The sequence below is a fragment of the Oenanthe melanoleuca genome, chromosome 1 (assembly GCF_029582105.1).
Source record: "Oenanthe melanoleuca isolate GR-GAL-2019-014 chromosome 1, OMel1.0, whole genome shotgun sequence".
Taxonomy (NCBI): Eukaryota; Metazoa; Chordata; class Aves; order Passeriformes; family Muscicapidae; genus Oenanthe; species Oenanthe melanoleuca.
In genome coordinates, this window is record NC_079333.1 from 39,073,829 (window position 1) to 39,139,493 (window position 65,665).

General features: G+C 37.7%; 1 protein-coding gene across 1 annotated transcript; it reads right to left on the reverse strand.

Annotated features, from left to right (window-relative positions):
* Nucleotides 1-1,107: 1,107 nt before the first annotated feature.
* On the reverse strand, nt 1,108-33,011 carry PGR (progesterone receptor). The gene is made up of 8 exons (XM_056498140.1): nt 31,737-33,011; nt 30,385-30,536; nt 19,435-19,551; nt 12,251-12,553; nt 10,722-10,866; nt 7,257-7,387; nt 4,394-4,551; nt 1,108-3,087 (listed from the first exon to the last, which is right to left on the reverse strand). Exons 1-8 carry the CDS (start codon nt 32,924-32,926, stop codon nt 2,932-2,934), a joined length of 2,352 nt encoding a protein of 783 aa, XP_056354115.1. The 5' UTR covers nt 32,927-33,011; the 3' UTR covers nt 1,108-2,931.
* Between the last annotated feature and the right edge of the window lie 32,654 nt (nt 33,012-65,665).

The window sequence follows — 65,665 nt, forward strand, 5'->3', positions numbered from 1 at the left end:
GGCAGAAGAGACTGACTCCACCTGGCTCCCCCTCCTTTCAGGCAGCTGCAGAGTGCTGGGTCCCCCCTGAGCCTCCTTTTCTCCCAGCTAAACACCCCCAGCTCCCTCAGCTGCTCCTCACAGCACTTGTGCTCCAGAGCCTTCCCCAGCTCCGTGTCCCTTCTCTGGACACGCTCCAGCCCCTCAATGTCTTTCTTGCAGTGAGGGGCCCAGAACTGAGCACAGGATTGGAGCTGTGGCCTCAGCAGTGCCCAGTGCAGGGGGACGGTCACTGCCCTGCTCCTGCTGCCACAGCACTGCTGATCCAGGCCAGGATGCCATCGGCCTTCTTGGCCACCTGGGCACACCTGGATCATGTTCAGCTGCTGTTTGCAGCACCCCCAGGGCCCTTTCCACTGTTCATGGTGTCTGTGTAACTTAGAGTAAATGACAATATAAAAATGAACTCTAAAGGCCATTTTATAATCTGGGCTTATAGCTGGAATTTTTTTTCTAACTTTGGACAATCACATAATGATTACAGGACTTTCAGACTCTTAAAGCAGACATAATTACCCTATCATTCTATTTTGTGCAGTGAATTCATTATGACCATGAATTTTTGGGATTTTTTTTTTTCTTTGATTTAGAGGTCTTTTAGAAATACAATTTGAGAATATTTTTAAGCTTTGTTATCTATTCCCAAAAGTTATCTTTTCTTCCTGTTTGATTATGCCTTTGAGGCAAATATAGTGCATTTCAAACTAATCTGCCAAGTTTATGGGACACGGTGACATGTCAGCCACTTAGGGGTTGAGTAAAAAGCAGATGTAGGCAGATCCATGCATTCCTAAAGTAAACATACTGCCTGCTCTGTCTTCTAATTTCAGAATAAGGCTGATGAGGAGTAATTTTTAGTGTGGGAAGTTTCTGTTGTCAGTTTAATCTAAACAGTAACATAGATGGTCTGCTTACTCAGTGGTAAATCATGTGGCAAAATTCAATTCCAAAAGAATGCATGAAAATACTGTTATTACATGAAAGTGGAATGGTTGAAATGGAATTTTTTACTGACAATCACATTTACTGAATGCAAACACAAAATAAAGAAAACAAAACTTCAGGATGTAGAAATAAAGAATTTTGTGCTATTTATTAAAACATAATTGCTTTAAGGATCACAGTTAAAAGTCAGACTGTATTGAATATGAAAGACATTGCTTTCCTGGGCAGTTAGAAATTACAAACCTAGTCAACTAACACAAAAGTCTGTCTATACCACTTTATCTAGGGTCACACATTTGCAACAGCTCTAGTGAGTTTTGTACTACTATGTGGGGATCTCAAAAATGTTTTTATTCCCAGTTGTAATGGAGATTCTTCTTTGTTGGCTTTAGGAAATCATGACCATTAAGGACACCATTAGACATTCCTGTAATTGTCAGTTGTCCAAAATGTAATTTTTACCAGCAAGCACATCACCTATATGTATAGTGAGGAGCACCCTGATTTAGCTGGGGATACTGAACTTAGGGCCAGGGGCCTTTGCTCATGTGACAAGGATATGTCTGTACAGACCAAGCTACACACCAGCAGCAGGACAAAATTACACATGGGGGCATTTAACAAGTCATGGGCAAAAGCAAAAGCATAAGGCCAGAAATACCCAAACAAGACTCACCATTTCCTATGTTTATGTATCATTTCTAATGACTGGCAAAATTTATCGTATTTTAATAGACTCATAAATTCTTCTTAAGGTTTATCTGTTTCTCTGTTGTTTGTATATATCTCAGTTTACTGCCATAAATGCATGAGTTGCTTCATAACCATATCAAACAAAAAAACATCACCAGATTATAATTTTTCAGCTGAATATTCATTTCTGTGGTTAAACATGCCATTCTTCTTGAATGCACAAAGGAAATTGAGCCCAATTCCTTTTTTACAGTTACCCCATTTATAATGGCATGCTTTTAGAATAGAAAATGTAGCTCAACTAAATTGTACTAAAATGAGTCTGATGTGTATCAAAATGTTTGCAGTCATATTTTCCATTTCTTTTTGCATGTAATCTCACTATAATTTGATGCTAATGGCTGATTGAGCCTTCAGCATTGGAATTCAAAACATTAAGATTATTGAGAGTTGCAGTCAGTGAAAACATTTCTATTTAAAGCTTCTGAAATACAGAATGTAAGAGTTGATGAATTTAGGATCACAGCTAAGTGGTTTAGCTTTAGTAAGTGCTGAACTTTTAAGGAAAATAATACAAACCAAAGCTTAGTGGGTTATCATACACATTACTTTGGTATAATACCCACTGAAATTTTCCTAAACTTTCTGATTTTTGAAGAAGACCTCCACTGAATGCTGCAGAAAACAATATGACTTGAGAGTTTCAATGTAACATGACCACAGACGAGAGTATAAATGTATACTGTGTGCCTAGCACTTTAGTTACCCATTATGGCATTGCAGTAATAAAAAGCAAAATATCCATAAGAAAATGTGGGCAATATTTATTTTAATTCCTCCAAAATCTTACATTATGCACATGCCCACATGTACCCATGCACACAACATACTAAAGTAAAAGTTTTGCACCATATCATACCAGAAATTCAAGAGCGTGAAATGTGTAAGAAAAATGTATAACTGTTGTTAGAAATCTGGAAAGCCTATTCATTGTCATTCATATGCATATTGAAAAAGCAGCTTAGACAAGTTTACAAAACATTTCTTATGACTGTTATGATTTTTGCAGTTAAGGAATCAGGAACTCACAATATGTACATCAAGCTTGAGTGGCTTGTGTATGTTACAGGTATAAAGCAGTCGGCAGGGTAAGTATGTCAAATATGCAGAAGTCCTGATATTGCAAAAAATTGACCAAAATAAACAAACAAAAAATGACCCAAGTATCATCTCTATGATAAGAGAAAAGACATTTCACTTCTTGTGAAAGAGAAGAGGTTTCACCATCCCTGCTAGAATCTTGGGTAGCTGGGCAGCAATCACCTCTGACATCATCTCAGGGAATTCAACGCTCAGTGCACGGGACTGGAGAAATGTGTTCAAACAGAAGAGATGGAGCTGTTTCACCAGCTGGATTTGATAAAATACAAACATGATCAATCAGGCTAACAGTAATGCAGCCACATAAACATGCTGTCAATCACTTATCTCACATTCATTACTGCTTCACTAATATTACAAAGTAGTATCACCCTCACTCATGACATATGTAATGAAGAACAGCAACTACTTAAGCTTTCAACCCTTCCTCTTATTCTCACACTCAAACGTGTGCTTTGGTCACTACCTGCTATTTGAATGCTGCTCTGAGAGACAGCATTTACTACTTAACTGTGAGCTTTGCCATGGTTTTCATTATGATCACATCTGTGTATGCTGCAAATACTGAACTCCACAGACTCTGATGCCTTGCAAACAATTGCTCAACACAACTATTACATCTCTTCTAGCCTCTCTGAGAGGTTCCAATTTTTATTTCAGACCAATGACCATTATGTTGTCAAATATCGTACTATTTCTGCTACCCTATGCTTTAACATCACACAATCTCTCCAGTGTGATGATTTTCCTTTTTCTTCCATCTCTCCCACCACTTTATCAGCCTGAGCTGAAAAAGGACTTGAAAGAAGATACTCCGTGGATCAAACAGCACTTTGCTATTTTGCAGCAAGCCTCTCTCCCTGTTTCTCTCCTTCACAGATTATTTCATTGTATGCATTTAAAAGGAAGAGACTGAATTAAAATAAAATGCAGATTTGATGAGTTCTGAAGAATACAAAGATGCAAAGATCCTGTCCATCTTGAATTCCCTGAGAGCTCCTCACAAGCAACGTTGAGTTTAGAAGTGTCCAGGGCTTGGTATCTAGAATTCTCAAAGATTACTCAATTCCCAAACATATACAGATATTGAAAGTGGTATTGAATATCCACATAAAAACAGCTGAACTAAGGTTGCAAAGCTAATCTTGGTTTCCTTTCACTAACTCTTAGTAGTTGGACTTTGCAACAGGAATTGCCTGTTCCTTACGTTGTTTTCTTGAACAAGTACACACAGGCTCACACACACACACACACCACCCCTTCCAAAGCCTATAACTGTACTGCTTATGTTACACTAAAAATGAAACAAAATGGTAGCAGTCTAATGCATGTTTCACAAATACTTCCATACTGTATACCATAAAATATGTGCACAACACATACACTGATGCTGAATAGATAGCTATCTATTCACACAAATACACACAATAAAGGATTTTTCTTCATTTTCTTCTGTTTTTCAGCAATGCTGACTACTCCCTTCCATAGAATTATTTTTAAGAAATACCAGTTCCTTCTTACACGAAGAGCAGAAGGCATTAGCCAATAAACTTACATCATGCATGGAATCCAGCAGTTTTGTAAGCTGATAGAATCGCTGTGAGTTGGCCACAACACCTTTCTGGCGCAAACCAATTGCCTTCACCAGTTCTCTGATGTAACTTGTTCTCATCTCATCAAATTGGCTTTGACTTCTTAGACCTTCCAAAGGAACTAAAAAAACCCAAATAAACCACTGGGCTACAATTTACAATATAAAGAACAGGAAAAATTTACAGTATTTCATGCTGCGTACAGCAATTATTATTATGTGCCAGGTACTTCTTCCCATTCAAGACTTACTCCAAAAACAGTGATACAATTAGTTAAAAGGATACCCCAGGAGCAAACAGCTCATTTTGCTAATTGCCTTATGTCTGGAATTATCCCTAAGCTTCAGTTACACGTCTTTGCTGGGGAAAAAAATATGGCCAAAAGAATCACTCCTGCCTTTGAGAAAATATGTTACTGATTCATGTTTACACTGCAGAGGGTCTGCCCTCTTCACAGCAAACTTGTGCTAGAGAGATCTAGCTGAAGTGCTTAAAAATGGAGTCAAGGAATGAACTAACAGCTCTAGAGAAGTGCAGACAGAAAAGCTGCCAGGGCTCAGGCCTCCTGTTTGAACCTCTTTCACTTAATAGAACAGATCAGAGCCTTAAAGGTGAACAGCTTTTTAGAAAAATGAGCAAGGAGGAGAAACTGGTTGAACTCCCTCTTCTCTTAAAGGTCAGGTGTGAGAATCAAAATGAGGACATGGAGAGAACACTGAGAAAAGAGCCTCTTAGTGGCTGTTAGTGATAAGGTAAATGTCATGGAAAAAGAATACCTTTAATTTCAAAGTCTGGATGATTCTGAACATTTCCTAACAGCAGTTTTATAGAGAACTAGGGAGTGTTTTCATATAAAGTGACTTTGATGGAGTTTAGGGTTGGATGGAAGCTATCCTTGACTTACATCTCGAAACCAGCAATTAAGTCTTTATATTTTCCTGGAAATTAATTTTAAAGGTATCTTCCATCAATGAATGGCCTTTCCTTCTGAATTCTGCAAAAAGACAGTCACATTCCTGCCTAACAACAAAAAGTTCCTCAGAGCTATCTATTTGAGCTAAACATATGTCAAGAACGAGGATGCTTTTATTCAGTGGCATGAATTGAGCCAAAATCTTATGCAACCAGATTTAGAAACCCCATTTAAATCAGAAGTCTGGAAAGCATTACTTTTAAACCTCAGCCAACTCAATGAAAAAACTGTAAAACATAATGTTAAAATATAACAATAGGCTGGGGGTCCATTCAGAATTAGAAATGTATCAAGACTGACACTCAGTTTAATTCAAATTACTGTTTTTTTATAATTATCTAAAAAAGTCAAAAACAGTTCATCTAAATAATAAATTGAACAGAAGACACAATGAGAGACTAAAGGATTAGACTTGATGCACTGTTAGTATACAAAAGCCTGAAATGGCTGTACTTCCACATTTGAAGAGGATTAAAATGAATATCATGACTAAAATAAAAGGTCTTTTAAAAAACACTTCGGAAAAACAATGAGGTTATACGGCTTTTTGAAAATACTTTTGTGGAATTATATTTATACAGTACCAAACGTTTACTAAATGTCTCAGCAACAACTGTTAGGTGTGTTCCTTTTCCCAAAAATCTGACAAATTGTGTTTTCCTATAAGACAATAAATGCAGAAGAGAACAAAAAGCAAAACTCATTAAAACAGGTAGAAATACTTTCTTTTTTTTTAAGTAATTTCTTGCATATACATAAACATATCATCTTAAAAATAGCTTCTGAGCACAATGCAGTTGATAAAGAAAAGTAACTAGATGAATTCTGTTAAATTGATTCACTCAGAAATGAGAGAGATTGGACCAACCATTGCACTGCTTTTTTGAATTTGATATGAACCTTCTGGAACAGAAATAGCTGAAATATCATAGATTTATCTAAATTTAACTGAAATTTCAGAAGACAGACAGAAGAGTTTATTTCTGATGAAAACAAGATTTATAATAGGAATAGATTCATATTCTAACAAAGCAACTGGAGTTATATCAGACAGATTTTTATCCACATTACCTTTACTGCTTTAGCAGAGTGTATGGTATTTTGCTATTCTTGTAGTGATTTGGGGATTCATAACTAACAATATGGCTTCAGCAGATGTAAATTTTAGTATTTCAGACAAGATTTTGGAAGATAAGTTCACCAACAACCACATTTCCTATGAAAAGTGGAATGCAGCTGTATGCTGCATTCTTTAAAAGATGCGTATATAATTAAGTGACCACGGATTTTGTTTCCAGAGAAACAAACCAAAGAAAAACATTTCCATTTGTTTATATCTGTGCTAAACTTCACCTATTTGTAACTATAAAAAGTTGAATAAATGCTAGTATTGTTTGTCATGTCCACTTCCCTAATTCTTTTGAGCAAACATGCTTTAAGATCTCGGTCAAGATTAAGTCCTCAGTCCTAATAATTTATTAAATATTTTAAAAGATGTTCTAATACTTTCAAGGTTGTTTTGGTTTGGTTGGGGTTTTTAAAATCTGTGTAGAGTCACTTGAACTAATCTTTCCAGGCAGAAACACTGCACAGTTGTTTTGAAAATGTGTAACACAGTATATCCATATGTCAAAAGTGATCTAACATTTCCCCAGTTTCTTTATACACAATAAAACCAACAATTCTTTGTTCTTTATAAACATTTAAAAATATATTTTTCAGACTTAGAATACTAACATTCCTTCTAGGACATTCCCATTTGTTAAGCCAGAGAGCTTAGTGATTGTCAAGTTAAACAACATGGTACAAAACTCTTTTAGTAGTGATGGTTACAAATAAATAAAAGAACCTACTTGTGTTGAGAAGTAACAGTGCTTTCATACACAGGAACTCTTCTTGGCTAACTTGAAGTCTGACAAATTCCTGTGGGAGTTGCCACATGGATAGACACAGGGAATAGAACGATGATTCTTTCATCCTCTGTCTTACACCCAGAAAAGGTAAAAAAATAAATTAAAATACATGAAAACAAAGACGAAGAATGGCTCCAGTACTAAACGCTTCAAAGAAAGGTCTTGTTAGCAGTTTATCACATTACAAAAAATTAAAGATAAGCTTATATGCATGAACAATTTTTTTATTTTTCTGTTTCTATGCTAGTTTTTATTGTAATGAATGTGCTACTATTTTGGATGTTTAATCTGTTACTGCTGTCCAGAAAAAAAACAAAACTATCAAAGCTGAAGGTTAACCACAAAAATATGGTGAGTTTACTAATAAAAAATACCCACATGATTAATGTGAAGTACTATCTTATTTTAGAAGTCCATAGATTTTTGTATCTCCATATAGATTTCAAAGTACAGAACTGAAGATAAATCTGAAAGTCTATAGAAAACTCGTTCTTAGCTTTTGCAAAAAAGTCTGTATTGAAATACTTTGTATCAACTCTAGCCTGGTACTTCTAGCAGCAATGATATTATTTAGTAGCATGTTATGCTATTAAAGGAACAGTTAAAAATGTTACACGCTAAGTAAACAGAGACATTAATACAACCTTTCCTAAACTCCCACAGAAATAACCAGAACAAATCACACAGGAAATGCATAGACTGAAGGTTTTTTGCAACACTTCTATACCACTTTTCTCTTTGTGATTTTGGCATATTGAATATATATTATTGCATATACTTGTTAGGAAATTACTGCAGTGGTAGCATTACAAAGTTTCTAACCGAAACTGAGTTCACGCACATTAACTTTATGATCCAGTAACTTTGATTTCAAAAGGTTGCATCCCAATCCACATGAATTAGGCACAATAACAGGAAAATTAAATTTTGCTGACCCACCTGCTAGGGGGTTCAAATCAGCATTCCAGCCTGATTGCAGATAGTAACCTCAGCAATCAAAACAAAAGAAATTTTCCATTTCAAAAGGACTTTTTGAATACATTGAATTTTTTTCTTGTTATTTAAAGTGTTACTGTTATCTTGAATGAAAATCATTTCAATGTTGTTCAACATCTGATATCTCATACCAGCTCTTAAATGATATAAACATAGAAATTTAATCTATTAGACCTGAATGGACTTATTTCTATACCTACTTTAAATCTCCTTTTCTAATACTATTTGGCAGCATCTCCTCCTGATTACTACCTATGAAGAGCAAGAGCAGCTTTCAGGGTTAGCAGCTTAAATGCTGTCCTTACTCAAATTTTCAGACACTGCGAAGTACAAGTAAAAGTAAGTCCTTGTAGGGTGTTAATACTAAAAAATCTTTGCCAAACGAGCACTAACGAGCACTACTGGCTTTCTTGATCTGAAATCAATGCTACCAAACATGTCCTTCCTGAGAAGCATAACAACTCAGCTCACTAAATGGTACATTGGCTGTGACACAACCACAATCTTGGATTGTGGTTTCACATAGTAATTATGAAACAACTACAGTGTGTTGACCCTGCAGAAGGAATTTCCATTATCTCTTTCTACCTCTTAGGCACACACTCCTGTGATTCTGGCATTAGTGCCTGCACTCCTACATGGAGTGCATGCCAGGGATCACCTCCACCCATTAATGAATGGCTTTTTCTGAGGTACCTCTCAGGCATATAAACTCCTTATCTGTTTGACAATGAGGCCAGAGAGTGTTTGGTCCAGCTTAGCTGAAGTCATGGGGAGGCATGACCAGGACAGTTAACTTTTTTGGCAGTGTTCAGCAGTTACCCTTGCTTAAAGTGAACATGAAAGAACAAGCTTAGACATCATAGTAGAGAACAAAGTTGTTTACATTCTACTGATCTAAAAGCTAACATATTTCCAATAAAAAGCTGCAGTTATGATTCAGTGCATCAGTTACTTTTTAAATCTCTTTGTTTATAACACCTCTAGTATGACCCTGATGAGATATTCTATAACCAAGAGGGGAATTTGTTATCAGCACCCAGCATAGATGATCTTGAGCTGACAATAAGAAGCTGTCTCTGGTGGGTTGTAATCAGGGTTCATAAATCTCAACACCATTCCCAAGGAAAGTACTTAAAATTTTCTTCACAAGGTGCCAGCAGTGGTTCACAAGTGGGGTGATACTCCAAGACATGACATTACTACATAAAGCTATCTCTGTGTTTCTTCTGAATGTAGCCATAAGATGTATCAGACTATGCTGGGACAACAATACAGTCAGAAATTCTTTCAATCTCATCACTTCTAAATATTTCAATTTGTACAGCACAATTAATAAAAACGAGAGAGTAAAAAATTCATCACTCAACAACTTCATAGTGATTTACAATCATCTGGAAGATAAATGGTCAGGGTTGGCTCTACTGAATATCTTCTATAAAGAACTTCTGCAAGGATCTTGCACATCTGTAGATTTTAAAATCAGATGCCTAAATCTTCTGCAAATACAGCTCTTAATCCTTTAACAATGTATCTTACAAAATACCTGTTTTCCTTTCTGAAAGAAAGAAAAACTTTCTTTCTTTCTGAAAGAAGACTGCTTCATAGCAGTTCTTTTAGTAAGTTAAGAAAAAAAACCTGAGAAAAATGTGTTAAGGAAAAATAAATATAGGGATTAAATTACATTTTACTGTTCTTGGCAACCTCCCATGTGCTATAACCAAAGAATATAAAATTAAGAGTCTGACAATATTAATTTACAGATCTGGAAAACCAACAAAGACTGAAATGACGATTATCTAAATTAAAGAGCATAGTGAAGGACAATCCAAGCCAAAAAGTCCCTCTCCCACCCCAGCAGAAAAAAAGTCTCATAGAATTTTTCCTTGATACTGAAATCCCTACTTGGTGCAAAATTTTTTTCACCATTTTCTAACAGCAAATGTACTTTTCTAACAAGAAATGCACATTAGAAAATAATTTTTATCAGAAAGTGTCAAAACTGACCATTTAAATTACAGGCAAACTATTTGTAAAAGCCACCCAAACAAAAACAACCAAAAAAAACCCCACACTCAGTTCCATTTAGTAAACATTAACTCATTACTTATTCAGGTAAATTGAAGTAAATCTTCTGACAGCATAATTATTCTTTATTATTTATTTTTCTCTTAGATAATTAAAATACTATTTGAACTGCTTTTGCTTGACCACATACACAGAAAGGTTGGAGTACCCACAAAACCCCTCTCCCAAAGTTACTGAACTTCCACATGGTCAGAGGACTTGGCTGTTAATTTTGAAACAGAACAAGGCATGAATGAAATATGGGCCTCAATGGAGTCACATTCCCACTGGCACATGAAAGTTCAAAATGTTATTCATATAACACAAGAGCATTCTACTTACTCATTTAGAATCAGATCTGGTGCAAAATACAACATCTGACCACTGACATGTTTGTATGATCTCCACCCCATTGCAAAAACCATTAGACTCATCCAGGAATACTGGATGAGGGTTATCTGATCATCAATATGCAAGTTCCGAAAACCTGGAAAAGAAATTAAAGTAATTCATAGTTCTCATTTACAGAGCAGCTAATCAGGTGTTTTGAGATTACAAATCTGAGCAATTAAACTGAGAACACCTAGAAAGACAAGCAGATTTGTGGATGTAGCTCTCGGATGCTTGGGTAATAACTGCCTATCTTACTTTGATTGTTAACTTCTTGTCTTTTTGTTCTCATCCAGTATTTTGAAACTTTCACATCAAAATATATTTTAGCAAAAATGACTGTTTCAGAGGACAGGAAGGCATCTCTTTTTCCTTTGGTAAAAATAAGACAGTTTCTAACATGATCACTGTGACCAACTCTCATTTAATGTTGATAGCTTGAACATCAGTGTTCTTAACATAACATAACATGCAGCTTCCCTCAAAAACATCCATATATGAGTATATTTCCCACACTCAACTAAAGAGAACCAGTGTGCTTGTGTTTGATAACTTTTTCTGTTCGATAAATTTAAAGATTGCCACAAATTATCTGAGTGAAACTAACAGTCTGCTGCCACTGAAAGCAGTGCTCCTGTTCTTCATCACATGATCCTGTTCCTCCTTCAAGCAAGCTTTGGCACTCATGTATCTTCTCAGAGAACTGCTTCAGTTCATGAAGACATCAGAAAACCACAGAGGGCTAAAAAAAAGGTTTATTTTCTTCTCATTTAGTGAGATGAATCAGTTCATTCAGGCCTGGTAAGTGCCAGCTGCAATGGGAAGAGCAGTGATTGTGACTACTGCTTCCTGCAACAGCAAAGTGTCAAATTGAGCTCACATGAAACTGTATTTTCTAGGCTTTCTGGTCAATCTATGGATTTCTATATATCCCAGTATGACCATGATGATCCCTATCACCATACAGCACACATACATACATAACATGGATTTTTTTTTTTTTAATCCAGTCGTGGATCTTCATAAATTCAGCTACTTCTCATTACCAGTATGTTTGTGAGCTGCTTAGTCTTAATTGGTATTATTTATAAGAAGTTTTCTTTGTTGCTTTCAAAAAATCATTTTAGTAAAAAAGAAGAATAAAGAAAAAGCAGATATACAACCTTTTTTATATCAAATGAATAAATAATAGAGTAAGAGGGGCTGGGGTAGAAAGACTATTATAACAATTACATACAGGGACTCTCTGAGCTCCTGTCCTTCCTTGGAATAAATCTAAATATTTAGATGGATTCTTTCAGATGTGCTTTCCTATTAAGATATATTTGATTTATATTTGATCATACTATATGATGAGTGAAAGCTTATTAATTTTGGAATTTGTAAAAAATTAACTAACAGATAGTCAATAATATCCTTTTCGGACAGCTCCTCCCATGAAATATTTAACTACAATTATTACATATAAGAAATTCTATTACCTGGTAGCAATTTAGACCACTTGACTACACAAAGAAGTTGCCTCTCACAAAGGTGATTCAGACTGGTCAGCAAGGAACTTGGTGTTTCAGGTTTTGTATTGTCATAACCAGCATAGACAACTTCTGGCTCAATGCCTCGTAAAACACTTATCATTGGGGGAACAAACTGTATTTCTTGATTTGGAGAAAAGGACAGCCTTTGGGTTAGAGACTGGCTTTCATCTTGAAGGGCTGATGGCTGCTGGAGTGCAACATCTAATGTTCTCACAACCTTAATTTTGTTAAATTTTTTCAGTTTTCGACCTGAAAAAGAAAATTGAAAAAAGAAAGAGTTAGCCAGTAAGATTAGCATTTTCCACTAGTGTCGGATTATATTTTTCATCTATACAAGGAAACTAGAACTGTCTTCAGAATAAGTTTTCTAATTTTTGACTATTTATGTAATTGAAAAATGATAATGGAAAATTCTTAAGTTTCTCCCTCTGTATCCTACTTCCTTCACTAAGAGATGAACAGCACCCACCCATTAAAATTATTGCCATGAATTCTAGGTTACAGTAACCTCATAAAGTGTTTTCTGGTTCAATTCCCACTATTCTGTCATATGCCAACAGCTGAGCCAGCTGGCTCTACAATTCAGTTTCTCTTTAATGTCAATTAAATATACTGCTTCTTTTACTCCCTAATATTCAAAACCAAAAATGTTAGTAATTAATTACTACACATAGAAACTCCTTTCCTCCAGTTCCCTAAGAGCATTTCAGTCCCATGGCTGAATCCTACTTTGATGCCTAGGGCATTAGTGAAAGACCAACATATATTGTAAAACCACATGTCAACGCTTACAAAATATTTCACTTCCTAAAGCATAATTTCCCTGTCTCAGTATTTTTAATTGTTATTTCCATAGTGCACTGGTATGAACAACACTAACTAAAACAGATCAATAGCTGAACTGCCTTCCCAAAATAAGCACAAATACATCTGGTATGGCTGTGGAAATATAAAGGTTTAGGTAGCAATTTTTCAAATTTCTTTCATGGAAACAGTCTGGCAATGCACCCTACAGACATAGAAAATCAAACCTTCAGAGGTTCAAAGACAATAACCCAGAGGTGACTACACAGAACACATTTGCTTTAAACAGATCCTCAAAGGTGATGAAAACCCTGCTAGATCTTTAGTTCTGCCAAGCAAGTTTGTCTTAGGGAAAAAAGGGTCAAAAAATGCAATAAAGATACTGATACTTGTGGTCTGATTTACATGACGGGGGACAGAAATAGACATGGGGGTTTTGGCAAAAACAGTAACACTCTTCATGCAATGACATTCAGAGGTCATATTCCCACTAATTTAACTGCATGTTTAATTAATTTAGTATCAAGTGCCCCAACAATCACATGCTCATTTTATCCCTTGTGGTAAGAATAAAAATATTTCTGATTAGAGGTATCTTAGTAAAGAACCAAACACAAAGTTACATCTTGTGTTACAGCTGAACCAAGAAAAAAAATGTAAAACAAAACCCCACAAAAGAATAGATAATTTATTATGCTGAAAGACCTAGAGCAAATTTTTATCATAGCAAGTCTATACATAGTCATAGACATGCTGGGAATTTCCCACTAAGTATTGTGTAGGCATGAAGGAAAACAGAAGTAACAATGCATTTGATAGTTCATAAATAATGATTTCAGGTATTTTCAGAAATAATGGCTTCAGATACTTTTACAGTTCAGAGAACAAGTAAAGAAAGAAACCAAACAGAATGCTTATCACATGGAAATGTTAGTAGTTAATAAGTATCCATGTTTCCAAGTGACTAAATGTATTAGAATTAATGTCACACTGGTTTGCAGAACTGCTTATGTGTTTATTGCTAATTATGTTGCTTAACAGCCACCAGTAAAACAACTCCACTTGTTACCTATCTACTGGAGAGGTGACTATTAATAACTCACAGCAAACTTTCCCATCTACAAAAGGGAGACCATATCAAATTAAAAACAAACTCTTAAGGACATAAGGAAAACAACAGAGATCTGACAATAGCTTAGTTTTTCATTTGTTGTTTACAAAACAGGTAAGTTTGTGCTGTAAGATAAATATTTGTCTCCACTTAGTCCCATAATGGGTAAATAATACTAATCCACTCTGACAATTACTTTTCTTAATACTATAACCTATCTATGCATATCAGACATTATTGATGGTAGATACTCTATTAAAAGGGCTGGGTTTCTAGCAGAAGTCCAACACCTCACTACCCTTCTCCTTACCCTCTATCAAGGTGAAAGCATCAATGATGTATCATCCTTGACAGAACATTATGGCCCTTACATTAAGGTCACTATGCTCTTGCATTTTGTGTGGAAAAACAAGCCATGTACTCCATGGGGTGTACACAACACAAAGTAAAAAAGCAGCAAAGCAGAAGTAACACATCTTGATTTTAATAAACCCTTCGATCCTACCTCAAAAAATATTAGCTGAAAAACTGATTCACCTTTTCCTGCATGTAATCACTGCTTCATGGATTGAAAGCTCCTTGAAGCAATGAAGAACACAAAAATTTAGCAGTATAGCTGAACAAGGAATCTGTGGTAATCGGCCTGGGAAAATTACAGATTCACTCATAATAAATAAAAGAGTACTTGTTTATTCCAGGACCTGATCCAGCTACCTGCTATCCTATTAGGTTTAAGATTAGAAAGGAGATAGATTAATGTCTCAAGTTATGAGTTATAAAACCCAAAGACAGTTAACACTTTCATAGAGAATGAAAAATATGGTACTATGAAATGCATGCTTTTATTGATACTTTCCTTCTGTCGAGGAAGAAAGAAGAAACAGTCCCTATAGGGAAATAAATTACTGAAGTTATTGGTTGATATTCTATAATTTACTTACAACTGACTTACAATTTCTTCTAAAATATTTCAGGGGTTTGAAATTGCTTTGACTTTAGGGTTGGAAAACAGAACTGTTAATAAAATATTGGAATAAAATATTTAACTTTTATCTATGTGATTGCCACTCAGTGACATTCAATGGAAGATAGGTACACTGACCTAAGAAGTTAAATTTAATTAATACAGTAATTTTTGAAAGCTTATAATTAATAACCAGTGTTTCTTGTGTTAATTAAGCAATATAGCATGTCTGCATTTAATTCAAGGCCAGCATTAAGAAACTAAGTATCAGAGGTAAAAGAACAGAAATGTATCTATGTCAGCTCTAAATAGGAGGAATCACAAAATGCACAAAAAATCTTGACCTATACAGGTTATAAACACAAGAAGAGATTTAAAGTACTGCCAATTCTCATTCATTTAAAATACTCAAGGATGTCTCTAAGCATATAATTTGTTCCAAGAACCGGAAATTTGCTTACGGATTTTTAACATAGTCACAGAATTCCAGGATGGGAAGGACCTCAAGGACTATCCAGTCCAGCCTTCTTTGGCAAAAGCACAGACTAGACAAGATGACCCAGCACCTTGTCCAGACCAATCTTAAAAGTATTCAACAGTGAGGAGTCCACCACTTCTCTTGGGCAATAATGCCCATGCCTGATTTTTCTCATTATGTAATATTCCTCTCTTGTGTCTAATCAGAATCTCTCCAGGATTAACTTGAACTCATTATCCCTTGTCTTTTCCATGCAACTGCTTGCAAAAAGGCAGTTTCCATCTTCTTTGCAGTCACCCTTAAATAGTGGAACACGGTGATAAGGTGTCACCTAGGCCTTCTTTTCTCAAGGCTAAACAAACCCAGTTCACAGAATCAGGCAATCACAGAATCTTTTAGGTTGGAAAAGACCTCCAGAAGACCTCCATTGAGTCCAAACTTTGACAAATCACCATCTTGCCAACTAGACACTAAGTGTCTTGTCCAGCCTTTCTTACAACACCCCCAGGGATGGTGACACCACCATATCTCTGGGCAAAGCTCAACCCTGTATGTGATGAATTTCCTCCTAATATCCAAGCTGAATCTCCCTTAGCACAGCTTGAGGCTATGTCCTCTCGTAGTATCACATGGGAGAAAATGCCAATCCTCATCTTGCTACAACCTCCTTTCAGGCAGCTGCAGAGTGCTGGGTCCCCCCTGAGCCTCCTTTTCTCCAGGCTAAACACCCCCAGCTCCCTCAGCTGCTCCTCACAGCACTTGTGCTCCAGAGCCTTCCCCAGCTCCGTGTCCCTTCTCTGGACACGCTCCAGCCCCTCAATGTCTTTCTTGCAGTGAGGGGCCCAGAACTGAGCACAGGATTGGAGCTGTGGCCTCAGCAGTGCCCAGTGCAGGGGGACGGTCACTGCCCTGCTCCTGCTGCCACAGCACTGCTGCTCCAGGCCAGGATGTCATCGGCCTTCTTGGCCACCTGGGCACACTGCTGGCTCAAGTACAGCCTTTCCTCACATGGCAGACTTCCCAGCCCTTTGATCACTGATGTCTTTGGGAAAATTATCTGAGCCCTGTAACACTCCATATATGAATCATACTGTGTTGATCAGCTCATCAAGTCACAGGTAGGAAATACTGCTCACATGATACAACAAAGGAATTATGAGAAATAGCAGACGAGCAAGAGGAAGAAGGGAAACAGTAACCACAGGAGTATTACAGTTAACAACCTATCTTGAGATTTTGTTTGCAGTTGAAATTTTAAGTCCTCATTTACAAATAGTCTGACTCCAGTTTTCCTCAGTTTTGGTCTACAGCTGTCTTTACCTCTTCTTTTAGTACTAAGCACTCTATTTCAGCCTGTATAAAACAATTAGCTTCCTAATCCCCCCAGAACTCTTGACATCACTAAGAACATCTGAAATACTACGCTTAACCTAAGGCACCTGACCAAAAAAAAAAAACACAGAGATGCCACAGTCACAGCTCCACTCAGTATTTCCTTTTTTCCATTGCCCAACTGTTCTCTTCTGCTTTCTATTTGTTGCCAGATTACTTCTTTCCAGAAGATGGTGTAGGTGGGGATATCAGGGCAGAGATCTGATGAAATGCCATGTCCCTCAGCACAGGCTTCTCAAAAAATGAGATACAGCTATGATTAGGTATATTTCGGAGAAGACTAAGCAACATAACAAACTGGCAAATATAACAATCTAGCATTAAATACAAAGAAAATATTTACACTTGCTTTGTAACAGCTGAGAAAAAAAGGTGATCTGAAAAGGTGATGAGAAAGATGAAGATTTTATTCTCTTCATACCTGATACTAATAGAATGAAAGTCAGATCACCTTTATCCTCAGGTTTTGTAAGAGGACATACCAGCCTGCTATGAGGATACACTAATGAGGACATAGCATCTGATCAATATTGCTGGCAAAAGTGTCCAACTTTTTCTGTTTCTAGTGCCTACTCCCAGAGCAAAATGTATATATTACAAAACACTAGGAAAACTAGCATCCATAAATGCACACAAAGTATAGAATGAAGTCAAGTGTTCATATGCAGAACAATGATGAAGCAAAAGGACTAGACAATGACAGTGAATCATCTCACACTCTTCTGCTTGCTGAAACTGCTGCTTGTGATGCTGAAACACACAGAGTTTAGTTATTGGTGTTACCCAGAGTGTCATAAATTAAAATTCAGGGTTGATCATCATTAAACTCTGTGCAAAATTCACGGTCGGGAATGAATTTTTATCTGTACTAATTTAAACCCATTAGAATCATAAAATGGTTTGGATTGGAAGGGATCTAAAGATCATCTAGCCTAAGCCCCCTGCCTTAGGCACATATATATTTTAGAGGTCAAATTGATCAAACCTTGTGTATTCTCCCAAACTTTAAAAGGCAGGCACTACATCTGCCAACTCCTCTTCCTAAGTCTTCATTTTCACTCTGCATTTTCCACAGCCTACTCAGGACCTCTGTCTCCTTGGCTCTCTTCTCTTCCAACATTGAGCAAACAACTTTGGTTCTGCCTTTGTAGTAATATTGGTTGTCTACTGCACTGCTTCTCCAGTTTTAAAACACTACTTCAATCTCAGAAGGATCCAAAGGACATGTTCTCCTTTTGTCCCTCTCCCCTCAGTGGCACCAATATGCTTGTCAGCTCCATTAATTTTTTTTTTAACTGAGAGGTTGCACTGACTGACCACATATGAATGACACAAGTGCCAAGTGTGAAGAGTACTCCAGCTCCATGGAGCTTGCATTTAGCTTACAGGAGCTGGAAACACAGAGCTGTGCAATCAAACTATCAGTCTGAAAACTATATACATGTTCTAAATTATCAATGAATGCTGATCAGCAAGATAATGAAATTATGTACAGTATATAATGCCAGGTCTTCCCTCAGGGATAAAAAAACAATACTTAAATGTGGGGGAGGGAATGTAGGGTTGAGCAGGAGACAGAAACAGACAGACGGCTTTGATGGGCTAAAATAGATTAGACTGGAAATAAAGCAGGTTTTTGTCCTTCCTTTTTTTTTTTTTTTTTTTTTTTTTTTATTCCCTTTAGGAACTTATTATTTCTATTATTTTTAATGGTCATTTTCTTATAGTCTTAGCCATGTATTTTCAAGCTTTGTGCTGATCAAAAATAGGAAAAAAAGAAAAACAGCAAAAATAAGCATCATACCTGCCTGTAAGCACAGCAAAACTTGCCATGTGACTACCTGATCATACACCATTTTCTCCCTGTAGATCTTCGAAGGCACAATGCTCTATTTCATTTAATGATACAAAAAAAAAAACCCAAACCTGTTACAGAAAGAACAGACACAAAGATGCAATTTCCCAAATCCTAGAATGCAAAGTCTGCAGTATTGATGCCGGGCCCTCTCTGGTAGAACAGAAGGATACAATTTTGTTGACATGTACTCAAAGCAGTGATGAAGGGTATAACAGAAATTAGAAGAGGACAGTCCTGATCCAAAATTACTAATAAATACACACCAAAAACACAGTTCCTTTCCCTTCAAGAAAAATGTATGGGTACACTGATTCCTATGGAAACGTGTTTTGTCAGAGTTTCCAGATTCACTAAAGAAAAATTCTAAGAAATTATAAAACATTAGTTAATTCTTACAATAACATTTGAATGTGTTTCTTGTTTTTTTTTTTACAGTACCAAAGTAATGCTGTTTAACTTTGACAGACTGAAGGTAGTGTACTTGACTGCCTATTTTTATAAATCCACTTGACAAACAGCTCACCTCCCAGGACCATACCAGCTTGACAGCACTTCCTCAAGCGACATGCTGGGCAGTTCTTCCTACGGATTTTATCGACTATGCAGTCATTTCTCCCAGCACATAAATAGTTGTGCTGCCCTGTAGGCAAGAGAAAAACAGGATGAATACAATGTCTTCTAACATGGCAAAATTATTTCTGTGTATAAATATTTCAGAAACGACTAAAGATTCAAAAAAGTGTATTTGAAGGATTAAATAACTCCTTCATTTTCTGCTAACCTTTAACCAAGCATGTTATTATTTGAATATAACAATTTATTTGGCCTGTTTAAAGGTAAAACTCACCATCTATGAAATTCCAAAATAATTAGCAGGAAGCATGAACTGCTTAAATTATTGTACTAACAATATTTCTTAAGTAAATCAAGCATGAGAACAGAACAATTGTTTCTTTAAAACTTATTTTTCTTTGAAGTAATTGATCCTGTTTTCAAAGCATTTAAGTAAATTTTGCTTGGATTGATGTGGAGTATCTCAGAGCAAACAGAATGAAGAAGTTGGGGCAGTGCAAGAAAAAGCCCTTTAAGCAAAGTAAATGACCTCTGATGCAGAAGCAGTTTTGGACTAAACTTGCTGAAATACCAGCTGACCAGGTGCAGCCAAAAAGGACAAATAGAAGGAAATTGTAACTTTGTGGTGTAGGTTAGCTTAGTTCATTGTTTACTTCTGAATGATATTGTTAGAAAGAGCCCGTCATTAGTGTATTGAAATAGAGCCCTTCCAATGAAATTAGCTTTCAGCAAAGTAAAATATTAAATGGAATACTGTCGATAGAGCCTTCCAAATATAACGGAACTCAGTACCAGATCTTTTAAATTTTCACTGATTTCTAGATCTAAAAAAGAGTTAGTGCCGAACCATGAGAAGCAATGCATTTGTTTCTGTGCTAACATTTTTAAAGATAAATAATTTATTTCTTAACCATAGCATTAAAAACAACCCATTTGGTTCTAGTGAAAATTGTTGAAAATAAATTTTCATAATAATTTATTTTTTTTTTGTTTTAGAAAGCTACAGGTAAACAAAAACAGTTCCCTCACACATTGCCTGGCAACAAAAACGTCCTTAGTAATGTTTTAATCAGAAGAAACTCTCATTTACTTTTTCCCATTACTTCTAATCCTGGACTCCTACTTACAGAAAACATTACCAAAAGTAGACGAATGAATAAAAATCTGTCTTGCTGTGGTAGCAGACCACTGAAAAAACTTGCTTTGAATAATTCTTCCTTGGGATTACTTGCAGTTTTTCCTCATCTTTCTTTGCTTCTATAAGCTACACAAAGCATTCAGTCTTCTGATAATTAACAACAATTTTAAAACTCCATTAGTTTAATTAAAATCCATTAATATTATCTCAGCTCTTTGGCATTCTATTGCTTCAATGCACAGGTAATTTACAAATGAATACTTAAGTATAGTTAAAGTTTTCTTTGTGCGTCTCTTGTTTTGGTGGTTTTCTTCGTTCCCCTGAAAGGAGATTTCTTCCAGACCTCTTTTTCAGGAAACCTGTTAAGTCTACACAAGATGGTCTGAATCCATATAAACCTTGAACTCCTTATTATAAACCTAAGACTGAACATTTTTCTCATTTACAAAACAAATAGTAATTGAATCACAGTATGACAACTACACTTCCATGTTCATATGTGCTGCTTTTAGATTAGATAGGATTAAACAGTATCTCTGCCCAGTGTATACCAGGCCAGAAAGGAAATCTGTTACTAGAATTTTGGCACAGTAAAATTTGCTTAAAAGCCAAAATTCTGCCAATCCAATTATCTCAGGGGATTATGGTGACAAAAACTCAGGCACTTCTTGAGGCTTATTGTTAACAACTTCATTATTTTCAAGACATTTAAGAAACCACAGTCATATCCTGCACTTGACTTACACCTTCCTGTGGGTTTTCCATTCCACTGATCTCTACCCCACCTCTCCCTGACACCTTCTGTCCCAAAGTGTATTTCATGCATTTTGATTCAGATCCAACTTAATTGGAAAGCATGCACGGTTCAATTATTTGGTATTTTTCAGTTTCATCCATAAAAGATTCTTTTTATTATCATAGTCATTGGAGTGGATGTCATATCAATTGATTAATCTGAGTAAATGCTCCCATTTGAAACCGCTTCTACCATTGTGCAAAGCTGGGTTCTGAGAAAATGTTACTTACTTGACATTAATATTTTAGGGGCAGCAGTTGTCTGAAGGAGAGATTGTGTAAGAAATGAACACATGCCAGATGTTTGCCTAGTTTCAAAATTATAGGACAATATTTAGTTAGATGAAGATGTTTGGAAGGTTTTCCTGGCACGATAAAATATGTTTTTGAACGTGTATTTTCTACAGTTCAGTCTTCAGGATCATCTAGATTTGAGCTACCTGTCTTCAATACTTGAGCATTGCAGTTATATCAAATGCATGTGCTAATAAAGTGCCCAAAACCCCCACCAAGATAAAAACCACCATTCAATTGGTAGCTTGATATTCAGTGTCTTTTCTACAACTACCGTCATACTAACCACTAAAACAAAAACTGAAACAAACAAGCAAAGAAAATACTCAGGGGGAAAAAAAAAACAGGATAGTAGTAGTACAGTCATTAGAGCATAAGTCTGAAAGTAAAGGTTGCTATTAGCATTTCTTACAAAAATATGAACCTGAGAACTTTCTGAAGATTGCCACACCTTCAGAAAGCTTCACCCACTGTTAAGTTCCCTATGCATGTTTCCTTTTCACTGTTTTTTGAAAATGGTTGCTCTCAAATGTATTGGCTCATAACCAGCTTGACAGAAAATACAGAGATGATTTTATCTGTCACTTAAATGTTCCAGATTCTTGTAGGATAGTATTTTTTTAAACTTCCATCCAAATCCATTAGTGTTAGCAAAGTTGCAAGTTCTAATGCAAGCAGGCAAACACAATTTAAAGTCCTGTAATGACTGCTATACTGGGAGGTTTTTAATCCAGTGGTGAAAGTAGCACATACAATATCTTTACAAACTGCACTATTAACTTAGCTCACTGACAGGCTGTAAGTCACTCACAATCACTCCAGTAAACTCCTGAGTTGCAGAGACTTTGCAGATGTACAAAATATAGAAAACATAAAGCTTTATCTGCTCCTGGGGTATCAGATAGAGCAATCAGTTATTTGGGTAAGTGCATCTGTGCTGAATTGTTGCCACCCTGCACAGAAGCAAAGCACTTGCTTGCTAACTCTCAGTTGTTTCTATCTGCAAAGAAGAGCACAATCTCAACTCTTTTTTCTCTCTCCCAAATTCGGTGATTCTGCCTCCCTGTATCTCTCAACTGCCAATGGCTTTGTATAAAACCATCAACCCTTGCAGAACGCATCATGGTGTTTTATTTAGTCTAGTTTTAGATTTCTGTCTAAACCTTGCAGGCATCTATTGCATCTCTTTGCAAATTATTTTACTCCCAAATGTCTTTGCTTCCTGAAGACTCACCTCAAGGTTTTGCTCAATAATTTTCTAACAGTATGTTTTATGTCTTACAAACTCTGAAAAGTACCAATTAAATCAATAGGTAAAAACAAAACCAAATCAAAACAAAAACCACAATGGAATTGTGGAAGCTGACAATAAATATGGGTTTAAAATTTAAAACATGGGAAATAAGTTCACTTGTACACCTAAACAAAACATAATGGTGCAGTTGTAGCTTTTGAGTAAAAACCTGACATCTGGAAGCTAATAGGCTAGGCTAGTCCCTAGCTTGTGGAAAACCTGATTTGTAAAAATAAATACAGGGTAATCCTTACCCTGAACATTCTCTGACAAGACGGGTTTTCCACAGCTAGGCAAACAGTCTGGCCTAGTTCACCCTTGGTAAAATGGAAGTAAAATGATATCAAATTTAGCCCAGATCTAAACATAACACTCTTCTATTTACACTGTTTCAAAGTGCAAAACAGCAAATGTGGGTTGAATTTACCTCTCATTATGTTTCTCTTTAATTTTGAAGAACTAGGAATCTGTACCACACAGTTTCCATGTCCCTGTATGCCATCCCATGCTGTTAGTCTCCAAGATTCCACACACTTCAGATAATGTTGTTGGAGTTTTTTAATTTAATATTGATTTTATTTCTGTGTGTTTTCTCTAAAAACTGAAGAAGTCCCTGAAGTGAGACTTCTGACTTTAACTACTTAACCAAAACCCACATCCATCATGGACTTTACCATGCATAATCTTTTGATAAAGATTTACATTTCTCTCTTGGCCCATTGAGGTAAAATTCTCACTTCCAGTTCTTAAACTGGTGACTTCCACTCTGTAGCCTATATTGGTATAAAGAAAGTCTTGTTATTGATGCAAGTCTGCTCCTCAGCAAAGAATTAAGGATTTGTTGGGCCAAAGTGGGCAAAGAGTGAAAAGCAGAGGAACTTGTGAATATGTTCCATCCTAGAATCTAACTGAAATAATGAAGAATATTTCACAGTGAAAGTGATAAAAATGATTGTTTATAACATCCTTGACTGACTCTTTCCTCCTCTTGTATACTGATCTCAAAATCTTCCTGCCTTTTGCTGTGAATCCTGCAATTTTACTGTCTTTTTCCTCACAAAATCACTTCTTCAAAGAGTAACCTCCAAAGAGAGTATAATTTTTAAATATCTACAAAAAAGAACAATTAAATGTAGCTACCTTGTTTTCACTCACTTCTAGACAGAATCAAAAGTTACAATCCTGTTTTTTAATCTTTTACATTCCCCTATCTGTTCTTTGTTTTCAACAAGAAAAAGAAGGAAAACAAAATGAAAACCACAGAAAAACAAAATGAAACAAGATTAAGTTATAATTCACAGAAACTACAATGAACTGTAAAATTAGGAATACTGTTTCATATTGATTTTCAGTTGGTTTGCCTAGACTTAAAAGGCCTTGAAGTCTATAAAGTCTTGGAGTCTAAACACAGGAACAAGTTTTTGTTTTGACAATAGAAACTTTCCACAGCCAGTACCCTTTCAGGAGGATATGGTAGCATCTACAAGTCACTATTTCCATTCTTTTTATGGCATTGTTCACAATTGCTCCTTGGTCATAATTTTAAAGTAATTAACTGCATCAGGGATACAAATATGTAAAATTATGGAAGTGTCAGCATATTTGTCAATAGGTGGTCTGCTTCTTACAAATACAAAAACATGGGATTTGAACACAAAACCTAATTCAAAAGCACGACTTTTTCAGTGGTATACAGCACTAAAGTATCAATTGTTTTGCTCTTGATTGTTATTACTCCTCTATGAAGATCCTTTATATTTGCATTTCAGTCATCCTATCATTCTGACTTTACTAGAATTATCAGAGCCCATTGCCATGGTAAGTTTTTTCATGTATATTTTCCCTATATCCCTTGACTTGACCCACAACTGAACCAGAGGGACAGAGTCATCCACTATATGAGCAATAAAGGTGGAAAAACCCAGAAATATTAGCAGCAGAAAAAAGTAATATGCAAAAAATATAGATATTGTTGCCTCTTGATTAAAACACACTAGATTAATTTTATTCTATTTGATTAATTAGATTTTAAAATGTAGATATCTATCAAAACACTACTAATGGTACATCATGAATACTGTGGAACAAATATACAATTTAAGGCAATGGACTTAAACCATCAATCCCAAATCTGCTTTTAGAAGAGAAAAGTTTTACTATAAATACTTACACTTTATATATTTATGTAATATAATTTATAAATATTCTAGTACTTAAAATAATTATGATTTTTATATGTGAAGTAATTTAATGATATCTATAATATCTTATATATAATACTGAAGCAATATGAAATGAGTATTTTATATGCTTATTTTATTTCTTTTATATACTACAGAACTATATTAGCTACCTTGGTGATGTGGGTAGGATTCATATCACCAAATGCAAACAGTGTGCATGGTCACCTGACACTCCTTTACATTCAGTGCTGAGAAACAGTTACTGTTAGAGTACTGCTATTTTCATCACAAGTACATATTAGAAATGTCAGTGAATTTCTTTGTAAAATTTCTTGTTCCTGAACTTAAGATAAGCAGTTCAGGTTGCTCACATTGTGCACATGGGAAGTTAGAACAGGGTATTAGCAAGACTGAGAGGTCAGTTGCTCTTTAAAGCAGGCAGTCTTACACTACCTGAAATAGCTTCTAATCACCTGAAAAGATGTTTAAGATGATTTATTATAATGTTTCCAAAATACTATGTAAAAGTTAAACTAAAAATTTTAGTAACTGACATTTCTGCAGCTGATTATGTACTAAGCCATGTCTATTAGGAAAACACTGGTAAAGTCACAGTCAGAGCAGTAGGAAGTCCAGTATTAGTGCAAGAGCCAAAGCACCAGAACAAATGACACCTCAGCTCACTTCACTTCTGTGCCTCATAAAAATGAATTCATCAATTTGCTGTTAGTCATACTGCTGGACAACAAATCCTTTTTAAGTCAGAAGTATGATGAAGATATATCATTTTGTATCAATGCAGATTTTCTTTTCGTTTTCATGATGCAAATTCTTTGAACTCACAAAAGTGACATTATGCATCTGTATTTTAGGCTCCTCAAGAAAGCAATTTTATACATTTGAATTTGAAAACACACTTAGCTTACTGTACTTCAATACATTTTGGCCATGTGCAAAATAAAAGAACTGCAATGACATCAAGATCTGTTATATTGAGTGAAAAGCATTTTTATCTCTCAACTTGCCATGTGTATGCTTTGTGTGTTTACATGTTTTCTACTTCATGAACACTTTATCCTCAGGTTTACAGCACACGCTGTACCAAATTCTGATCCCAAGATATAGACTGGAAAGCTGGATTAAAAATTAGAAAACCCTTTAGAGTTAGGAGGAAAAGGAACTTTTAACACTTGCTTCATCAAGTTTACAGCTAAAAGGGTCTCTACAGTATTATTTCTCTCTGTTTTCAAAGAGAATTTTCTACAAGTGGCTGGCATTTGTTTGAATACTTGCTATACTGTAGCATTTTAGATTCTTTAGCTATGGAAAAGCACAACTGTTTAGACAAGTACTTTTCCTTATGCACAGTATTGCACTACGTACATGGTGAATCACACTGCCATCACAAAACTGCTTATCATAACACTGATAAGGTCAGATAAACTTTATCAGAAAGTTTGGTTTAAGTCATGATCAACCTTCATATTGTGTAAGTGTAGCTCATCATCAATTACTCCATGGAGCCTCTCTATATACAGACAGTGAAAACCCTCATGGAAATGCCACTTTCTGCCAGTTTACCAAATTCAGGCCTTAGAGAGTAGAAAAGTTGACACTTGGTCAGTTAAATGTTATCTGCAACATATGCTTGAGCTTGTTCCCTGATGCCATTGATGCAACAGAGTTGCTACAATGACTTTAAAGCACATATTAAAAAAAAGCAAAAGTTACACAATCATTTGGTCAAGTTTGTAACACGTTCCCAGGTGTTTAAACAAACCAAGAGTCAGTTTCTGACTGATGTGCTATAATAACGTATTCATGTTGGTCTTGGACTCTGAGTTTGGGCAATTAATTTTCCTTAAATATCAATAGTATAAACAAAGTGCAAATATAAATAGAGAACAAAAATAAGAAATGAGGCTTTATTATAGGATAAACAGCACTTGGATTTTTTTGCAGGATTAAGGTAATTTAAAACTTTCATTAGTAGAGAGAAAAACAGAGGCACTTTCAACTGGGCAATAATACAGGCTACCAAGAAATACTGTATTAGCAACAGTGTAACTCCAGAATCCCAGAACTAAACACTGGGCTCCTGTTCAGGGACAGACATTTCACCCTGGTGTTCCACAAGCATTTTGATCATAGCTGCCTTGCATGGTTTTACATGAAGGTGTCTTTGTAAAACATCACTAATGACTATTTGGCAATTTACTCCTAGAAAAGTAAAAGCTCATTTATCTTCATTCTCCTCATGCCCTGTTAGAAATATTTTCCTCTGTGTTTTGTTATCATGAATGAGATACACTGGTACAACTTAAATAATGTCTGATCAATGCCTGATCATCAACAGCAAATTACTTTGCAAATATAGTAATTCTACATACTTTGAAGCATTTTTAATATTATTTCTGAATTTTTTTCTTTTATCTCCAAAATGTTCACCTCACTCTCATCTCACTGACAGGAACAGCACTACCCCATCAGCACAGTGAACCTATTTTTTTCTTTTCAGATTTCTTTACTGAATAGTAACTTTCATTGTTTTCTTTATGCTCAAAGGAGATCCTTAAAGCATTTTCAAAAAGCTTTATCATTTCTTTGTACATTAAGTGAATCTAAAGACCACTAGTTATTTGTAAAGATCCACGAGAAAACTTCTGTGAAAATTTCTGTGAAAAAAATAAGAAAAATACATAGACTGTTTGATTTCAAACAGTACATGCATCTCAAATTACAGAAATAATTAAAATAGAAAATAGACATTTTCCAACAAATGTAATGCTACTATGTTAAATACTTTTTTTATCTATGCACAAAACCTTGTACCATACAAAAAAAAAATCTCAAGATAGAGAAAATCCATGAAATAGCAAAAGCCAGCTATTTCCAATCATGTTTTAATTTCTCATAAGGATCAGTAATGTATGGAAATTACATGAAAAGTAGAGTTTTGACCAGGAATTTTTACTCACAAAATTTAACATCTTACTTGCATGAATTATTATTTAAAACCCACCTGTCTGTAGTAGCACTAAAAATTTTAAAAGGTAAAGAATTCCTTTAAATTCAGAGAAATGATGAGCAAGGGGATCATTTTGTGGAAGAAATATGTCTCAAATTTATATAATTGTCAGTCTGAAACTTAAACACTATTTTCTATTGCATTTAAAATACAAATACTCTGTTTCTTCTTACAGAGGAGCAATTTCCTGCCATTATTTCTGATATGAATTTTTTTAGGAAGTATTTGAAGTCCATATAAAATCAATTATCTATCAATTAATGGGATTATTTCAGTGCTGATAATTATATAGTATACTGCAATGAAAATAAGAAGCCAATCAGTCCACCTCTAAGGAACCCCTTGTAATCTTGCACTTTCTACACAGGCACAACTGTATTTGTTCAGTTTACCAATGCCCACACTGCTCATTGCCTGACATTGCTTCCCATCAGATTCAATAATCTATATCTTTTCTGATTACAGTCAGGTTTCTGATGTACCTTCTGGAACATTATTTGAAAATCCTTACTAAAAAACTCAAACATACTTCCTCAACAGACTCTCAGTCTGTGGATTCATACAAAAATTAAAATTATGAAGTTGCTATGCAAAACATAAGACTTTTGTTTATGACCTTACAAATGTAGACTTTGAACAGTCTATGAAAACAACTTTAAGGTGCTCCTTGTATCAAGTTATATTCCTTCTTAACATGGTTTATTAAAATAATTCTGCTGAACAGTAATATATGTTTTTGAGCAGGTTCATCTACTGCAATTAGAACTGGGTACTAAAATAAAAAATAGATGAAATCTAAAATTGACTGAATCAAACTCAAAGAAAATATTATAACATTACTATATACGTAAAAAGCAAAAATAAAATTTAGTTTAAAATACAGTGCTCATAAATTACACTACACTTAGTAATAAAATTTCAGTCCCTGACTTTTCCTAAAAAAAAATATTCAGCTGATTTAGCAAAACAGCAAAAAAATGTGAAGCCAAAGCAAGAGACCAACTAGCAGAGTCAGTGAAACTTAAATGTAAGTTGCAAGTGACTTAGGAGCTTTGCAGCCTAACACAAATATTTCTAGTAGTTTTCCCATGAAACCCATTGAAAGCATTAAAGAAAACATGGCACTGGTTCAAAAGTTGTCTTAGACCACCAAGACCATTTTGCAAATAATTAATATTAAAGGAAGAACATGAGCATATGCTTAAAGTAAAAAGTAACAGCACAGTGAAACAAAAAAACTAATTATATTATTATGCTAAGCTTTTACTTTTCCAATTTCATTTGGAGAGAGATAAACTCGATAAAGCAGAAAAAACTATATATCACAACAAGAAAATACAGGATGCAGGTTTTATTTTAAGGAATCCTATCCATTTGAACAGTGGTTTTGTTAAATACATGGAACAGAAATTTGAATATCCTAGTTCTGGTGGGATCAGATAAAAATCAAAACAGGAGACAAAGCCTAAAAGGTAGAAGGATTTGTTTTACTGCTTTATCTGTTGAACCATATAAAACAGTCTGCTCTTGTATTCTTTAAAATCTCGGTGGACAAGGCATAAAATATAATCCAAAATTTAAAAATAAACATAGGTATTGCTACTGTTTCATTAAACTTGCAGCTTGACTTTGCAATTTGATGACTATTTGGAACAAGCCAAACACAATTATTGTTATTATGACTTGAAATAGTTCAGTGAAATTTTAAATACTTCCATAACTTCCAGGAAGCCAAAACTCAACAACTTGAAAACAAGAAAAGTTGCATTACTTCAAAAAGAGAACAAAGACAAAATAAGTTCTTATCTGCCTACCATTAGTTCACACCCACAATATTTTCCTTTGAACACCATTTTTACTTTTTAAAACAAGTTGTGTAATAATGCACAAAATTTTTATTTAAGTCTGCCTACCTGGAAAGATTAATTGATAAACAGTAAATAATAAATAGCAAAAAAGTAAAGTAAAACAAATAATACTAGAAAAATCAGTTATGGAAGAACTTTGTCAATATCCACTGTAATACTTAAACACAGTTGATAAAACCAAAAAAAAAAAAAATTCACTACAATGATAATATTTATAAAAATGAACAATATGTAAACAGCATGCCCTAGTGCCTAGAAGACATATTTCAGATAATGAGGAACAATGGCATCATAGAGTACCTTCCATTGCCCTTTTAAAGAAGACTTTACAACTTCCACAGGTAAGTACTCCATAGTGGCAACCTGAGGCCTCATCCCCGCAGATGAGACAAATCTTCTGGGGTAGTGATTCGAAACTGAACTGAGAACTTTGGCTGGTTTCTGTATCTGGCCTTGAGAAGAAAAAGAATTAAAGGAAATGAAAGCTCTAGCTTTGTGCAGTTAATTACTTACCTGTATTAATGAGCTTCCTGTTAAAAACTTCATTTTAAAATTTGTAATCAAGATACAGAAGGACACAAAAAAAACAAAGTATGACTGCCTTTCTGCTTAATGGTTTGTCTCTACTGTGGTAATACAAGAAAGGATTGCAGAAAAAAAAGCATAAAGTTATATTTTAAACCTTTTAGCAAAAAAGGTACCATCTAGACATTCTGTTAAAATGTTCATCTTCCTCAGATCAACAACTCTGGTGAGTGGAGTCATAGTGATGATTTTTTTCCTGTACAGAGACAGAATCAGATAGATGTCAATTGAATTTCTAAGGCCTCTTTCATATGGGAACTATGACATTTCATTCCAACTGGAAAAATCTTTAATAATCACTTTTCACCCCCCCCATACAGCTGCAGCATTCTAAGAAGTAACTAAGTCTGATGGGGATATCAAGGATATTTCCAATTTGTCTCCGAGAAAAGGCAGACAAATCTAGGTAATGACTGCATTTACTAAAAGAAAGGATTTCCATTGAAACTGTAACACTGGATGCATCTTTTGTTGCGTCTATTTCTAGGTAATGCACATCTCGGCATGATAGTGCTCCATTTCATTCTAGCAAATCAATATACAAGAGTTTCCGTTTTCTTTTCCGTGTGAAATCAACTACTTTTTGTGCGGCTTTTTTGTTTGTTTGGTTGGTTGGTTGGTTGATTTTGGTTTGCTTTGTTTTTCAGATTGGGAACGGTGTTTTGGGAAATATTTAGGTATGGATGAATCGCTGGAAGTGAGGGCAAGTTAGAAAAGCTGCACACTCTCCGCGGGGCCGAGCACTGGCTCGCACACCGGATGGTCGCGAAGTCCCGCTCCGAAAACACACCAGCATCCCTGGAGCGGCACCGTGCCCAAACCGGCAGGTGCCGCCTGCGGAGCCGGGACACCGCGGCAGGGAACGCCAACGGGGCTGCGGGCTCTACCTAAAAGGCCAGCTCAAACTTCGCCCGTCCTTTCCTCAGCATCCCGTCAATATCCCCCCGAGGCGCCCACCGCGCGGCACGCCGGAGGATGAGGAGGATGAGGAGGATGAGGAGGAGGCGCGGAGCTCTCCCGCCCCGCCGGCCCCGTCCCTCAGCGAGCGCCCGCCGCCCCCGCCTTACCGCGCGTAGCCGAGGTAGGGCGGGCAGAGCTGGGGCAGGCCCTCCTTGAGCACGGCGGCCGGGAAGCCCAGCGGCTGGTGCCCGTTCAGCCCCAGGGCCGGGTAGAGCCCCGGCGGCGCGGCCGAGGTGGAGGGCAGGCTGTCGGGCGGCGCCGCCGGCCCGTAGGCGCCGGCCAGCAGGGTGGGCTCCGCCTTGTAGAGGACGCACTCCAGCGAGGGCTCCTGCCCGGCCCGCGGAGCCTGCGGGTACTCGTGGCAGCCCGCCGCGGGGGTGGCCCTGCCGCCCGGGTAGCGGGCGGCGAGGCCCAGACCCTCCTCCTTGATCTTCATGACGGGCTGGATGTCGCCGTAGGCGAAGGGCCCGTCCTTGGCGTCGGGCGGCGGGAAGCCGTAGGCCGGCAGGTCGGGCGCGGGGGGCGAGCAGCGCGGCGCCGCGCCGCCCTCGTACTCCGCCCCGTCCAGCAGCTGCCGCGTGCGCGAGGCCAGGAAGGCCGAGTTGAGCGGCAGCAGCGGCACGTGCAGGAATTCCTGCCCCGGGTCCCCCGCCCGGGGCCCGCCGGGCAGCGCCCCGCCACCGGCGGCATCGCCCTTGGGCGCCGCGGCGGGACCCTCCGCGCCGGGCCCCGGCCCCGCCGGCCGCGGCTTAGCGGCGGGGACCAGCGCGTCGGCGGGCGGCCAGAGCGCGGCGGAACGCGGCGGGGGCTGCGAGGGGCCCGGCGGCCCCGGGGCGGCTTCGGCCGCCTTCTGCGAGGGGCCGCTGCTCATCGCGCCGTCGGGCGCCTCCTCCGCCTCGAAGAAGCACCAGGGCGCCGCGGGCACGGTGGAGCTGGCATGAGCCGCGGGAGCCAGGAAGGTGTCCAGGATGGGGTCCAGGGAGTCCTTGACCGAGAGGGAGCCGCTCCCTGGCTGGAAGGAGAGGGAGTCCCGGCCGTCCTCCTGCCTCAGATGCTGCTGCTGCGGCGGCTCTTCCTCCTCCTCCTCCTCCTCCTCCTCCTCCTCTTCCTCCTCCTCCTCCTCCTCTTCGCCCTCCTCCTCGTCGCTGCTCTTGGGGTAAAGCAGCCTGTCCAGGGAGATGTCGATGGACTCTGCTTCCTCGCGGAAGGGATCTCGGCCGGGCTGACCCTGCAGCAGGACCGCCCCGTCTGTGGCAGGCGGAGGCGCTCTGGGCTCCTTGGCTTTCACCTCGGTCATGCTGGCCCGGGGCAGCGATGGACGCCGGCGAGTCTCCGGCAGCCGGGCAGCGACGGGGTGCGAGCAGCGGACGGCTCTTTACATGCTGGACGTGCCCGCTCGGCGGTCCTGCTCACATGGTGCTGCTCTCGGGGGCACGGCCCTGCCCCGGCCCCCGCCGCCGCTTCGGGGGTGGCTCGGAGCCGGGGGCGGTGCAGCCTGGAGGGGAAAACGATGGGAGTGTGTGCGGAGGCGTGCAGCAAGGCAGGGTACCTGCCAGGCACCGGCGGACAGGCTGTCGTCCCCCGACTGCTTCCCACCGCTCCACGCCCCTCGCCCGTCCCTCCCTCCCCGCCCTCCTCGCCTCCAGCCCGTCCCTTACCGAGGGTCTGCGCGGGTTCCCACCTCCCGGTCCCACCGCTCCGCGCTGCCTCTGGGAACCGCTGCTCCTCCAGCGGCACTTCCATCCATCGGCTCCTCCTCCGCTCCGCCTGTCCCCCTCCCATCGCTCGCCGTGCCCGCATCCCTTTCCCATCGCATCCGGCCCCCTGTGCCTTAGGTCAGCGCTTTTTGGCTTGTCCTGATCATCTCTCTTCTCTCATCCCTTTCCCCCACCTCTTGTGCCGGTGCTCCGTCCTCTCGCTTCACCATCTCAAGAAGTGCATCTCTGCACTGAGCAGAGCCCCTGGTTAGGTCGCTGCTTTGGAGAGCAGAAAGACAAGTTTTACTTCCTTAACTCCCTTTCTGTTTTTCACTGTCCCCTTCAGACGTTCAATGTAGTTTTTCGTGATTAAGCTGTGTTACAAAACCCCTCCTGATACAAAATCAATTTTCCAGTAGCAAGGAAACCAAGGCATTGTAAAGCCCTTTACCTGACATTGTGGGACGTCAAAGCATCCTTTACGCCAAGAAGCACAACGTTTTTTCCGTAAAAGATTTGGAAAGTGGGGCATTCTTTGCTTCTAAATTTTAATTACTTTGTCAGGGAAATGAGAGGACATTTGAAAATAACTGGCATATAGCAGGTTGCAATTCAGCCCAGGTTACTTCTGAACAAGAAGCTGTCACCAGTAAATTGCTGGCATTTTGTGCAAAATGCTGGCTTGTTGGTAGAACCCATTCAGCTCAATAAGACAGCTACTAACATGAGGAAAAAAAAACCCAAAAAGCCAGTGCAACCTTTAGTATACCTTTCATCATATAGAAATCTCAGGAAAGAAACTTGAGTTGAAAGATACAGAGAATAAGTTGGCCTTAAGTAGAATCAATGTATTTTTTGATAAATAAAGCATGCTGTTAAATGCTTGGTTATGCCCTGTAGGTGTAACATGCTTTTCTGAAAGAAAACATCTTTCTTTCAAAAAAACCTTTGATCACCATGAAATAGCTGCTTTTTGTTTACTTTCCAAACATCTCCAGACTGAAAAGGACAACTTCTCAGAAAAAGAAACATAACTGTTGGAAATTATTTCAGTTTTATGAAATCATATCTGCTTTTTTATTCCTTTAAGAATAAATAGAAGAAAATAATTATTTTTTTGTATTCAAAATAATTGTGGCAATATCATAATAAATAGCATTTTAAAACTCAGGTGTTATTGTGGGCACCTCTATACACATTTAGGAGGTTCAACAGAATGATGTGCTTTCAAGTACACTTGTTGACTGTAGGAATATTTCTTGAACAGCAGTGTTTCACTCTGTTGATATTGTATGGGAAAGAACTGTTTGGCCAGCAAGTATCAGGAGTTGAAGATGTTTTCACAAAACCTAGTGGAACCAATGTTCAAAGAATTATTTAAGAAGCACTATCCAGTTCCGCAATGACATGACACTAAAATAATTTGAAGTGCTTCAATGACTAATGAGTTTCTGTTTTTCATGCTGCAGCATTTTCCCCTTTCCCAAACCTGCCTTTTCTCAGAGGAGAGAGAAGTTCATCTCTGGTACTGTTCATGTCCATGCTCATTTTGGTTTTCCCCTGATGCTGCATGTTTAGTCAGCTGGTTGTCATGCCTTTGGATTGCCACTGCTTTGCTTTCTCATTTCCACTTCCACATAGGCACACAGCATTCGTGGCCAGCATATTTACAAAAATATGCTCCAAAGGCATGCTTCCTTACAGTGACTTTCCCCTTTCTACTGGTTCTGGACTAGGAGAGGTAAACCTACACCCACATATTTACCAGAAATATAAATATTTACTACTTACATTATTTTTCTAAATGTTAGTAGTTAAATATTGTCCAAGTTTTTGCTGTGCTTCCTAATTTCGTTTTCATGACCCAACAAATGTACTCAAATCTTTAATGGTAACAGTGATCGTGCTAAGCTATCATTGCTTAAGGAAGATATTTGGGGTTCTTTATCTTTAAGAAATTTATTGGACCTAAGTGAGTGGACTTTAATTTCTATGATTTCAGTGAACTTTCACTGGAAACTTTTGCTATTTTCTTTAAATTATTCTTGCCATAACTCTTGTGTCTCATCCCTGGAAGTGTTCAAGGTCAATAGTGGGGCTTTGAGCAACGTGATCTAGTGAACGGTGTTCCTGCCCCTGAGAGGAGATTTGAAATTAGGTGGTCTTTAAGGTCTCTTCCAACCCAAGATGTTCTGTGGTTCATTTTTTCCTTTTGCTCTCAGATTTTCTTGCATCATTTGAAAGCTTTCCCTGATATTGCTATGGTACCACAAGTTTTTCAAGAACACTTCAAAGTATGCCCTATCAATTTTTTTGCACCCTACTGTTGTCTTCTTAATTTTCATTTATTCACTTTGTTCTTATGTCAATCAACATTTAAAAAAAAAAAAAAAAGTTTTTGTATAGTGTACCTACAGCCAGTTTTCATTTGCAAGCCATTAAAATCGAAACTGATGTTTTCAATTCAGACCTAAAAATGACTTTTTTTTTAATATTCGGTAATATTTTAATGAATATAAAGTTTTCAAAGAGCAAACAGTATGAAAGTACTTATGAACAGATCTATTTTGAACCCGAAAGTAAAACATTGGAGAGTTTGATTGATACTCTTGCATTTTTAAAAATTCTGTCAGAATCTGAAAATATATCTGAGAGCTCAAATAAGTTGTGTCTGTTTTCTTGCTCTGTTCAAGAGCTGTCAATGAGCAAAAGCTGCACTGAAAAATAATTCTCATCTGTCTTGCTTTTCAGCACAATTCTTTTATAAAATGTCATCAAGAATAGCAATAGAATTTTACTGAGAACTCCCACTGTAATGATATAGATTTGTACTTAATTTGTTAAGTAGTTCCTGAGCACTTGTTTGACCATTCAGCCATTCAACTGTACACTTTTAAGCAGTAAAAATTTTTGGTAGACCCTTTGAAATATTTCTAATGGTTTTGCCTTAAATAAAAAGACAATGTTGTGTGAGAAACGAGACAAGTACACAGCCTCCTAAAACAGTACAAATATCAAAATCACAGGCGTTTTCTATGATGACTGTAAGAAGTCTTGAAGTATGGGCTGAAGGTCAAAAAGATCTGAGTTCCTTTTCTCACACTAAAGTGTTCCATTTGTACATCAAGCTTGCTCCATATAAACAGTGAGTGAGCTGGTGTTTAAATCTGGAAAAGGACAGATTGATTACATTGAATTAGTGTCTTAGTCCATAAAGGCCTTTCTTACAATATTGTTCTGCACAGCCTGTTGGAGAACAGAACTTAGAAGTTAAAAATACTGGTTTCCTTTTCTTCACTTAATCAGTGGCTCACAATTTTGTGCTATCATTGTTTAAGATATAGTACAACCAAAATTGTGATTCACTTATAAACAGAGAGGAGGAGAGACTGCTTCAAACAGCTTATGAGCTCATGATCAAAACTAAAAAGCAGCTTGCATAAGGAGAGGCATTTGCTTCTATTACAGAACAGAAGTTTTTTATTTAAAAAAAAATAGACTTCTGTAACTACATGAAAAGCCCCACATTTCAGCATGTAGTGTAGACAATAAGAACATAGTACTGTCATGCAAATAACAGCACATTCTTGTTATGTTACAATTTTTGGAGACGTCTTTCCATGGTTGCGTCCCTATTCTGTAAAAATTTAGGCCTTCAATTTTAGGCTGAATTTCACTTACATTAGGGTGCCAGCAGAAGTGAAATATGCACTTCTCAGAGATCATGTTTTTCGAGTAGCAGCTAAGTCATGGAAGCACTCAGCATCAGGAATATGATTTGATGGTAACTGTTCACATCTGAACCTGGTGATTAGGCTTCTATAGTCAGGTAAGAGTCATAGATGTCTGTAGGGACCATTTCTCTGGAGCTCTTCAGGCACTTTGTGTCTTAATAAAGACATAAAGCACTCCTTTGATCTGAAGCACTCAAAGAGCCATGATTTTTTGGCAGTGCAGTGTCAATGCCTAAATGAAGAGGTATGAATAGAGCCCTAAATCCTTAAAATGGAGTATCAATATGTTCTACAGCATTGTTTAAAATCATAATTTCAGAAACAACACTGTAAGCACACTTTCATTTCTGCCACATTGTAATTAATCTCTGTGGTCTGTTATCAGGTGTTTTGTTAGCTTAAGCTAAACCATCAGATTTACTAAAAGCTCTCAAAACTATTGTTTACTAAATTCAAGAGTGTGCTGAAACATATTGCAAGTGCAAAAGAGATTGACAAACAGCGAGGTATGTGGCAAAGAAGGCAAGCAATTGAGATGTAAAAGATGAGGGAAAGGAAGCTAATCACAGTGCACGTTACATAATTTTTTGCTCTCAGGTGCTAAAGTTCCCACAGAGATAATAGCAATATGGGAGGTGCAGTGAACTGTGAGACACCTTTGTCTATAAATTCTCTAAAGGGAAGAAACAGATGAGTATTGAGTTACAGTCATGTAAGTGGTAATTGTTTCTGCTACAGGAGTCATGTATTTTATTTCTTTTTCTTTGTCTGTTTATGTTTTGGCTAAAGCTCACTGAAATGCAGACTATAATATACTTGTAGCTGAGCAAATAAGTAAGAGCATGAGGAGGGGAAATAAAAAAAGAGAAAATAAGCTTTTTGCTTTTATGCCCCATGGAGAATGTCATTGCTTGCTGGATCACATCCTCAAAAACTTTCTCAAATATTTTGTCAATGAATGCATCACCTTGAGGTATCAAAGACCACATGCTGCTTCCTCAAGGCCTAGCTGGGGGACTTACTCAAACCCATCACCTTTCTCAAAGTGGTTTTGTTCCAGTCAGCCTCAGGAAAAAGAAATAAAGGTTGATTTATATTAAATAGGGTATTTAATTATCTGTATATATTAATACATTATTTATATAAATATCTTAAGTGGCTGCATAAAGATGATTGAACCCTGTGCTGCTGGGTGGAAAGAACTGACATACTACTCCCAGTAGTAGAATATTTGTGATGTTGCAGCAAGTCTTGTTTGCTGGCTGGAGAGTAGGAAGCTGCAACCAGTGATATGAAACAGCTGTTAGCATCTCTGAAATTCAGAAAGAAGTAGTCAGTAGATCTTCAGAAGTATCAAAACTAGTATCTTGATTGAATTGTGTGTGCTAAGTAATCACAGAAAAGAAGGTAACAACTGGATAGGGCCTTAGGAAATACACAAGTAAGTTTAGTGATCCAAATTTATATGGAAATGCTTTTTAACACAGAGATAAAAGAGGGTTGAACATAACTATTGCACTTTCTTAAGAGTTCAAAAGTAGAATGAAATATTGGAGATCTTGAACTTGAGTCACACTGTAAGTGGAAGTAGGAATAATTTTCTTTTACTTTGTTGCAGCCTTTGCTGCCAACTTTAATTTCATAAGAGGCATCCTTCCTATGTAAATTCAAGGTATCTTAGCAAGAATTACTTTCCATAGATTTAGTTTATTCACAAGCTTTTCTTCCTGTTTCTATTTACAGTCTAATTGACCACCAGAAACTTGACTGTCCCATGAAATTTCAAAGCTGACTCTTCAGCCTTGAAATATTCACAGCCTGCTCTGAATTATCAGTTTTTCGTAATGACTTGTTAACACAAGGTATGGCAACATGGTATTTTTCCATAATTTGCAGAGAACAAAGGCAAATACAGGGTCCTGCACCTGGTCCTGGTACCAGCACAGGGGTGGGTACTGGGGTGACCTGCTGGAAAGCAGCTCTGCAGAGAAGGACCTGGGGGTCCTGGTGGACAACAAGCTGTCCCTGAGCCAGCAGTGTGCCCTGGTGGCCAAGAAGGCCAGAGGGATCCTGGGGTGCACTGGGAAGAGCCAGCAGGTCAGGGGAGGTGATCCTGCCCCTCTGCCAGCCCTGGGGAGGCACATCTGGAGTGCTGTGCCCAGGTCTGGCTCCTCAGGACATGGAGCTCCTGGAGCAGGTCTAGTGGAGAGTGAAAAAGATAGAGCATCTCCCCTACAAGGACAGGCTGAGGATGCTGGGTCTGTTCAGCCTCAAGAAGAGACACTTGAGAAGGGACCTCACCAATGTACACAAATACCTGAAGGGAGGGTACCAAGAGGAGGGATCAGGCTCTTTTCAGTAGTGCCAAGCAATAGAAGAGGCAACAGGCAGAAACTGATGCACAGAAGTTCCACCTGAACAAGGAGAAGAACTTCCTATTCTGCAGGTGACTGAGCCTTAGAAGAGTTTGACCAGAGAGATGTGAAGTCTCCCTCACTGGAGATAATCTATAATCATCTGGACACCTGTGCCATGTGTTCAAGGGTGGCCCTGCTTGAGCAGGGAGGTTGGACAGATGGCCCACTGTGGTCCCTTCCAACTTGACTCACCCTGTTATTCTGTGAAAAATGCAATTGTGTGGTGAAGAATTAATACAATGTGTGAGGATTATCTGTGAAGGTGTCCATGTGTTTGGCAATTCTAGGTAGAAATACTAAGATGCAAAGGAAGGTGCCCTGTGATGTTAAAATTAAGCAAAGACTGAGGCAGAAGTTCTTCACATTTTGAAGGGTCCAGATCTATCCAGAAGCTGTATAATAGTAGAATTTCTTCAAAGTATTGCCAACAGTTTGTGAGTCAGCCAGGCACTAAAGAACTGGAATAATAGACTCTGAATTTTGCATCAGATACTTGAATGCTATCAATCAGCACAGCTAAATGAGATCTAGTGAAGGGACTAGCTTAAAAACTGTCAAGGGACCAATATTCTTTAATTCTTCCAGTTCAAAAGTTCCCTTAAAGTGTGTTATTGAAAGGTAATAAATGCCAGGTCCTTGTTTCCTAGAAAGAATAAAGAACTGTCACATTTTTTTGGATCTGGACTTGTCTAAATAGTTAATTTCTGACAAAGTGTCAGACAAAACCAGTACTTCACATTGGACTGACTGAAAAGGTTGTCAAGAAAAATTCTTGGGAAAGGAAGCATGACTCTGAATCAAGAGCAGAAAAGTATTGTCAGTAAACCCACAAATGGAGATTTTTCATGCAAACATTGTTTTAAACCTCATCAGATTTTATTTTATTACTCATTATTTGAATAAAAAAGAGCTGCTAGGCACTGATTTGGATGTGGAATATTTAACAGCAGGAACTGAAGATATACCCCTGCAGGATCATGATTGCTCCATTTCTTAAATGAATCAGAGAAAATTAAATTTCATCACTGAAATTTAATGTTACCACATGCCATTTATAAATTAAATCTATAGTGAAACTTGCCTGGAATATGAAAAATAAGATGTCACCACTTTAATTAAACGGGATCTTTTATAAGGTGTGAAGGCTGGAATAAATCCTGGGCTGATTTGCCACCAAGTAAAACCTTCAAGTTACACAACCTATTTTCATGTTCACCCAAAATAACAATTTTCAGGTGAGTCCCTTAACTAGGCATGGTTCCCTGTGCTAACTCCAAAGAAGCAAATTTATTCATGTCAGTAAAGGGCACAGACTTTCTCGTGTGGATTTTGACAAGCTCTGGCTAAACTATTCCTTTGTCAGATAGCCTTGTTAGTTCTGTTATTACTGGTAATTGCTGGTGCTGTGTTCATCCCTAGAGGTGTCTGTTACTGATCAGAGGCCCCAGTTCTATGTTAAGTATTTAATAGAAAAAAAAGGTGCCTTTAAAACCTCTCACAGAAAATGATATTAAGTTAAAATCATCTAAACAGAAGACAAATGTTAAGATTATAGAGCAGTTTGTTCTAGGAATAAAGATACATGTCAGGGAGATCTTCACTTAATACAACTCAGAGGAAGACAGAGGCCTGCTACAGCTGTTAATCACTCTCCTCTAAATTAATCTCAAAATAAACTGCCTTAGAAATTCTGGCCATCTTGTAGGGATATTGTAGGGTGTGATTTTCTCTTGACTTCTTCTGTCTTTAGGCGAAAAAATTATAATTATATTTTCATTTTGGAGGGGCAGTGTACACACAGAGTAATCTAAAACAAACAAAAAAAAAAATGCATACTATGCTGCTTACTGTGGGTGTGGGGCTCTTTGCCATGAAATGAAAAAAAAAAAAAAAAAAGAAAAAGCTATCGCTGCTCATGTAAAAGTAGATCAGTGAGGTAGGAGCAAGGTTACCAGAGTGGTGGCAGCTGGTGTCAGGAGGGGTGAAGGAGGTGATGCATAGGGAGGAGAGTACCTGCTGGTAACACCAGTGCCTTGGTTGCATTTTGGGCACTCGTGGGAGTTTCTGCTGCAGAGACAGAATCCTGGCTGGCTTTATTCTGTCATCATCTGATCATTCTATTCTTTTGCATGAACTTATTCCCAACAAATCTCATGTTGAACCAGAACCTCTAGTCTTCTGCAATATTTCTGACAAGTAGACTGCCACATATCTGCTAACATTAGCCTAAAAATCTTAACAGAGAGATTAGATAGAAATCTGGGCTGAAATTGTGTGTTAGTTCAGTTTTTAATAGAATACAACCAGTAAATGAATAAGACACTTGCTCTGAGCTATTGGAAGTCACCAGCAAAAAAAGTGGAGGAGAATAAACAATTTAAATATTAAAATGTTCTTGAATTTTATGTAGTTCTATAAATTATAGATTATACAAACATGTCTATTATAAATGTTTATACACAATTTAATGCAAATTATATCAATGTATTAAAGTCCCCCAAATTGTTACTATGGATTTTAGGAATACTCTTAATATCCTGACCCTATCCAATGATGTCCAAACTGTATCATTCCTCTCAGTGGTAAGAGAAAATTTTCCTCTTTGGCCCAGAAACTATGAGTGATATACACTAAATGGTTTGCTAAAATCTACCAGCAAAACAGGCACCATTTAAGATTAAAACTATAACTCAAGCTTATCTTATTTGACTTCATATCTATTCTTTTATTTGTACATTTTTTAATCAGTAAATGCCATCTTTTCTAGATGGAATGGCTAGAGGGTTTTACCTCTAGCTTTTATTGCATGAACATTCTGCCATGAGTTGTATTTTGTTCAATCTCTTTAGTGTGTTTGCTTTCTCAGTTCAATCCTCTTTCTCCAGTCTTTCAAAACACAGTGTTTAGTTCTAATTTTCAAATGATGAAAAATTACTTACAGTGTATTTCAGTGAAAGTCCTTTATCACAGGAGATGGAAAATAAAAAGCATGATAAGAGACTGATGCATTTGATATGACAGCTACCAGAAATTATCTTTATTCTAGAAAATGAATGTTGTGATTTCCAGGTTAATGCATGATGTTTACAAAATACTTTTTTTTTTTTTTTTTCATGTGCCTTATTACATTCATCCTTTTACAAAGAAATAAGGAAAAGGAATATGACAAAAACAACCATGTCTGATCCTAAAGGAAATATGAATTGGAGCCACAGTTATGTATGAAATCAAAGCAAAAGCAAGTTTTGAGTAAGCAAATCACAATGCAAATTTAATCTTAAACCAGAAAATGATCGTGACATATTTAGATACTTCCTGTAGACTGATATATTCATCATGCTGTCTGTTACTAATGCAGGACTTCTCCCCTCAGAAAAGGTTTCTGTCTCTGGTATAAGCCTCAGCCAGTAAATGTTCCAAAGCATTTGCAGTTGTTCTGAAAGGATATGAAGAATGTTCCATTTCACTAGAACGTTATAGAGCTTTCAAATAGAACAGAATGCAATTACCCAAATAAGAACCAGGTCACAGTACTAGAAATGCTGCCCTGACCCATACAGAAGCAGCAGTTGTTATCTTTTTAAAATTATGATTGATATTAAAGATGTGACATAGTGACTCAATAGATATCCACACTGTGCAGGAGGGACCTGAACTGTAGAACCAAAAATAATTTTTCAGGAAAAAATTAAAAATATTAATTAAGTCTGACTGTTGATTTCTATATATTTATCACTCTGAGGCCTTGTATAGTCAAGAATGCAAAAATTATGAGGACAAAGAGCAAGTAATCAAGATGTATTTTAACCTATCGTACCAATAAGGAAATGTAGCAAAGGAAGCAGACTAAGTGTTTCCTTGTTATTTTTCCAATCTAGTGATGGCTTCCAATCACAGTCTGAGTTCTGAACTTACAATATTCTGTGATAGTAGTTTTTTCTTAGACTCACCATGTCATTTTAAAAAGATAAGAAATTAGTCTCACTGGAAACTCAACTTTCTTATCAGAGACAGTCCTCTCAAAGTTATTCTGAACAAAAATCACCCAAACCATGGCTGAAGGCTGTATATGCTTTTCGATTTTAAGTGTTTCATAGTGTAAAGCCTTTGTTACAGCTCACCCGTTAGGAGAGGTGGAAAAACAGCCTGCTGGTTGTGGAAACATAACTCATAGACAAGTGATGATGTGGCAGAGGTCACAATATACCTTGAAAAAATAGATGCACTGGAATGGAAACTATTCTTCTTCCTTTTTGAATCATTGTAAAAATTCCTATCATATTGAGTGTTGAGAGTGTGGACTGAGATCCAGAAAACTCAATAATCAGAAAATATCAGAAAACTCAAATTACAGAACAAGGAATATTCAATAAAAAACCTCTATTTGTTGAAATAATAAGTAGAAATGTGCTCTCTCTTGTCTGTCCTGAACAAATGGGAAAACTTCCTAAATGTCTTTGATCTCTTCATGTGTAAAGACCCATCACGACTCTTGTACAGTTCCAGTTTACCTGGGCAGGGAAAAATATTTGATAAAAAACCAGGATGATGCTTTGATTAACAAAACCAAACCCAAGTCTACATAAAATAAAAAAACAAAACAAAAAACTGTGTCTGCCATGGTCCTCATGGTATACACTGCCCTTGGAGCAAGGAAAGCCAGTGTCACCTTGGGCTGTAAGAGAGTGCAGCCAGTGGGTACAAGAAATCATTCTTCCACTTCCCTTGTATCTCCACCCATGGGATACATCTGGAATGCTGTTCCCAGCTCTGGTCTCCCCAGTACAAGTAAGACATGGGTGTGCTGGAATGAGACTCGTGGAGGCCACCAGTGCTCAGGGAGCCAGAGCACTGAACTTACAAGAGAGACTGAGCAAGCCATGGTTATTCAGCCTGAAAAAGAAAATCCAAGGGGCAAATCTTACTGCTGTCTACAATTACCTGATCAGAGGATATCAAGGAATTAGACTCCTCTTGGAGGTGCACAGCAATAGGAAGAGAGGAACCTGAAATATCCTGGTTAGACTTTTCATTATTTAAATACCAGAATATTTCCTCTGAGAGGCAGTGTCTTCTTCCTTAGAGGTGTTCAAAATTCAAGTGGACAACCTGAGGACCTTGGATTAGGCAGCCTCCTAAATTATTCTATGGTCCTGTGGTTTTGTAACTGCCTGAGCAGGGAGCCTAGAAGGGGATGGCTATAAGATACACTTGAAAGGAGATAAGTAAAGTGTGTTTTTATTTAAAGGGATTAAGTACACGCTGAGGTCATGTCAGGATGGAACTGTCTGTGTACCATGACTCACCTGTACCCTTCCTGCTGGAAGAAACAGCTACAGCAAGGTGGACAGAGAGGACTCAGAAACCAGGACTAGCAAACATTCCATGGCTGGTTTTGATGCAGTGCAAGAAACTGATGTCATGCCTAGGCTTCCTGGTGATTTTGGGATTTAAGGACATTGTAAAAAGTTGCAAAATAACTGCTTAAACTTTATTTGACTTCAAAGTTTTATCAGGGTGGTTATGTTAGGTTTAATAATGAGGCAGTGTTCTGATGTGAAAATCTGTTCCTGATAAATTCACATTAGTATCTGCTGGTTCAGCCTCATTATTTGTCATTCTTTATGTCCCAAGCTAGTCTAGTGCCTCCTTCATTGAGTCTATATTTAATTATTTTCACCTGGGCATGTATCCAAACATGCAGGATTTATATACATTTGTACATTTATAAACATATTATTCTTTTGATTGTTTTGTGTCTTTGAAACTAGGCAGTGGCTATAGGAGATTTTGACTGCTCCTTTAATTCTGTCATCCACAAAAAACTAAGAAATACTGAGTGCTTCTTTTCATTCAAAAAATATCCCCAAATAAAAAATCTAATAAGAAGTAAATTTTCAATAGTACATGTCATATATTAGGTTTCTAGAAAAAAGCAGTATTCTATTTTCTGTCAAGAAATATTATACAGGGGTGGAGGTATATCTAGTAGAGGAGGGAAGATAGAACTCAGGATGTCAAAGGGAAACAGATCCATCAATGCAAACCAAAAAGATCCTGTTCTTGCTGGCATCAGAATGGAGGTTCTCAGTTAAATTCTGCTGGCTGTGTCTGGCTATTTGGCTGAACCCAAAAGCTCTGGTCACACCTCTGTTGTCCAGAATCTGTGAGCCATACAGATGCTGAAGATCCTTTTTCTGGGAGAATGAGGCCTACTGATAATATTAATGGGGCTGGTTCTCCTGCCTTTCTGCACAGGAAAAAGGTGATGAGCCTTTGACTGGCAGGAGGAGTGGCAAGAAAGTTCACTTCTCTTTCTTGGGTGGAAGAGTGCTGGGAAAGTATCAAATTAAAATTCTGTAATTAAGGAAAGAATTAAGCCACCAAATTAATTAATAAAATTGTGATTAATTGATCTGTGAGTTTACAGAATTATTTATGACTATAAATTGTCTGGGGTGTTTTTCCTCCTTAGTGTTCTATTACCATCTTTCTTTTTAAAAGTTACACTGACAATTCTGAGAGATCCACTAAAAAGATATTTTAAATATTAGATTGAAATATTTCATCAATACATAGATGTTTGGGCAATGAACTGAATATTATTGCTAAATAATAAATCTTTATCATAAGTAGGGTCTCAGGCTTTTTAAATGATTACTGTCGTTTGAATTTGATCTTTATAAATTGTTTACAAAGCGAAGAAATATTATATGAATCTTTTCCTTTTTGATATTAATATTACAGAGCTTTTTGTGGCTTAACAGTTTAGTTCTCCTTTCCCTTCTCTTGCCAAAGGAAATAGTTGGAATTTTTTCCACTTTTGCTTCTTCGTTGTACAGATGACCTGGTTTTGCTGTTGCACACTTTGCTCAGTCAAGTTCTGCATTAGAGAACTGAACTTCTTTTAGCTTTCAACAGCACATGACAGAAACCACTGAGAAAAAACTTATTTTTTTCACAGACTGAGACAGCCATAGAGAAGGTCAGTAGAAGTATTACAGAACGGGGTGTGTTTTCTCCTTTATAAAATCTTAAGTTATCTGTAAGGATTTTATTGCTGATAGTAAAGGAAAAATAAGGGCAGTATTAAGTTTTACACAAACTGCTTCACCTCAGTTGTGTCCATAAAACAGCTTAGTTCTGAGAACTACAGTCTGGGCCTCAGCTCCCATGTAGCCAAAAAGACCTCTTCTTGCTAGAGATTTGGTCAAAATAAACCCTACAGTAATGTGCCAAATTCTTCAATTTTTCAAAATAACAGCTAAGTTATTTAATAATAGTATAATAACAGCTAAGGCACATAATCTTTCAAAATTCCTCACTTACATATATATGTATCTTGTGCACAGTAAGACCTTCCAAAGTCTAGAGATGAAATGTTTTTTCAATCTGCTATTGCCCTTATTTTGTTAGCCTTGAAAAATAACCTGGTTAGAGCTGTAGGCAAAAGTCACAAAACAAACAAATTTAATTATGCTCACAGCAGAAACAGTGGAAGTCATCAGTTCAACAAATGTTAGCTACAGCTGGTTTTGTAGTCTATCCATGTGCTTGTAATTATGAGAATATGAAGGTGTTTCACATATTGATAAAATAAAATGAGCCTGTCACATTTTCTGGTTTTGAATCTGAGAAAGGTAGATGGGGAGTTATTACATTTTTTTTTTCCACTTGTGTATCTGACCAAATTAAGGATCTTCTGCTGTCAGCATCTTTTCCATAAGCCTCAGATGACTCATATCCTCTCATCTGATAAGTGTCATGACCTGGTTGTAGGTTTGTAATTGCATGGGCTCAAATGTTAAAGAAACTGCTGTGGGGAAAAGCAAATACATCTGTTCTTACCCTCATCTCTCATTTGTTACAAAAGTAAGACTAAAGTATGCAAAAGACACAGTCTTTATGATGTGGCTTTGCTTTGGTGCTTATTTTTCTTTATATTTATTTATATTAGTTATTTAGGGTTGATATTATGCTTTTACTTTCTTTTTAAATATGCCATTAGTCTTTGCATATTGTACAGTATGCTGTGAGCAACAGGTGGAACACTATTAAGCCATCCATCAGATCTAAGGACAGGATGCTCAGCTTACTTGCTATTTGTAGATGTGGGCAGGGGTGTAACACCAGGAAAATACAATTCCCTGCCTGCAGGAGCAGCCTGACTCTTCAGGAATACCACCAGTTCCATCATCAAGGTCATAAACCTTCCCAGGACTTTCCTGGTCCCACATAGGAATTACACATAGTTTTGGCAATTGAGAAGAAAAGATGGGAGACTAACAGAGCCAAGGCAGTAGGGCTTAGGGTTTCTGGACATGTAGACACCTGTCTCTCCTGGGTGTCAGCAGCATTAACTGGAAAAGCTTTGTCCTGTCTGCTTCTATGTTTTAAGTCTTCAGATAACTGCCAGACCATGTATGAGTCCACAAATTAGTATTGCTCTCTAAAAGAACAAGCTACATCTAGTGTTCTTCAGTGCAAACAACATATAAACATTGGAGTAAAGTCCTGATGTACTCAACAGAACCTAATCACAGAGAAAACTAACTTTGGTCATCTTGGCAGCCACCACTGTCTTCTCTTCAGTAGTTTTGGCATGAGTTGGATAGGTAATGCTATTTTTATCACACCTGCACAAGCTGTAGTTATAGCCCCATATGCTTATACGTGATATGAACACACACAAAAAGCATGGATGGTGCTCTTGTTCAATTTCACCAACTAGGAAAATGATACTCCCTTGTCTTATTCATATATGAGGGAAGAACAAATGTTCAGGCACTCTTATATTTATGATTTAGAGCACTTGGTAGGCTATATTTTGTAATTTTGGAGGCTGGACTTTTCTAGGGAACCTTCATCCAATGAAATTCTTCAGTGAGGTACTTCTTAGGTCAAAAGATGGAGTATTTGTTCAGCTGCTGTGTTTGAGGTGCTGTTTTCAGAGCTTCTTGATGGCAGCTTTGTCTGGATCTTTGGATCTGATAACACTAACCAAGAGACTGAATAAGACAGGTAGATAGGAAATAAAGTTATAAATATTTGCAAGGTACCTATTTGCAAGTAAAAGCAATGCTGACTGCTTTGGAAGTGGAGTAGGCAGTGTGCATACAATGAAATATTCTGCTTCCTTAATGGAGCGTTGCACAGATAGAAATCAAATCACCCATCCCCACTTTCTTATTTTTATACCAGTCAGTCCAGGTCACTTATATTTTCGTTCCATTTTGAGATGCAGAATGACACAAAGCATTCTGACTGCTGTTAACCAGGTCATGCCTTCATTTGAGCCTGCCAAAACATCAGTATCATGGCTGAAAAATGTGAAAACATGACTGGATTTTGTAAAAAGGAAAATAGGGACTGGAGAGGTTTTTAGTATTAATGCCAGTATTTAGCAAAGATAGAAAGCTCCTACTATGAGCAAGTTTGCTGTGATTACTGTAATTCTTTCCTTTTTCTACCTTCTTCTGAGGGGGTGAATTTTTTTTTTCCCTTTTCTTCTTTGCATTTTACCTGATCTTCTGGGTGGTGCTTCTTTCCACCCAGACAGGCAGCGTTTCGTGTCAGCATTCAGCAGCTATCCCTGACTTCAGCAGAAGTTTTCAGGCACTAATAGTGATTTGCAAAACCTCAGATATTCTGAGCAGGAAATGATACGGAAAGTATGTGAGAAGAGTGCTTGAGAAAATGGATCATAAATCTCACTGGGCTCCAGACTCTCTTAAAGACAGGGAATATTCTTTCTTCCTTCTTTTTACAGCACAGAGATGAAAGAGAAATACTGAGCACTAAGGTAAAAACTGCAAGGTTTTTGTTACTTGATGTTGGTAAGTATGTTGCTTTTTGCCTTTTCTATATATTTTATTTTTCAGCTCAGCCCTTGGTATGCATCCTTTTGGGGCTGTGTCTGCTCATAAACATCAGAGTTATACACACTGATCACACTTCACTGTTTTCTCCAACTCAAAACAGAAACCATGTATTTACTAGTCTTGCAACATGAGCAGATGGTGATAGCATGGATGTTACTTGCAAATATAGAATCGTAGATTAATTTGGGATGAAGGAACCTTAAAGGTCATCCAGCCTAAACCCCCATGCCCTCAGCAGGGGTATCTTCAGCTCCATCAAATTGCTCAGCATCTCATCGAATCCAGCCTCTAAAATTTCCAGGGATGGGGTCTTCTACCATCTCTCTGGGCAACACATTCCAGGATTTTACTACTCTCATTTAAAAAAAAAATATATCCTTTATATCTAGCCCGAACACACATAATATATTACCACTGATAATAATAGAAGCATCACAGAAAAGATATCCCTTCTGCTGGTTGCTGAGATGAATGGGACTGTCTTGTATACACACACAGAGAAGGCATGTGATCCAAGCATGGCCTAGCTCCTGGAACCTGCCAGGAATGGAGGAAAAGCTAGTAACAGTCACCAGATACATAGCACCAAAAAAAATCTGATAAATTTGTACAGAAACAAATATTGCCCTAAGAAATCTTTGCCTGCTTTTTGACATCTTTCTTGCCCACAGATCCTTGGTAACTGGAATATTATAATGTATTAAACACAAACCCACACTGAACCAGGACCAGTATTCTCTTATCTGCTTAGAAGCCTGAATATCAGTTTTGGTTCCTGTCACTTGTGTACTGTTCCACTTGGCAGAAGAGTGAGGTAAAGCACTAGCCAAGCTGGCTTTGTTTCTTTTGTGGGATTGTTTCTGCATTAACAACACTGATAATGTCAATAGACCTCCAAGAACAGTGTTTGCTAACTTGTTCTGGCTCTGTAACAGGAGGTTATAAATATCATAGCAATTTCATAAGCTTGCATTTCCTCATTTAGCAACAGAGTGGATATAGTGCTAACAGTTTATCAACAGGGACACTCCTCACAAAATGATAGCAATGCTGAGAAAACTTGGTTAATTGTCAAAACTGGGCTGAGATTCTCTTTGAATCTATGACTAGCTCATATATTGATATTTTTGTGACCCAGATGTAGTTATGTCAGTTCTGTTTGCTCATTCCAGCCTGAAGAAGACTGATGGTGGGGGAAATACACACTTTGCAATTGCAAGAGTTTGTGGTAAAAAAGATCTTGTGGTAAAAAAAAATGTGGTTTGTGGTAAAAAATATCTTGAACTGTAAGACACATTAATATTTCAGTATCTGTGAAACATGACAAGATATAGTCTTCTTAGGCCTCTAATGGTAGTCTTCTTTATGTTTTCATAGAACAATAGCCTTTGCACACCTACTTTCATTACCTTGACCTTGGCTGTTTATTGCACATATAATAGGAATGTTGCAAAACAGTCTTCAGCCAGCCAGGTAGGGAAATATTCTGTAAATTTAAGCAGAGAAAGCAACACCGAAATTGATTATCTTAATTTTGCTTTTTCATTTTTCAAACTAAAAGAGGCTCCTAGGAAAAAATCATAATACACTGATATTTTGTTGTTGTTGATCTAAAGTTTTGAGTGTTCATTTCTACATGTTCATTTTATCTTCTATATAATGTTCTACATGTTCATTTTACGTATTTTGCCATAAAGCAGTTACACATGTATGTCATTAAATATGTCATGTGTTCTGATCAGTTTTGTAAACCAACAGCATGAATGAAGCCAAAGGGCAAAAGACTCATATAAAACAAGAGGACCTTAAAGCAATTCAATTAAATTCAAGTTACAAGGGTGTCCAAAATGCTACCAGTTTCTTTTCCTTATTCTTTCTGATTCATATCCTGGAGTTTTGGTATGATGTATAAGTAGGGGGGAAAAAAAAGAGAAAAGAACATTCCTTTAAATTTTTGGAGAGACACATAGCAAATTTTAAATAGTTTGTCATTTCACAAGGTTATTTGAACTGGACAAAAGGCTATTTGAACTGGATAACCAGGCAACTTGAACTGGACATTTTGAGGTACAACATGATTGACAGAGTCTGCAGGAAATTTTAGTTAAACACATACATGTATTTGTACAAGCAGAAATATGATGTACAAGTGGAAGGTAGTCACAGAATCAGAGAATTATTTAGGTTAAATAAGCCCTCCAAGATCATCAAGTCCTATTATCACCTTGTCAACTAGACCATAGCACTATGGGCCACGTCTAGTTGTTTCTTGAACCACGGATAGTGAGTCCACCACCTTCATGGGCAGTCCATTCCAATGCCTGAAAAACATTTCCATTAAGAAATTCTTCCTGATGTCCAACCTGAACCTCTACTGGCACAGCTTGAGGCTATGGCCTCTCATCCTGTTGCACCCCCTTTCAGGCAGTTCTAGAGAGTGATAAGGTGTCCCCTGAGCCTCTTTTTTTTTCCAGGCAATAATGCAGACATTCATCTGTAAAATAATCTGATACATTCAGTTTGGGTTGTTCACCTAACAATACTATAGAAATTCTAACAAATCTTTCAAAAAGGTAAATTTCCGACTTCTTGAAGTAAGTCCTGTTTGCATTCATGGTTTAGCCTTAGGTTTCCACATGCTTGACCTGTGTCTTGTCAACTCTCTCCAAATCCATCTACATTTCTAACATCTTTATATCCTCCCTATGAACTTCCCACTTGTGTACTTTATGGATACTTCTCCTTTTTTTTCCAGGTCACTTCTCAAAACTACCTTTTTCCATGATGACTTTTCCTAAACCAAGTAACCTTAAACATACTTGAAAGAAACTACATGAATTGTTTGAATACTATGCCTTTGATCTGTGGACCTTGTACCTGAGTAGTCCTCTGGGAGCTTAAATACACTAACTCACTGACAGCATTCAGTAAATAATCCAGATGGAAAACTTCCAATTACACTCAGTAAAATATCAGCCTTGAATTGCAATCAATTTGGTTTTGGTTAGGAAGAAATAGGCCACATATTAGTAATTTTCTGATGTCAGATGATATGATTTTACTCCATCCTCTAAATGTCATACTTCAACTAAGGCCTTGTCTTTATTTAAGCATATATGCAAAGGACTGCACATTGTGTGCTTGTAGAAGGATTGTGATAGGAAATTCTTACTGTGCAAAGGAACTTTTGAGTTTTAGGTTGAATTCTGATTAGAAAAAATATTTAGGTATCTTGTGAAGTTACTACAACTCATTTGTTTCATAAAAGCTATCTTGAGAGTGTGTAAACAACACACACAAAGCAGTGGACAAAGCAGTTTCTGTTTGTTTTCATGTTTATATGAGTACATGTAAAACCACCCTTAGATTTCAGGCAGACATTTTGGTTATTTACTTGCTTTCTATAAACAGAACTAGTTATAGTGATAAAAGTACAGGGTTTTTTCAGTCATGAAAATGAATAAATAATCTTAAAGCATGTTTCAAATGTAAATTTCCTAGCACTGTGTAATCTGCTAGCACACTATCTTGTATCTGATTGTCTAACCTTGATTTAATTGTGCTCTGTGCATAAGCAGTGACCTCACTTGGGCTGTGAATTGCTGAATCAATGGAGCAAGAAGTTCCATGTTTGACCTTGTCATTAATGACAAAGCCTTAAAGAGGGCCATATTTTATTCCTTTACACAATGTATATATATATATTTGAGATTATTCTTCAGTTTTATTCCTCAGTTTTTATTTTTGAAAAATAATTTTTTAAAAAATAAAATTATATTCTAGGTCCTGACTTCTCCCTTCCCTTTAACCCAACAGATGGTCCCTGAAAAAACTGAATTTCATTGGTTAAAATCCAGGATTTATAAAAATATCAAATATTGTTTTGATTGCAAAACTTCATATAAGGGGAGCTGTATTAAAATCAAGGATAATGGCTTTGCAACATATGTGAAACTGTAGTTAAAATTTTTGTATTGTTCAGCAGTTTTACTGGAATGGGGTTATACAGACATATATATAATGTGACAATGAAATGCAGCCAGCTGGCAATGACACAACTGGGGAATATTACTGCTGCTGAGTTTGTCCCTTCAGAAATGAAATTACACTTAGATGTATGACATATCTTACACATAGAATGCCACTTGGCCTTCATCTCTGGCTTTCCTGTGACATATCCTTGGGTCCAAGACATTATTTTTGCTTTGGAGATCCAGCCTCAGACACAACATGGGACTTAGTTTTTGTTACCTACCTGCTCCTAATATATGTCCTGAATCAAGCTGTGGTGTAAGTTACTTCATTTACCAGATTCAAATGCAAAGCTGAAAGTTATAAAACAGTGTTATTTTTTTACATTTATCAGATTATTTGTTTGTTATTTTAGTTTTGGATGACCAACAGCATGTTTAGGAACTGTGAGGACATTCAGGCTGATGTTACAGTGACACAGCTGGTAGGAAGACACACCATTTCCTACCAAACATGCAGTTGATCAGAGTGAATTCCCCTCCTGAGTGAAGATGTTTTTTCTTTGACAGGATGAAGAGCATGAAACTGTATGATTTTGGCATTTCCATTTTGCAGGAGGGCAAGGTTGGGGTCAAGCAACACTCGAATACCCAACCAAACACCTTCAGAAACCTGCTCTGATTCTTATCCTGAAGCCCAGATTTAGAGGCTTTCAGTCACTGAGGGAATTCAAATAATGTCTCAAAAAATCCTCTTGCAAGAGCAGTCTGTAGGCAGGGTCTGCCACAGGTGTCCCAAACAACAAAAGTCTCAGCTTTGGTCATCCCATGGGCTTCCTGCATGTTACCAAGTGAACACAGCATTTCAATACAATTCCCCCTCAAGTCAAATTGTAATAACTTATCTTTGGTTTCTCATCATGTGGTTGTTTCTAGCACTGTTCTACCCTACTGATTTTACCAGCTGAGGTAGTTGTGTTAAAATATTTGAACCAAAACCAGTCGTAAAATATCTGATTATTTTTCAGGATTTTTAGCCAGAGTTAGATGCCATGTTCTTTTGTCTCATGTTCCCCTTGGAGGACTTGGATGGCCCTGTAGTAAGCCAGAATAACATTTCTGTGCCACATCAAGAGAATGCACAGTTCTGATCATATTAAAACCTACCTACCAGAAAATGGATTCCTGAGAGGGAAGAAACAAGAAAGGTTTTCTCTCCTCTTATTATTTCAGAATATTAGCTGTTACAAAGGGTTCTTTATAAATACACCTGGTCCATCTCTATCCCATCTTATCACTTCAGAAAAGTGGAAATGAGTAGAATTTTTCTCCAGGAGTTATGAAGAACAGTTCTATTTTGAGTATTTTTACTGCCTTGTAGAGGTCATGCTGGCATTACTTCAGACTTCTCAAATTCTTTTTTTCATTATGTTGTTTTCTTTTGGGGACTGTAATTCTTTAATCTAAAACCAGGCTGACATTAGAGCTCAAAAAATAAAACCACAGGCACAAAACTCGTATTGCTAGAGTAGCTCTCTAATCTGCAGAGTTTTCTACAGTTATCAGCTGAAACACCATTTATGAGAAGTTTACTGCCATTCAGTTCAAATTCTGCAAATGTGGCAGTCTTTACTGTAACCTTGTTGTGAAATTCTTGTTCTTAGCAGTAACTAATTGCATCACGAAACCAGAAATGATTGATAATGGCATTTTTAAATAGAGCTGTACCTCGCAATTTGATAGTTGTGCCCTGTAGATGGAACATTAAAGTCACTGGAAACAATTTCTTTTCAAGATGGGCTCAGAAATGAAACTTCAGAAATTACTAAAAGCATCATTAAAGATTTACAGATGATCTGGAGCCTAGCATTATTTTCTTCAAATAGACAAAGTCATTTTCTCTCACCATCAGCTTCTCTTTTTATGTAAGAGAATCAGCTAATTCATCTGTGCTGCAAGATAAGGATAAAGTTAAAGCTTCAGGACTGAACAGGACTGAGCAGCACTGTGTAGGTTACAATTGCTGGTATATATTTCACAACTAACAGAACACAGGAGCAGAGGGGCTTTTTCAGGTCATGCAGTGATCACAAGCACTTGATGATCACAAGCGCCCAGGCCATAAAATCCAGTGCTATATACATCAAATTCCCTATTTCTTTGTTATTCTTGTATTAAAAACTTTTCCAACATCCTACTTACAACTCTCCCATGTTTATGTCTTCGACAATCCCAAGCACAAGTACAGGCTGGGCAGGGAAATGATCCAGAGCACCCTTGAGAGAAGGACTTGGGGGATGTTGTTTGATGAGAAGCTCAACATGAGCTGTCAGTGTGCACTCCCAGCCCAGAAAGTCAAACGTGTCCTGGGCTGCATCCAGTGGTGGCAGCAGGGGAGGGAGGGGATTCTGCCCCTCTGCTCTGCTCTGTGAGACCCACCTGCAGTGCTGCATCAGCTCTGGATCTGCTAGCATGAGAAGAACATGGATTTGTTGGAGTGAGTCCAGAGGAGGGTGATAAAAACGATCAGAGGGCTGGAGCAGCTCTGCTACAAAAACAGGCTAAGAAAGCTGGGTCTATTCAGTGTAGAGAAGGGAAGGCTCCAGAGAGATCTGAGTACCCAAGATGGACCTATTAGAAAGCTGAAGAGGGAGTTTATGCAAGGACAAGGTGGAATGACTTTAAACTGAAAGAGAGTAGATTTAGATTAGAGATATTAGGAAGAAATTCTTCACTGTGAGAGTGTGGGACACTGGCACAGGTTGTGAACTACCTCTGTGCATTTTGAATGGGAATCCTTCAAGATTCATTTCATGTCCCCTTTTTCTTATACTCCAAGAAGAAAATAACAAGTGAATCTCTTCTTTCAGTCACACTCATAGTTTAATGGGAATCCATCAAACACCTCTTCCTGGCATATATTTTTTCAATTTTAGTAATTCCATTAATGGAGCTGTAGGATCCCTTCACAAAAACAGCTGTGGTAATGGTTAGTCATATTTTCTATACTGATCATTTTTTTCACTTGTTAGCCTGATAAAAACTTTGAATGCTAAATTCCTGCATTCTGCTTTCCTCTTCGCTTCTTACCAGCTCCTGAAAATTTTGCTTTTTATATATTCTGTTGCATTCTTTTTATAAAAATAAAGCAAACAGTCAACATTATATATGCTTTGATTTTTTTATCATGAATTAGACATGGAATAAATAATAAATCAAAATAAAAACAAACAATAAAACTCAAAATCTAAAATTGTCATATGCCTATCTCCATTCCAAAATATTAGTCCATTCCTGTCTAATTTTCCTATGGACATCAGAATATACAAGGAACCATAGATACTAAGAACAACAAGTTCAGATGTTGTCAGACTCAAGAGAATATCAACTCCATAACTACTGTTATGGCACTCTCTATTTCCAAAACAGCCCTTTAACAAATTCAGTATAACAAGAAAGAGGAGGATGTGTTCTGAGATGTTTTTTGACCCAAACCCTGTCCTTACATTGAGAAATGTAATTTCAGTGTCAGCAAACAGGGTCTCCCTTTTGTGAATTATCAATCAGCATTAGGAGTCATTCTAAGAGAGTGCTTAAAACTTGAATATATCAGAGGCAAATACATATTTCTTATCTGCCCTTTAGTATTTCAAAACTGAAACCAAGTTCTTGAATAGAAGAATGGCCAACAGCTGGTGAGCCTGGATTTGAATTGGGGTGATTTCCTGTGACATTCACAGAAGCCACATTCCATTTGTGTGCTGATGTACAACTTTGCATTGACTGAACTCTAGCCTGCTCTAGATACTAAATAAAGAACTTGGAAAACATTGGATGATTCAGCATTGATTTCCACAGGCTCATTTATGCCTCAGATTCACTGTCTGGGTCTGGGTTTAATGTGTGGTTCTAGAAGTCACATCCTGGCTCAGGGCTGTACTTAGATGTTTTTATTGCAGCAGAGCTCTTACAGCACTGTATCACTGAAAATGTCCCTGACCTCTGGGCTTCAGAGCACGATGAAGTGTGTTTTTTCATCTCATTTGATTGGTCTTTTTAGATAATATCTCTATTCTCCCTTCCTTTTCTTTGAAATCAGAATTTAGTGTGGTAATTTAACTACTGCACCTGTGAACTCTGTATTACAGAACAGTTTTACCAAAATTTTTGTTTGTGCATCTTCCAAAACATTTCCCTAGTCCTGTCACACAAAAGTAGTTCCCATGGCTTTATGGAAGCAGTGAATATTTCACTGATGAACCACTGCACTTTTCAGGGATGACAATGTTATGGACTCATAATATTGGTGATGCTGACAGATTATGATTAACAATCTCAGCAATATCACCACTAACAATTTCATACAGATTTTAACCTATGAAACCATGAAAAGACACAGGCCTAAAGATGAGATTTTTTTGTTACTTACTCTTGAGTTTAGAGGGTTGCTGTCTGAACACCAAATAGTGTGGTTTCTGGTCTTGAAAAAGAGTTTCATGTCCAGGAGAAAAGCAGCTCTGTATTCAGTGTCAGAAGAAGAGAGAGGAACCTGGGGGAGGCTATCCAAGGTGTCCACTGCAGAGGACTTTGCTGGGTGTAAATCTACCTGACACAAAACTTTGGCTGCTTCTTCATATTAGAATAGAGCAACAAACCAAGCATTTGATTGCACTTGGAACAAAGAAGCACTCAGGACAGAATACATGAGACTAAATAGGCAGAAGAAGAAGAAAAATTGAGTGACATTACAGTTTTCTTTTGTCTGTTTTCAATTTCTTTTTTCTCTTTCATAAATACATGTTTTTTATAAACATAAAAATTTTATCACACATCAGTTGTGCTCTATTAATCTGATCTTCTTACCATGGTGATCATGAAAGCACCACTTTGTCCAAAAGAGCATCTATTCAAATTAATTATGATTGGGCAGAAAGAATTAGTATCAGACTACTTCCTTCTAAATTAATCATTAAATTATAGTTGATTAAATCATCACCTTCGTTTTAGAATGAATTTGCTTTTTCAATGGCCCTTGTCTATTCTGAGTTTGTATGGTAATCAATAAGGAAAGTCATATTTTATTTGAGCTATCTAGGCATTACTGTAATAAAATTATAAAATACAGTCAGTGTTAAATTATGTTGACATATCCACATTGGAGTAAGAACATACAAAGGTGGTAAGCACTTATACTGTACTACTTGGGAAATGATACATCAGTGTAAATGTGCACTCATCTGCCTTGTTAGCAGTCAGAACCAGTGGACAAAACATAATTTTTATTTTCTTGCAATATAACTCTATATTTTAAATGAGAATGCAGGATATTTTATTTAGTATACCAGCTTGTTCTTTTTATCACTCCATCACCTGTTCACTGATAAGTAAAGTAAAAACAAAAGTTGTTCTATGCATAGAGGCTGAGGACGTTCCAACACTGTACAGATTGTTGGTCAGTTTTTCTGTGGACAAGCAGTTCAACTCTAACATGCAGCAAGTGTCAAAAAGAAAAAGGTTTTGCTTTCAACTGCTAGTTCCAGAGCCTAGCAAGGCTGTTTGTCAGAACTGCAGTGTGGTTACAGCTTTATGCAGCAGGATGATGGTGATCCTTCACTGAATTTTAATTGGGCAGTCCAGCTGTATAGAGTATTGATTGCTGGTTACATGACTTCCAGCATCTCATGTGTGTATTGTAGGCTGGTGAGGTCTTAGCCAAAGTAAATTACTCTCTACCCAGCTGCCCTTATCCTAGTCAGAAATCTGGGGCTTTCCCATTCTCTGCAACAAAAATCTATGAACTAGATCTGAATCTCGTCTGAAACATTCAACTGAATAAAATAAAACATCACAGACATGTTCCAGCAGTCTGCAGTGGCAGTATTTTCTACATCATCTACTGGGAATCATAATCCAAAACTAAACATCTATCTAAAACATATATCAATAGTGCAGCTGATCTTCTAGATATGAAACCCATACAAACTACTGATTATTTTTGTTCTGCAGGGCAGCCTGTAGCAAAACCAATGAGATGTATAAATGGCTGCTCTTAACTAGTCACTAACACTTTTTTTCTAATGTGATTTTTAATTGCAGCTCATTTGTAATTACAGAAGAATATTTTTTATTTCTTGGTGCAAGTGCAAATACAGGGATGGGCTTCTTTGCTTAATGTTACTTCCAGCTCAAAAAGGATGAGTAAATCAGATTCAATGAAAGTTCTGAAATCTGGGTAAAATATATTTTATTTTTCATTGAAAATTTAAATAATATAGACACCTTCTGTTTCAGTTTTACAGAAGATGTTTGATAACTGTGGACAAAAATGGTAGACTGTATGCTTGGTAGAAAAGATAGGAATCAGGCATAGTCTTCTGAAGCCATGATCTTTCCAGAAATGCCTTCCTTGCTGCAGTCCAAAACTGATCCCCATACTGAACTGCCTATTTCCTACCAACTCTACAACACTGGAGAGGGTTTGACATAAAATATTTTATAGGAGAGTCTGCAATTAAAAATAAAAAGAAAATTGATGGCTCTAATCTTTCCTGGGCTGAGGCAAGGTAAAGGGAAAATTGATTACTTGCATTATTTTGAAATCTGATTATTCTCTATCAATCTATACAAGATTGAAGTCTATCCTCAAAGGCGTTTTCACTTCAAAATCCAATTACTGAGAGATCCTAAACCTATCACCCAAATTTGAGTCAGGATTGGAAATTTAAATCAAGGACTTTTTTTTCTCTTTTAATTAGTTGAGAGAAAATTAATAACAGATTATGTATATTTCATATAGGAAATGCATCCTAAATTCCCAAATAATATTACAAAATAACAATAGGTTGATGATGATATTTAAATCTATGTGTCAGTAATATTCCCGAGGCATATTTTGACTACAAATCCAGCTGGCTGCTATTATCAGTAATTTTACAAATGCTGAACTGCAATGCCAGACAGCCCATTTTTGTGTTCACACAATTACTGTAAGTAAATAATCTATTCTACTGAGGCAGACACAGGGCAAAGGGAAGAAAATATGTCTGTCTGTCTGTTCCAATGTAGAATGACCAAAAATTGTTCTGGCCATCGTTCTTAAAATTTCTCTCCTTATCTATTTCTTAGGTACTGAATTGTATTCTGGGATTAGATCACAAGCACAGGTTCCCTTTTCCTCCCATCTCAGACCCTTATTCATATCTCAGTATTACCAGTATAATTGTCTTATAACAAAATTTTCATCCTTAAAAGGGATTTAAAGTATTTTGACTTCTGTTTTGTTACATACAGCAGGTTTGTGAGATGAGCTCACTTTCCCTTACAGTGATGATGAGTGCAAAGAGGCAAACAATTCTGAAGACCATTTATTTTTTTCCTGTCCATTAGAAGACTCTAAGATTCAGTCAGTATAATTGTTACTGGCAGATGTCTCTACAAACCTTAGACCTATAGCCTCTCTTTTGTTTGATGGCATTTTCCAAGTACTGAAAATGTAAGATTAGGATGTTTCATCAAAAGTTTAAAAGCATTTTTGGAGGTAATTTCATAGATCTCGTCATCATGTGCTAAAGACTCTACAAGGCAGAGAATACAGATTCTGCTTAAAAGACCTCAAGTGTACAAGGGTTCAAGTCAGAGTGCAAAATCTCAAAAAGGCCTGGAAACCTCCTCATTTTAATTTTGTATGTTAACTGTCCAACCCCTATGCCTTAGAAACCTGCAGTGAGGCTGGAGTTACCCTGCAAGCACATGTAAAAATAGAGTTAACCTGCTCAGATTTGAATTGCAGGCAGTTTTGTCTGATCTGCTGAAATGTAAGGACAGCAATAAGTACTTTTAGGGCACAACACTCCTAATACTCCTAATGATGAGAGGAATTGTGCTAATCTGAAACAGGATAACCAAATGACCCCCAAGATGCCAACTTCTCTCCTTTGAGTATGGAGGGAGGCTGGGGAGGTGTTGCTCAGGTGTCAACTTTTCCACTGGTGCCATTTGAAGTTAACTGAGATGAATCCCACCCCAAACTGAAAGCTGACCCTTTCACAGTGTGGGGAGGCACAAAAGGCATGGAACAGTGAGGTCAGAGCCAAAGCCTGATAGGAAAACCAAGCTTTGCTGATCTTCTGTTTAATCCTCTGGTAAACAGACAATCTATTTAATTATTGTTTCTTCCAAGTGTTTTTTAAGACATAGTAGGTGATGGAGTGTGAGTAAAACCATTGAAACAAACCATGATCATGACTCATTTCTTGTTCTTCATATTGCAAGGATTTTGCCCTACAGATCTACAGACATATTCTTAATGCTATTTTTCATTTTCACCTTTTCACCTTGGATTCTAAAAGATATTTTACATGAGTCTGTATAAAGTAGAAACATGTATCATCTTAAGAGTATTTGGTTATAATTTTCTATACTATTCCATTTGCATTTTTTTCCCTTTGAGTAATCTCCTGTGTTTGGCTTGGAATAACCCAGTATAATCTCACTAACAAAGACCTCTGCTTTATGTCTTGCACTACCTCTCAGTAAAGATGTTGCAAATATTAATAACACCTTTGAGGAGAACCTTTACATACTTTGGTTTCAGATAATTTGAGACTTTATTTTAAATTGTTTGCCTTCAGATATAAAATTAAGCTTATATACCTGAAGGTTTGAAATAATGATTATTGTATCCAAATACAACTGGGTATATTTAATTTCTTGTACCAGGTAAATTGTATATAACTGAGTGACCTTGTTAACTTGATTTCCCTTATATGTTTATAACTTCAATATTCCTGAAAAAAATCCTAATTTGATCTGTAGCCATCTCCTAATTCCAGATACTAAATAACATTAAGGTATCTGTCTTCAGGTGGAATGTTGAAAATGTACAGTTGGGCAGAAAAACAAACCAGAAAAATTGTACTCTATAATTTACTACTTCATAATTTAAGTGCCACTGAGATTTGAATCAGGTCAGTTGTACAATATTTGCTGAAAATTATTATTTTTATTGCAATTTATGTTGTTTTAAGTAAGGAATTGTTTTGGAAAAATCACTCTGTAAGGACATTACTTTACTTGTCCTAAACCAAATTCTTCTTTTTTTGCTCATACAATACCAAGGAATGACTTTACACTCACTTTCATTTCATCCTTACCAGACACTGTTAAAAGTATTTTTGTTCTGCCTTTTCTATTGGTTTGTCACTATCTAAAGGTAACATAACACCTTAAGACTTGCAGTCATACTCAGCTCTTTGAGAGAGGGAGATCATGCTGGCACGGTTTGAAGGAGTAGTACAAAGGTAAGGGAAGAAAGGCAGGAATTATAACATCATAATATTAGAGAATTGTAGAGCAATTTGGCTTGGGAGCAGCCTTTAAGGCAGAACAGTTCTTGCCTGGTTTTGCAGCTCTCAAAGCTCCAGGTCCCAGTGCACATTCCTCATCTGAGACAAAGTGAGATGGGCCAAGCATGAGCCACAAACAGGCAATGGAAAATACTTTTCTTTTTCTGCAGTCCTTTCTCTGCTTGCCCAAAGGCAAGGAACACTGACGACTGCCCAGGCACTTGAGCCCAAGGTAAGTCAGGAGTGGATTTATGAAAGGTTTCCCCCACATTCCACCTATTTCTACAGGCAGGGGCTGATTGCATGGTGAGATGGGTTTTGTCCTGTACCACTCACCCAAAGAGATGTGACTTCCTCACAGTGGCAGAAGCATTGCCTCTTACAGATAGAGCTCATGGGAAAGGAAAAAGTCTTCTGGGCAGAATATTCTTGCATTAACTTACTGTCACAGGTGTCACATATAAAGTTCCCTGAAGGCTGGGAGGAAACATAATAATATTGTGGAGCATTTCATAAGGGGATGAAACAGCTGCCAATGCCCAGTTCCACTGCTTGCCAGCTGCTTGTTTTACAGGCAGCTGCTTATATTACAGGCAGCCTGAGCTGTAATTACAGGCAAATACTTACTCATTTTCCAACCCTCGCACTACTGCTGAAGGATATTAATATAATCCATTTCACTCTTGTCCTATATTAATAAAGGTCTGTAAATACAAATGGGAAAATTCAATTTTGAAAGGGTAACATTCTTTTTCACACAGCCCATCTTTATAAGATTATTGTTCGTCTCGAGTGGTCGATTTCACACTGCAGTCAGATTCAGAGCTCGTAAACCCATCAGAGCTACTGAATAATTATCTAAAAATGCACTAATCAGATTTTCTTGTCGTGTTCTGACACCTCCACACAGGCACGATCCCTGCAGCTGCCTGAGCATCCCTGGCAGCTGGTCCAGGAGGGCACCTGAGATCGGAGGGGACCCTGCCTGGTGTCCTGCTGCCTGGAGACAGCCACGCTGGCTCCCTGGGGTTGTCATGGTGACACTTGCAACACAAGAGCCATCTAATGAGGCATCTGAAACCATTTGCTCTCGAGAAACAAAGTTGTGGTAATGCTGCCCTCAAGAAATGGGTCAGATTATTGCTCTCATCAAGGCACTGTGCTTTTTAGAGACAAATAAGCTGGCTGCTTCTTGCTTAGAAGTTTTCAGGGTTTTTTAATAAATTCGGATTCAGAAGTATCTATCTGTGCTCTGTCACAGCCCCTCAGGGATGTCCCTGCTCCAGCATGGACAGGGATGGCCCCAGTCTCTCAGGGAGGGTCAGCACAATCAGAGCCCCCTGCCCCTTGGCCTGTTGTGTCCCCAGAATTGTCTGCAGCCCTTCGTGGCTGACCATTTCTTTCAAAGTCAGTGTGAGCTGGGGCACTGTGTACATTCCTGACTGGCTGAAGTTCAGGATCTGATGGATTTTGTTCCTCTGGGGTGCAGACCTGGCAACTCCTGGCTGACAACCTGGTGGACCAAGGCTTCTCACATCAGAACTGCTGCTCCTGCCTGCATTTTTCCACCTTTGCACATTACAGGTGCAGGGCTCTGTGTCCTTCCTCCCCTAAGCCCATCACTAAGTCTTTATCTTGACCTTGGCTGAGCCTTCTCCATGTTCCCAGCCATGAGAATCTTCAAGAAGTTCTATGGGGACATTTCTACTTGTAGTTCAACCCTTGGTCATCCCCTTTCCAATCTCACTTCAATTGGAGCCCTAGGATTTGTCAGTGACAGCTGTGACCATAACACTTGTCCAAATCTGATTCTAGCCCTAACATAAGTGCACTAAACTGCACAAGAAGAAGGGGGACTGTGAAAGGTCTCCCCCTATAAGAGTTAATTAATGAGGTCTGTGGCTGGAGGATCGGTGCTAAGACTCTGCTGTTGTCAAAAGTTAGTTTTACAAACAAGGTTCAGCAACAGAAGCTTCAAGGGGGCTGAAAAGGAAGGAGGGGTTTACAGCAAGGTCTCAGAAAATCTCTCTTGAGGCCTCAGTCAAGGCTATGGCTAAGGATCAGCAAAGTCCAAGACCTAGGGTGGTATTTATTGTCAGGTTTGCAATAGGGATGCTGGGCTGCAAAAGGGATGGGCAGCAAAAAAAAAAGAATTTCCCTTAGAACTTTGTTAAACCAACAAATTCAAGGGGTCTTGCCCTAAAGCACAGCCAAACCCAGGCTTGATTTAGGGTTATATCTAGGGTTTAGTTAGGAGAAACCCAAAGCCTAGGGCTCATGTATGGGGGGCTATGGATGGCTCTGGCATAAAAGGCTGCCAGAGTAAGGGCTGGACTTCAAAAATAAATCACTCTTGGAAATTTGACTGAGGGTCAGTCACTGACATATCACAGGTTTATGTTTAGGGCTTAGGGTTTAGGTTTGGCACTGCTGCAGAAAGTTTTGGAGGATGCTGCAATGCTGTGCCAGCTCAAATCTCCATTTTCTGAAGACTGTATTCAGGGTATTCATGGTATTTTATGATGTATATCTCACCATGGTGAGCACAAATGAAGTGTGTCTGGATATGTCTGTGATCCCTATGTTCCAGTGGCGTTAAGATGCAATTTTTGGTGAATTTTTGTCTAATGAAGGAATAAAATACATAACCTTTCTATAGTAGTTGGCAGCTTCACAGAGCCCTGTAAAGGTAAATCAACTGATATCTCTTGCGCTAATTTACCTTAATGAGATATATTTAAATGTTTAATCTTACCAGTACTTTCACAACCTGTGGGCTCATTTTGAAGGATGTGAGCATAACTCAGCTATCCCTCTTGTATGCCAGTACTGTCTTCAAGGGGCTGCTGCTGCTCTGAACACTCAAACTGCATGAATTTGCAGAGGCAGACAGAGTAGACTGTGGTTGCATCAGCTGGACCAAGTCTGGGAAGATGAGAAGCAACTGGAAGGAGAGGGAGAAGAATTCTTGGATGAAAGGAGCTTGAGAGTT

Coding starts and splice junctions, on each gene's coding strand:
- PGR (XM_056498140.1), bottom strand. CDS start 32,926: ATGACCGAGGTGAAAGCCAAGGAGCCCAGAGCGCCTCCGCCTGCCACA. Junction 19,552..30,384: donor CTTTAAAAGGGCAATGGAAG/GTACTCTATGAT, acceptor TCTTGCCTACAG/GGCAGCACAACTATTTATGT. Junction 12,554..19,434: donor AGCTGGTATGGTCCTGGGAG/GTGAGCTGTTTG, acceptor TTTCTTTTTCAG/GTCGAAAACTGAAAAAATTT.